We start from the raw sequence: 71,838 nt of genomic DNA, 5'->3' as shown, positions 1-71,838 counted from the left end.
GGACCAGGCAAAACTGAACCCTTTAGCAGATTTAATAATGATTTTTTTTTTTCTTTTTCTTTTTAAATTATTGAGTCAAAAGAAGTAGCAACACATGTGCTGGCTCCAACATTTCCATTTCAATCCAGCTGAGCTTCTGAGGATGTTGAGAGCGTGGCCTCTTTTGGACCTTGGAATTAAAAAGAGTATCCAAATAAAGCTTCCTTTTATTAGAGAAGAGAAGCATTCTTTTGAAAGGGTCTCAAATATCATCCTTGGCTGCCAGCACATTTTGGGAAAGACAGGTGAGAAGTGAAACACATTCCTTCCATTATGCCTTTTGCCACAGTGTCCAGCTTTATCATCTGGGCAATTACAAGTCTTTGAAAAAAGAGCTCAAATGCCATCACATTTCTGACTTAAACAAGAGAAGGGAGAAAAAAAAAGGTATTTTAAGCTGCACTTTGGTAGAACCAGAATAGTATTAAAGGAAAGCAGCAGATCTTTTATCACTGTTTGTGGCCTGAGCTTTTCTTAGATAATTCTTAACACGCCACAATTTCAGTACAAGAGGGTGAGAGAGGGGAGGAATTCCTGGGGTCTGTTTCAAGTGGAAATAGTTACTTTCAACTGGGTTTTGCACATCAAAGATGTGCAATTGTTTCCTCTAATTATTAAAAGCATGAGATGGGTACCTGTGAAAGAATATGGCATTGGAACCTGCTTTGGGTGGAGTCTTAGGGACACACGAAATTCCATTGCTGCTGAAGACAGAGGGAACCCTTAAGAGCATTAGGATCACTCCTACTATTCTAATCCACATTTTTGAGTGGATTTTTTTTACTACATGCAAGGTTTCACTGTCCCACGTGGGTATTTTCACAGCCCAGTGCATGTCTCAGTGATGTTTTTTATGGTTCTCGTGCTGTTCCTAGTGCTCAGTGCCCCAGCAGGGATTAACAGGCTCTTCAGGAGGGAGTTCCTGTAAGGAGAGAAAACCTAGGACTGTTCCATGTGGGATGAACAAGGTTCACATTGCATGCCAGCTGTTCCTCAGGCTTTGCAAGGAGCTTAGATGCATCTTAAATCCCCACTTAAGCCCACTTTGTTGGGTTTTTTTTGCTTGCATCTCCAGCTAATGCAAACTGACAGCGACATCTCTGTGCAATAGCTGTGAGGAGCTGGTCACTTGATCTGAGAAATCCCTACCTGTGTAAGGAACACCTTTTTTTAAAGGTTTGTGGTAGAAATGTAATAACCTCAGGACACTGGAAATGCTCTCCTTCACTCTCACTTTTACTAGCCTTCCCTCCACTTAATTTTGCTGTTCTCCTGCTTATGTTACATAGATAATAACTTCCTGTCTGCATTCTTCTTAATTACCACCTCACAGCACCTCAAGTCTTGTCTCTTGTGGGGAAAGTTTCTTCTTGGATGAAAAATGAGTCTGTGGTATGGAATACCTGCTACTTTTATAGCTCTGCCCTGGAGAGTTGTCCCTGCATTGCTTGCAAAACCAAAGCCTTGAACTGTAGAACCTCCTGACAAATGAAGCCAACAGAAGAAAAGTAGGATGAAGGGTTATAGTTTTCCTAGCAAAATCCAGCTACTGAGTGGCAGTAGCCTCTACTTTTCATTTTCAAGACAAATATCAAGAGTTTTTAAAGCTGTGGCTGTGCCAAGCCCATGCTGTCTTTTCACAATCTCTCCTCTCTCATCCCCAAGAGTTGTAGATGAAACCAAAGAGGATGAGAGGCTCAGGACAGGTTGGAGCTATTGGATTGTTTTCATTTGAGTAGATTGGGGTTTTATCTACACTGACACTTATTCAGAAAAGTAATTACATTTAGGGCTGTTTCTCAAAGCAGAACTTTAAAAATATAAATTCCTGTGTCTTCTTTAACCAAACTTTACCAAGGTTTCTGTGAAGTTCCTGTGGATCATTTTTGAGGAGCAACCCTTCAGCCTGTAGGATTTCTCCTGATTGTTGACAGATATTCCTGGTACAGTGTAACAATATCTGCATGAATTTTCAAACCTCCACCTCCTTATGTCTGTCAACAAACAGCTTGTGCACCAAAGCCCTTTGGCACATGCAGACTCCTAACAAGGCAGGGAGCTTGGATGCCTGACTTTCAGTCATGCCTGCAGATGCAGCTGTGTTCATTCTGTCCATAAACAACCCAGGGAAAACTTGGGGGAAAATTGCCATAAAAGGGGAAAAAGTTTCCCTGACAGATTCAATTTAAGTTGAGAAGGAATAAGAAGAAATAGTAAGATCCATGTTAGTTGTCCAGGAGTTATTCTTGCCATTGGAATAGTGACAAAAAGATAGGGGAGAGATAAGAGTGACTACTTGATGTTGACATTTCTCATTAATTCATTGTTTGAATTTGTCATGGGATCCCAGAATGGTTTGGGTTGGAAGGGACCCTAAAGATTCTCCAGTTGTAGCCCTGTGCCATGGGCAGGGACAACTTCCACTATCCCAGGTTGCTCAGAGTGCTGTTCAAGCTGGCTTTAAACAATTCCAGGGACAGGGAATCCAAGAACTCTGGGCAGCCTGGGCCAGGGCCTCCCCACCCTCACAGGGAGGAATTTCTTTCCAACATCCCATCTAAACCCACTGTCTTTCAGTTTGAAGCCATTCCCCCTCATCCTGTCACTCCTTTCCTTGTAAATTGTCTCTCTCCATCCTTCTTGTAGCTCCTTCAGGCACTGGAAGAGCACAATGAAGTCACCCCAAAGCTCCTCTTCTGCAGGCTGAGCAAGCCCAAAGTGGATACAGGTGTGTATACCTTGGATATATAATACCTCGTGAAATGTGGCTATAGAAAGAAAACCAGCATGACATTTTCTGAAGGACATTCCCAGTTAACATTCCTTTAATATATATATATATATATATATATATATATATATATATATATATTTTTTTTTTTTTTTTTTTTTTGGTAGTCATATGGTTTAGTTTTAGGCAAGTCCTGTGAGGAACAGGGAGTTGGACTCTGTGATGGGTTCCTTCCAACTTGAGATATTCTGTGAATTTATGGTTCCATGCCAGGCTGGATACAAAGAGAGAGGTGTTTTTTCACCAAAGCACAGCCACAGAGCTGGCTGGACAGAGCAAGAGGGGAAGTGCAGGTTCCACTGACTTCCCAATTACTTCTTGTACAGTTAACTGGAAGGAGAAAATTCTCCTGTGCATAGCTAAAGTGTCAGCTTGATTCCCAAAAGAGAATGCTCTTGAAGAGGCTTTGCTGAGAGGAGTTTGTGTGAGCTCCCAGTTGAGCTGAAAGCTGTTCCACCTGCTCCCTGGCAGAAAGGCAGTGTGCATAATTAAAAGCAGACATTTCAAAGGCTGTGAATACCCAGCAGGGTTTTTGAATGCTGAGAGTAGTGAGGGGTTCTACCTCATCTACCCACTGTTTCCACCCTTTAAGGACTCTGGAGAAATTAACCAGCAATGTTTGGTTATTATTAATCCTTTTTACATTGGAAAGATCATCTCAAGGAACGTCTGGGGCCAAGAATCTGTTGTTTCAAGCGGCCTCAGACACTGTGAGCCCTCCCCAGTTAAAATTTTGAGGGTTTAATTTATTCCAGAGCCTGGATCAGCCTTGGTGGGAAGGTGAAAATCCTGTGTTTCAGTATTCACTTTAGTGGAAGTGAGAGTCTGTTTTTCTTTCCAGGCTCAGAAGAGAAGCTGATTGCCACAGAATTAGCTCTTCCTAGGGACAAGGGTTTTATTGGTATCAGAGACAAATTTGTGCTTAAGGTTACTAATTCCAAATTACTTTTTCTTCAACAACACCATGTTATTAGATACTACAGATTTATGGTTATTTCATCCCAAATGTAGTCTGTGCTGGCTCATAAATTATCTGCTTAGAAGACCTGATAGCATTGCTTTGTGAGGGAGTCTAACTTTCTAAATAAAATAAGGAGAAACAATCAAACATAAATGAAAACACAATTGCTCATCCACTCTTAAGTTTTCTGTACTGACATAACCAGTCAACAGGAATTATCCTGGGTTCAGAAATGGGAAAATATTAATATATATTTTTTATTTTTTTAAGAAAGCAAATGCTGATGACATCCTTTAGCAAACATCTAGTGACAGAGCTGTTCTTTTCTCCTAAAAATCTGAGATCTAATCACCAACAAGGAAAAGTGTATTTTATGTTAATATAATTAATTAACACCAGACAAAGTTTTTCTCTCATTGTTCCTCCTTACAAGCCAACCCTCAACAGAGACATGGGCCAGGTGATGACTTCACACCTCTCCAAAGCTCTGTTTTATGCCTCTGAATTAAAGTGAACATTTTTTGAGGTTTCTCCTCTCAGTTTAGAAAAATTATATAAAATATGCTTTCCCCATGTGAGAGAAATGAATATTGACTCTCCCATTAGGTCATTTGAGCATAAGGAACACTTTGCTCTTTTGTCTGCAAACAATCACCATCTTTTCCTCAGAAGGCTTAACTCTGACATGTGTATACCATGTAGTAAAATACATTGATTTGAAACAGTTATTAATGTGAATATCTGTATTTTCATGTGAATAGAGCTGTAGGATCAGGCCAGAACCATGCAAGTCACCACGGAAGGATGGATTATAGGATTGGAGAGGGATGACTGCAGGAACTTGCAAACCCCGTTGTATTCTTGATTGCATTTTGAATCTCCTTTTGTATTCAAGGTTTACAAGTTATAGACACCCTATGAGAATTGCCAGACGGTGCTTTAATAAACAGATATCTCGCTTGTGCAACCTTTCTACACAGGCATAAAACCCAACTCATTTCCTCTAGGGTCTGATTTCAGCTGAAGTTGGAGTCTGTCAGGACAAGGAACAAGACAACCGGGATAGGAACAGTGAAACAGCTGAGCTGCTCATGAATAAATGGAAGTATACAGGCAATAATAATGGATTAAGTGAGTGGCAGAATGGAACTTCCCTACTTCCTCCTTTTTCTCTCCACCATCCTGTGTCACTCCCTATAAAGCCATGTTTGTCTCCATGGTGCCAATTCGAAAATCCCATGTGTCTGAACACCACCCAGAGAGCAGCACAGCTTTAACCTTGCAGTGATTCACAGACTCACAGAATGCTGGAGGTCATCCAGCCCAAATCTCCTGCTAAAGCAGGTTCACCCAGAGCAGGTTACACAGGATCCAGACAGCTTTGGAATATCTCCAGAGAAGCAGACTCCAATCTCCCTGGGCAGCCTGTTCCAAGTGCTCTGACACCCTCATAGTAAGGAAGATTTTCCTCATATTCAGATGAAACTTTCTGTGTTTCAGTGTGTGCCTCCTGCCCCTTGTCCTGTCTCAGAGCACCAGTGGGAAGAGTCTGATCTCTTGATTGTCTCCCCTCGAGGCTGAACAGTCCCAGCTCCCTCATCCTTTCCTCATAAGAGAGATGCTCCAGGCCCTTGAGCATCTCCACAGACCTCAGCTGGACCTGCTCCAGTAATTCCTTCTCTTTCTTGAACTGGAGAGCCAGAACTGGACACAGCACTGCCTAGAGGAGAGGGGAGGATCATCTCCCTCAGCCTGCTGGCCACACTCTTCCTCCTGCAGCCCAGGATCCCACTGGCACATGGTTCAATTGCTCATTTCCCACTCAGATATGAGGGAGCTAATATTGGTCACAGAGCTCCCTGGATCATCAGGATAAAATCTCCTCTCTCCATCACCATGGATCACTCTTATCTAGCTCCAAAGGACAGAGGAGTTTTCTGGAGCTGCACAAGTGTGGAGAGCACTGATGCTTCTTTCATGGAGTACTCTAAATGCTGGGACTTACAGCAAGAGTGCTTTTTGGCTTTAGATACGTGGATAGCAGGGTTCATTTTTTTGTAAATAGCAGGCAAAAATAGGTGGCTGGCTAAGAGGAGTGTTCCTGAGTTTTATGGGATCAATAAAAGTTGTTGTTGTTGTACAGAGCACTTGGCTTTCTCCAGTGGTCTCTTACAACAGCTTTAATCAGGTTTCTCCCTGCACCAGGATGAACTTGGAGTTTGCTTGGCAGCTGTTCCACAAAATCCAGTCAAAATCCAAGCTTCCCACTGGAGTGAGCAGAGCTTATGGATGCACTTGAGTGCTTTGCTGAAGCAGGGCCAGCCTGGGTGGAAACATCTCTAGCAGGAGCCAGTCTCACCTTCTTTGGAGATATTTTCAAGGTATGAGATTTTTATTTTCCTTTCAAATGTTTGGTTTATTTGAGGTCTGGTTGGTTTAGGTTGGTTTGGGTTGTTGTTTTTTTTTTTTTTTCAATCAGGAGTAATCTCTCCAGAATGAAGATGTATGATATCCTCTTGTATATGAAAAAGTGCATAAATAAGAACAGATGCTTCCAGTGCAGAGGCCTGAGAAAGGCATTTCTTTTGAAAACAGCAGTCAGAGGCTTTTCATAACTCTTCCCTTTTTGGCTGATGATATGGTTGAGCACTGAGCCCTGGGCTGAGAAGCTCTACTAACCAGTTCCTTCCTCTATAAAACAGACACTGAAGAGGAATTTGATCCAGATCTCTCCTGCACATTCCACCACACACCTTAGGTCTGAGCTCCAAACCACTGAGGGCAGCTGGATGACTCCACTGCTGTTCAGGGAATATCCGACCTGGGGTAGGCTTGGAAAATGTCACAGCAGCATTCCTGGCTTTGCTAAGGATGTGGGCTGCTCCCATTAATCAAGGCCTTAGAAACAGACAATCAGGGCTGCATTTAAAGTAAAAGTGTAGAGGAAAAATAGGAAAGAGGATGAGGATAAATAATGGGCCCATGTGCATTCAGATCCCATTCATCACATCACCAAACTAAAAAGTAGAGCCTAGAAGGAAGCAAGATTTAGTGCCGGCTTCCTTCTAACAATGCGAGGTCTAATGTCATTGTGCCGTTTTTTCCAGTTTCTTTAAACTAAAACTGAAATGAGGGAAAAGGGCTCATGGCCTCTCAGGCAGTCTGCACAGTGACTGCCTCCCTCACTCCTTCCTCCTGTGCCTTCCCTGGCTGCTCATGGTTCATACAAAGACTGCTGCACCCTGTGGCATCTTTCGACTGAGGGGATCGCATTTTTCCACTATTTGGGAGCCTGGATACAACTCCACACCTCCAGCAAAACAAACAAAACCCTCACAGTGCTCATTTTGCAGTTTCAGCCCAGATAAAACACCCTTTGGAGATGTTTTACTCATCCTTTCCCCCGGACAAAAGCAGCAGGGTGAGGTTGTGGACAGGCTGACCATACGCCAATGTCATTTTAATTGGTTGGAGTTGATGGGTAGCAACATTTACTGCATTATAAAATAAAGCCTAGCTCAAGACTGATTGTAGTAAATTACCCTCCCTTCTACCAAAAGTAAAACTTGGGTTTTGCTGTATGTGAGAATTCTTTTTAATTGTAAATGATCATTTAAATTACCTCATTCAGCTGGGTCAAAACCGTTGGAGTGGAAACCTCGGCTTAGGTGAGTCAGTAAATATTTGTACGACTGACAGCAGTAAAGGAAAAAGTAGGCAAGTTTGCTTTTGTTTGGGCAAACAGAATGATAAAAATAAATTTGTGTCATGTAGGTTTAATGGTTAGTGAAATCTTACTTCTTCAAGCACTGTTATTAGGTGAGGCTGCAGATCTGTCAGCACTGTCCCAATATCAAATGCATGAAAGAGAACCTTTTCAGTGTCATAGCAATAATATTAATAGGTTCAAGATGCTTTCAGACATGTCATTTAATCTGTAAGAAAACTGTTCTTGAATGGCTTGGGCACCAAAGTGTTCTTTTGTTCCAAGATTTCAGAACAAATTGAGGCAAAGATGCAGAAGAAGATAAAATGTGATAGCTGAGATCTTCCAGGACAACAAAAGAGAATCTCCTTTTCACAGGTTTTCCAGAATTGTCTCTCATTTGTAAAGATAAATCTACATTGCTGGGATTTTCCAAAGCGTGCAATTTCAAGGGATTACTAAACCTGTTCCTAAATTATTGAGGGGTTTTACAAAACTCCACAGCCATTTGTCAGTGACTTTACAAGGCATTTAGCATTTCCAGGACGGCCTCAGGCACCTCTCTGGAATGACAGTGTGGGAACCTGTGGGGATGGTTTTGCTGCCATTTCTCAAGACCTAAAGGTCATTTATAGGTGCTCCAGCTCCTTGCAAGTTTGGGTGCTTATGGCATTTGGATAAGGATCTGCTATATCCAATTCGTCCCAAGAAAGCCCCAAAACAAAATTTTTCTCTACATACAAGAGGCACCGGACATTTCAAGACCACTCTGCTGTGTGCCTTCAGCGTGGAGACATGTCTAGTTTCCAGAAAATCTCTCATCAAGAGTTTCACTCTTTGAAATTTATCTAAGCAGCAGTGAACCTTTTCAGGTACCAAATCCGTATTTATTTGGAACTGATGAACTTTTATTGCTGTTATGCTGAAAAGCAAGAAAAAGTTCTAGTCCTTAAAGAAAAACAAACAAAAACAAAAACAAAACCAACCAACCAAAAATTTTAAAACAAAAAAAACCAAAAAAAACCAAAAAAAAAAAAAAAAAAAAAAAAAAAAAAAAAAAAACACCACACCAAAAGACCAACAAAAAACCAACCAACCAACCAACCAAAAAAAACCCACCCAGAAATCACTACGGTAGACATTAAGCTGAAGGCAACTTACTTATTCTGTTAAGTTATTGTTCAGCAATTGGTCTCCTGCTTTCCAACAATCAGCAGGTTCCATCTCATTCTTGCTCCTGGAGGTAGAAAAGCTGGAAAGGGCAGAGCATAACAAACTCACTCAACATTACAAACATCTCCCTGGTTTTTAGCAAAAGTTTTGCACAACTACTTCCCAGATTTTTAGCTTTTCAGCCTTTAGTGAAGGGAGTCAGAGACAAAACAGAAAGCAAAGCAAATATGGGTTGAACAGTCACAGTCACAAAATACTGTTAACAGTCATTAAGCATTGCTGCCTGAGTCAGTACAATACCAGTCATCTCAGATTAAAACTCTGCCTAAGAGCCTTTTGGAGAACGTTCTTTTACAGAATACAAGTTTCATTCTTTCTGGTTTAATGTCTAAATTTTTATTTTTTTCAAAGATACGGGCGATATCAACATGATGAGAAAGACACAATCGTGGGTCTGATTTTCCAAAAAAAAAAAAAAAAAAAAAAAAAAAAAAGCAGAGAGGTTCTCCTGCACAGAGCTTTAAATCCAACATTTTCATAACTATTCAGCAAACCTCCCATGGAAAGACTTCCCACTACCACCTTCCTCCTACTCCCATCAAAGTGTTGTGAAAAAAAAGCTGGTAAATGATGACTTTAAATCATATTCTAGCAAAGAAAGTAGGCTGCTGACAACAAGGAGTTTTACATAAAGTTATCTTTCTGAGTCCCAAACAAAGCCCATCTTATCTCCACATCAACTTACATGCTGTACTCTGCAGTGGTTTCACGTTTCATTCTGTTTGAAGAAATAGGAAAAAACAAACCACCCAAACGTTTTTTAGGAATTTCCCTTATTTTAAAATGACCTGATTAGTGTCTAAGTTTGCATAGATTTCAAGCCCAAACTCAGGTGCAGCGAGGCAGGGCCGTCCTTGGCTTTGTTTGCCCATCTGTTTCTGTGCACTCGGAGCACAGGGGACTCGTGTTTAATGCAGACGGTGCTGGGAATATGGAACAAGTTACCCGAGTCGGGAGTCAGTGCACGGCATACACGTGTTCAAATTACCGGAGATTTGTTTCTCTGCTAGGGAGGATTGAGGGATGAAAATGCAAAACCATGGGATTCAGCTAAACTAAACAAAGGAATCCATGCTGCATTTTGGGCCAGATGCCTTTTTCCTGAAAAGATTCTACTTCCAAATAATTCAGGTGCAAACTTGTTGTCTGCTGGGACCCAGAGCCAAGAACCCTTGATTTTGCTTTGGGTGTGACTGCAGGCAGGGGGTTTCTGCCTGGTTTTCTTCTGATTCAAGTTTGGTTTGGTTTTGGTTTTTGTTTTTGTTTTTTAAATCTGCAAAGTATGTGCACTAGGAAAGGAGTCCTACAGGCTGTGGCTGAGGGCTGGATTTTGGCCAGGCCTGAGTGGGTGCAAAACAAGGCAGGGAAAGCTGGTAGAGGTTGTTAAAAACCTGCTTCATGCTCAGCAGGCTCCAAAGAGGTTCCCTGAAAGCAGCTGTAGCCTCTGTAGAAGAATCTGCTGGGCGAGAGCAATGGTTATGGCATAGCAGAAAGCAGAAAAACACCTCCTCCCCTGAGTGCTTTTATTCTGAGGAGAAATTCCTCTGACATCCTGGAAGGCAACAAAACCCTGGATCACCCCAGGACTGAGTTTTACCTACCAGGCATCATCTCAAGGCAGATGATTGCAAGGGCTTTGATATGAGCTCAAACACAGAACTGAGCTAACATGTCTGCAGGACTCCTAAATTAGAGCTGGCTGGTGTCCAGGCAGTTCCAAGCAGAATCAGAGGAGCCTCAGGTCTGTCTGAAATGTCCTCTAGATGGATTCTCAGATAGGATGCTCTGAAGTGTTGCCTCTTGTGGTTGCAGTTGCCACGTGGGTGGCTGAGCTCTCTGAATCACATCTTGTAAAAACAGCACCTTGACAGTCCCATTAACAATACAGGGAGTTCTGGGTTCAGAATGAATACCCTTCTTTTCAGAGTTCCTCAGATCTGAGGGATGGTTTGAAGGGAAAAAAAGAATCTGATTCAGAACTTGAAAGGAATTCACGTCTTAGCCACTACATTTACTACTGGGAAACATTACTAACTCTTACTCTAAGAGGTATTGGCCAATAACTCTCCCAGTGTTTTCCCGGTAGCACAGCAAGTAAGGAAGCTGGAGAAAGAGAGTGTTTTGCTTTCCAACATTAAAAAATAAAATCTCTCCCCTTGCATGCACACAGAGTACCCTCAAATCTGTAGAAAGAGCCTGAAACTCAAACTGAGGGCAGAGCTTGCTAAAATCCATCAGGCCATGTGAACGCAGGGCACTGACACCACAACATAATGAAAACCATCAGAGCTCCAACTTCATGTGGCTTTCATGGACCCACAGGATCTGCTGGCTTTGTTTTGGAATTCTGCCTCTGCCCCATGCGAGTCACTGTGTCAAGAGAAGTCTGAGAGGGAGTCCTCTGGGCCTGCAGAGCAGGAACAGCAGGAACATCACAGCTGAACTATTCCAGGTGCTTGTTAAAACAGGGTTAGGCAAATGAGGGAGGAGAGAGGGCCACAGGGCTTACACTGCAGACAGTCTGATGGGCCTTGCATTTTGTGCAGTCATTCATTTCCATATGTGCATGAATGCTGCATTCTTGCAGCATTCCTTGCCTACTTGGAATTGGGACTACTCTGTATCCCTGTAAATGAGCACACAGATCAAAACCACACCAAACCCAAAACAAAACCAATAAAATACTGCGCCTCACTCAGTCTTTGCTGCCAAGGACAAGTACAGCTTGTGCACAGTGATGTGCAGGGAGGCTTTTTGTCAAGGACTTGCAGATCTTCCTCACCCACTAAATGCCTTCTCCTTGTGCTGGTTGCAGCTAGGGTAGAGGTAATTTTTTTCCCCAGTGGCTGGTGTGGGGCTGTGTTTTGGGTCTGATAATACAGAGATGGTTTTGTTGCTGCTGAGCAGAGCTCACACAGAGCCAAGGCCTTTCCTGCTTTTCATCCTGTCAGGCTGGGGAGGAGACACAGGCAGGACAGGTGACCCCAAGTGACCAAAGGGACATCCCAGTGACATCCTGCTCAGGATATAAACTGGGGAGAGAAGGAGGAAGAGGGGACATTTGGAGTGATGGGGTTTGTGTTCTCAGGTCACTGTTAGGTGTGATGGGGATCCCTGCTCTCCTGGGGATGCTGAGCACCTGCCCATGGGAGAAAGTGAATTAATTCCTTGTTTTGCTTTGCTTGTGTGCAGCTTTTGCTTTCCCCATTAAACTGTCTTTATCTCAACCCATGAGTTTTCCAGCTTTAACCCTTCCAGTTCTCTCCCTGATCCCACTGATAGGGGAGTGAGAATTTGAGACTGCTATAATGCTCTTCACTACAAAATTGCTCTGACCTCATCTACACAAAACTGCAGAGAGAGTGTTCTAAGCAAGACCAAAAAACCCCTGCAATTAGAATTTACCAAAATGAGCTCTTCAGAAGATGCAAACAGGAAAGGATAGGGGGTTTTTATGTCTCTGTGAAGTGCAGGAGGGAGGTGCTACTTAAGCCCTATAAGTAGAAACGTGTCCAAGCAGCCAAAACAGGGCTGGAGTGAGGTCATGTCTGTGTCAGTGGCACTCGGGAAGCCTGACTTCACTCTGAGGGACCCCTAAGCCACGTCCTACACAGCAGCCCTGGGCCTGGAAGGCAAAGGCTGCAGCTCACAGGGGATAAGGAGGAAGTGACTGTACAACCAAGAACTGTTATTCACCCTCATTATGATGTGGCTGCTCAGTGTTGTTCGTGTGGATTTGCTGAGGCATAGAAAACACGCAGCAAACCTTGGCTGGATTGGAAACTGAGAGACCTCCGTGTGTGATTGTAAAGAGACAGAATCAAGCAAGGCTTTCCTTCTCTCTAGCAAAATACACAATTCTTAGCACAACACAGTTTAATGATTGTATCAGTGGCCTGCAAATAGACAGAGAATCATGGAGTCATAAAATGACCTTGGTTGGAAGGTCATCTACTTCCAACCCCACTGTTTTGGGTAGGGACATATTTCACTCTCCCAGGTTTCTCAGAGTTTCACCCAAGCTGGCCTTGGACACTTCCAGGGGCAGCCACACTCCCTCTGAGCAACCTGTGCTACCCTCACATGGACAAATTCCTTCCTTTTATCCAATCTATCCCAATACAGACTCCTGAGGGACACCATTGGTCACTGAAGTATAAAATTGGAGTCACATAAATCATAAAATCAGCTTTGGAGGCACTCTAAGGTTTAAAACTGGCTGGACACTGGCATGAAGAATTTAGGGTCCTGATGATGAAGTATGGAGCAGAGCAGTGCCTCTGGAAACAAAGGCTGTAAACCATGACCTGAGAGGAGGAACATTCTCTCCAGAGAAGCAGGAAAGCAAAGTGAGGAGCTGCTGCTGTTGCTCAGGTAATGAGTTCCTGGTGTGGTCGCTGCACAACAGAGCTGTGGAAGCCAAGTTGCAGCATAGCTTTGTCCAGCAGCAATATCCACAGCCTAGAGATATTTTTGATTAGCTGGAGAAGGGCAAAACACGGACTGAAATATTGAAAAATTGTTCTTTGCATAAGCACAAGGTCCTTACTGTGCTTAAGGTTCACAAGGAAAGCGCCAGAGTGATGAGCTATTATCTATAATTTGACTAACTAGGAAAAAGAAGTAGCAGGCTTTTCAGACTGGCAGGAAAATGTTTAATAAGGTGTGATGTCTGGGCACTGCAACTGAAAGGATTTCAGATTAGGAGCTGGATGCCATTTTGTACCAGTTAAGGTTAATAAGCATTGGAACACCTTTCCAAAAGCTCTCATTTCTTCCCTGAAAATACCAAGTTTTAAGGAGTCAAGTGGGTCACGCTGAGTGTTTTGGGTGTGAACAAGTGGCATAAACATAGTGGTAACACTCATTTTCCTCACACAACAGCAGCTGGCACCTTGTGGGACACCAGGTGCCTGTACTGGATGGAGTTCCAGCATGGAAAGGAGAGGTTTTTGCTGGGAAAGGTCATGGGTGGGACATTTCTTGGTTATGTTTTCTCTTAAAACATGTCACCATATGGTTTCCATGTTTGGACGTGGTGAACTCCTGCTCTGAGCACAGGAGAATGGTTCTGCTCCACTGGGGATGGGTGAGTTTTTATGAACCATGGGAAGTCGTGCTGTTCACTGGCAAGGGCTTGAGTACACACATTTGTCAGTTCATATTGGAGCATATAAACCCCAGTAAACATCAGGAAGGAAATAAGGTTGCCTGGTGTGGTTATGATCTAGACCATGACATGAACATTGCAAAATGTTCCCCAGGGAGAAAAAAAAAAATCTGAAAATACTGCAGGCAAGAGAGCAGAGAAGCAGAAGCGTTCTGAGAGAGAATAGGTGATTTGGGAAACAGCCTTGAGGCTATGATGAAATCCCTGAAACTCAGACTACGTAGGAGAGCAAAAGTTTGGTTTGGTTCGGAAGTTTCTTGTCCTGTTTTAATGCCCTGGAAGGTGGACTGGATATTTTTATACTCCTTTGTAAATCCATTTCAGGCCACAAGAGATTTTGTAGCATGATGTAGAGTTGAAGAGTGTTTTTGTCTAGTTGACCTCAGGTTTTTTCTCCTGCTGAAGGTCAGGATAGATGGATTTTGAAAGGACTACTTGTTCACATCAACTCAAGATCAAGCTGCTCTGTGCTCTGCCCACATATTATATCTGTTGAACACTGCATTTATTTATTTCTTTACGAATTTCTTTGCATCATGGCTGCTGAAAATTTCCAAGATTCACATTTGATGATATCCTCAGTGTCCAGTGAGGAGGGAAGTAATTTTCTGCCTCAGGAATACTTCCACGGCAGTATCAGGTAATAGAGCTCCCCCATCCCTTTCAAACACACACCGTCCCGGAACAATGGTGAAAAAGGAGTCATGATATTTATCAATTTCCACCATTTAACTTCCTGAAATGGAAACCCTAATGACAGCCCATGCAGGCTGCATGGTCAGGAAAACCAGACAAAGTCTCCCATTGTACCGCTCTGGTTGTTACGGGAGAGGATCTGCCTGCTTTGGTGTAACAGGATGTACTGCATATTTTGTATTTTTGCCCAGTGCTCCAATCCCTGTGGGCTAAACCTTTTCAACAGCAGCAATAAAAGAAGAAAAAGACTGAGGCCCTTCTCTTATACCACTTTTATTTTCGGGGGATATTAAATACAAAGAGTTTCACTCTCAGTGGAAGTTGTCCAACTGACTCCAGGATACTGTGTAATCATTAGGAACTGGAAAAACTCAAACTGCCTGTCTGTAGTGGCTTGGATAAGACCTGCTGGGTGCCTTCCAGAAATGAATATTGCAGCTGTGATGAGACTTGGGTTTTGGGCTTTTCTTTTGGGGTGAATCGCACCCTTACGCCCAAGGCCAGCCTGAGCCTAATGCATCATTTGAGACCCATTTAAGCCCTTAAAATAGAGACTAAAATAGCATTTAAATGTCACACAGACCTCCCAGCCCTTCTGAGGGCTGCAAGATATGTGCTAAACATTAAAATGTATGTCCTGATCATTAACATGTCTGTGCTAATCATTGAATGGATGCTGTTCACTGCTAGAGACAGGAAAATGTATCCCAAAAGCTGCATCCCTGTCTTACAGATGGAACATCTCAGCCTGCACAGTGTCTAAAACCTTTGGAAAGGAATTTTGTGCAGGGCTCAGCTGACACTGCAGCCTGATGTTCCTCTAAAGTAGCAGGACTGGCTACTCTAGGAAGGAGCACAGCTGGATGGGCAATCTGGGCATGGAACAGTGTGCTCAGGACATGGCAACCTCTCCGTACCCCCTTTAGGAGGATTTATTTGGTCTCTCTACTCCTGTGCTCTGTGTGCCTATGGGAATGTATTTCTAGTTGAGTTTCATCCCAAAGGAATTCTCCATGCCCCTCCCTGGTGCAACCAAAGCGCAGCCAGTGGAGGTAACAGGAGAATCCCTCCAAAAGCAGGATCACAATCCTGCCCCAGAAGCACCCTGGGAGCACCTGCAAGTCCCCTTAGACAGCAAGAGCTCTCAAAATGGTGCTCCTTGGGGATTAATGTTGGGAGAGCAAGCTCTAGGTTCTCCACCTTTCCCTTTCATGACAAAGGTTTCTCTTTGGAGTGAGGATAAGCCAGGTGAGGCTCTGGGCCAGGCAGTGGTGCCACCTGAGAGCATTCCCTCCTTCCTCACAGGACCTGCAAAGCCCTTCCTCCCCCAGTTTCAGGGCAACCAGGACTGAGATGGAAAAATCCCTGCACACGGCAACCAGAACTCGATCTCTGAAGTGGTGGAGCGTGTGTATTAATGCCAGGTGAGATCTGGCAAGCCAAAGTTTGTTTTAAATTTCTCTTTAATCACTCTTACAGTTTGGACTTTGAAGTCTAGGGAAGTACTTTTTCTGGTTTATGCCTCAGATGACATGGAAAAAGATATTCCACCTCCAGTACTGGAATATCATTTATAGATGTGTAAATTCATAAAGCTGTGCCTCTAACAATTTGCCCACATGGAACCATCCCAATTTGCAGCAACTGAGAACTTGACTGAAAAAGAAAATAATTAAAAATAATATTTGAGGCATTTCTTTGATTATAATTGCCCCAGAATTTCAGGTCTAGCTATTTCAGAATATAGGATCTTTATCCAGGCTATGTGCAAAAGAAGGGCTGGGAGGACAGGGAGAAGCTGAACATACACATCTTTGGAAAAATATTTAAAGAAATAATGTCAAAAAGTGGTAAGGTTTGGAGGGGTACAAGAGAATGCAGATTTATTTGAGCTCTGTTTTTCTGCTACAGATGTTCTGCTAACTAGAGCAGAGATGTTCAGAGACCACATATTGGCTGTAAAATTCTAGGACTGCGATTAATTAAATGTCTGCTGCTCCTCATATAAACTGCACTTGAGAGTTTTTCAGGCCTTCTACTCCTCTGAAGGAACAGCTGTAGAATACATCACATACATATCTTGCACCCTTAAAATGTATTTTTATAACAAGTGTCATTTTTTTTTACAAGGAAAGTTTAACATTTTACCCTTCCTCTGATTATCTTGCTGCTGTTCAGAAAATAAAATAAGAGAAGGGTCTGATGCTTATTCTGCTAACATGTGATACTTCCTGCAGAGCACTGCCTCCACCCAACATGTGTTTTTAAACAAAATTCATGGTAGGTTCAATGGTCACAATTATTCACTTGTGTTATGGCTTATGTGAGTCCATTTCTTGCAGCAGCTGTTGGAAGGCGACGACTCCATTCCAGTCTGTTCTCCAGGTTAATGCCTGAAAATGTAAGAAATGCAGTTTCTCCTTCTTCTCCTGACTGGACAATCCATCTGCTGACCCCTCCCCTGGATACCTGTAAGACATGTACTTTTATTACATGATACATCTTTATTTATTTTATGTTTAATCTTGTGGAAATCTCTTTTCCTTCTCCATGATACCTAAAAAATTTGGTTTCTAGCCAGGCCTCAGACACTTTCCTATTTTAATTTGATACGGTACCCACAAATTCACAACATTCTTGTGTTGTTACAGTAAAACAATACAATATTTTAAAAGTGCCCAACCCACTTGAACTCCACACCCCTCGTGGCTGTCTCTTCAGCCCTGACAGAAAAATGAAGCTGATGGTAAATGTAAAATTTTCAGCCTACTGGAGCTGTTATACCCTTGATCCACTGCTTGCACATGTCACTTATAAAAACATAACCCCCAAGCAAAGGCTCCTTTGCTCCCTTGAAGATGTCATGGACCATAAAGAAGCAAGTTAAACATTTTGCCTTGAAGCCACAGCTGTTCACACCAAAATCACTAGCATTCCTGACCAACTATGACTGCTTTAAGCTCATGGTTTTGTTTAAACTGAAGAGCTTGGCCAGTTACAACTGCTACGGGTAATGGACAAATGCAGGGGTGGCTTGTGAGGGGCACAAAGGTACAGCCTGGCTAATGCCATCCAAAAAAAAAAGAAGAACAGCCTATGTCTTCCTTGTGAAAATACTTTTTGATTGCTTTTCTGAGATAGATGCCACTTGACCTTTAAATAAATACTTGAATACTTTGTAGGAATACTTGAATACTTTGTAGGAACTTTGTCCAGGACTCCATGGAAATGCCAACTGTGTGTGGATGGAATGTCAGCCATGGAGATGGGAGAGGGCACAGCCCACAGCCAGCTGCCTTTGCCACAGGCAGGAGCAGAAGGATGCAGGAGTTACTTCAGTCTTCAGGAGCTCCCAACACACCTGGTGAGACTGGCAGGAAGGATGCACCAGTAATAGTGATGTCTTATTTGTCAACCACAAATCAACATCACCAAGCAAGCTAAAGCCACTCAAAACAGCTGCCAGGAGAGCTCCATCTGAGTGGGTTTTCACAGCATCCAAGCCACAGAAAGAGACCTGGTCCAAAAAAGGTAGAGTGTTGCATATGTTGCTGTCCTAGGATGGGGGTTTAAGGCTGTATAACTTACTCCAAGTTCTGGAATATCTAGTCCTTTCCAGAAGACTAGCCTAAAATATTAATCTTTAAGAATTCTTGACAAAATTACTCATAATGAGTATTTTATTTACTAATGAGCCTGTTAGAAATAAATTTCTTCAGTGGTTTAAATCATCACTGAAGGGAAGCTTTAAGATGAGCAGATTTGAGCACTGTGATAATCATGTTTGCATTGTTAAAACTTCTCACAAGACCAACCAACCACTTCCAAGGATGAAACACCCACAGTTTCTCTGGGCAGCTTGGTCAAGTGCCCTACCACCCTCAGAATATAATTTTTTCCCTAATATCCAATCTAAACATCATTACTTTAGATTTGAAGCTGTCTCCCCTTGTCCTGTTGTTACAGGATCTTACAAATAATCTTGCTCCATCTTTCCTCTAAGTTCCCTTCAGGGACTGGAAGGCTGCATTAGGTCACCCCAAAGTCTTTTCTCTCTAGGCTGAACAATTCCAGTTTTCTCAGCCTTTCCTTATTAGCAGAGTGCTCCATCCCTCTGATCATCATCAAATTAAAATTTCTTATAAAGTTAACAGAGAGACCCTCAGGAGAGACAGAGCTGTCCTATGTTAAGAATTGTGTTTCTACAGGTTGATTTTTTTAATGGGATCTTACCCAAACCCGGATCCATTCCCAGCTATAGCCCTATGTTGATCACAAGTCTATCAAATGCTGATTTTTTTGTATTTAAAACATGTCGTGCAGGGGAATTTCTTGGATTTGATTCAGCCTTCTTATAGTTTTATAGAACAAATGTTCCTTCTGACAGTAACTGCTGCCTTCCCTGTGCAATGACACAGAAATGCCTGACAGTCCTAACATCAGAACAATGAAGACAGAATTATTTAATTCCCAAGAAGGAAATGTTCCATTAATGGTGAAAGACAGGTGCTGCTGGGTAGGACATTCCTGCTAGGCCTTGACTACTTCTCAGGGGGCTGTAGGCAGACACAGGACCTTGGATTCATGGTTTTCTAACCCCTTCTAATGTTCCTGAGCATTGAAAAAGAGGTGATGTATAACAGGACCTTTTTATACAAAATTGGAAGGACACCTGGATAAAATCATTAACAACTTTCCCAGTATCTCCACATCTCTCAAGCTACTCCATCATGTGAGTGTTTATAATGCTTACAGCCAAGTTTCTTATGTAACTAAAACACTACAGGATCAGGAATCCCCTGCTACCCAGGCTGTTATTTGCAGGATCCTAAAGGGTTTCACAGACAAACCCAGGGGGTGAAACACAACTTGAATGACAGCAGCTTGTAGCTCCCAGAGACTCCAGAGGATTGTGTCTTCTTTCATCAGGATTGAATTCCATCCAAAGCGTACAAGACTTGTGTTGTGCCTCAGAGCTAATTGAGGATTTGTGGCTCCCTATCTCTCAGCTGGGAAAGGTCAGCCTTGAAATTTCCAGGTCAGAAGTGTTTGACAAGGATTTAGTGTCATCCACAACTTGGGACATGCTAACAGGATTTCTTGTTTAAAGGCAGTGCTGTAACTGTAAAAAGAGGCTAAGAGGGCAAAACTGTGAGGAAGGAGATGATTCATTCCAGTGATTTATCCTTCCACTTCCAGGCTCTCAGACTAAAAGATGGTCCCTCTCATTGCATGAGGCATGACTGACCCATCTTTCCACTATTGCACTGCTGTGCTGAGTTATTGCAGTTTTGAAATGTAAACAGGACAGATTTCCTAATCTGTGGGGTAATTTGCACAAAATAATTTGTTCCTTCCTGGGAAGCCTGGATCCTTGCTTGGTGTAACAGGGCAACTCAGCCAACTTTTTCTGTCATTTGGGAAATCAAAGACAACTCCAGAGATGAGCAGTGGGACTCACCATTTAATTATCAGCAGCCCTTCTAAGCATTCCTGTTTTTCCAAGGTTATATGGCTGGACAGTTGGAATTAGGCTGTAGCCTGGGAGAACATTACACTGGCCTCTTGTGCACCATATGCCTTTTCATTGACAAACTAACACTTCTTTAATGAGACATGCTGAGGTTGTTATCCAAAATACATTCCTTATCCCAAATCTCCTCTCTAGCACCTCTCCCAGGGGTATCTGGGAGTTTGGACCCAGACTTATTTGCCAATTCAGGGCTTGATCAGGTCCCAGTGAAGTCAATAAAAGTACTGTTGGTGCTGAGCAGACATGCATTAGGCTCAAAGGAAAAGTAAAACCCATCCAAGAAAATTAGAGGTTCTTTTTTCAATCAAAATATGTCCTCTCTTTGTCTCTCCCTTTAATTTTTTTCACTGCTGTTTTAACTTTATAATGAGTTTAAGTAACTGACAAAATGTTTAAATTTTTAAATGTTGAATAGTCCTGGCCCAATGCCCCAAAAAGTTAATGTGACCTCCCTAATACATAGCTCTTATTAATTTTAAAACTTACTGACTCCAATCAAGAATTTTTGGGGATGATAGAACACTGAAAAGTAGAAAAAGAAATACCAGGAGGTTGAGAAGTGAACTTCAGTTCGCAGGCATCACCATTTCCGGAAAAATGGAAAAAGGAGAATGAACACTGGCAAAACTTTGGTGAGTTAAACATTTCATAAGCACAACCTCAGGGTTATGTTAAAGTAATCATTTACATGGGAATATTAATTTTTGAAGCTTTTGTGGCTTTAGTTAAGCTGTTCCTTAGAGAAATGGTGGACTTGCAAAGCAGCCCCTGGAAGCTGCAGGGGCAAGTCTGTGCATCCCAGCAGTCATCCTGACCCTGCCAAGCATTACAGGTGTGCACATCATTTTCTCCTGGACAGAGTGGTCAGGGGTGAGGTGCTGTTTGCAGGTGAGGATGAGGATGGAGACCTGCATCCCTGCAGAGTCCTGCAGCCAGAGAGCATCTGTTCCTGGCTCTGTCTTGGGACATGGAGAAGAAACATGGGATAAATAAGCCCTTTTGTTTGTCGGTGTGGGGTCTGGACCTCAGCAGGGGGAAATCAGTCGGAATCCTCGGGGGTTCCCTTGCTCTCACCTTCCCAGAGCCCTTCCAGCCCATGACCGAGCTCCTGGCCATGTCTGTTCAGTCCACTGGCAGTGCTGAGGGGCAAAGGTGACCGCAGCCACCTGCCCTTGGCGGTGTCCCCGCTGCAGCCCCAGGCGGGGGGTGGCAGACGGGGGTCAGCGGGTCTGTGTGACAGCGGGGGGATGATCGAAGGGTCCGAAGGTCAGAGCAAGCACTGCCTGCTCCCCGCCCACTCTGCGATCGCAGCCCGCCCGGGTGGGTGACAGCTTTGCCGGCACTCAGTGACAGGCGGGGGCACCGCGGCTGCCCAGACAAAGAGGGGAAGTTTGGCGCTGCCCCGGGACCGAGCGGGGACACGGCGGGACCCGGGGGCTCCGTCAGCCCGGCAGAGCAGCGGCGGCTCCCTCGCTGGAGCCGGGCACAGACCTCTCCTCCTCCTCCTCCTCCTCCTCCTCCTCCTGCTGCTCCCCGAGCTCTGCAGCCGCAGCCCGGCAGGACGCGAGGTAAGCGGGGACATCCCGGCGATTCGGGGCAAACCTCGCGTTTTTCACACACAGCACAAACATCTCTCTCCTGCCGGTCTCTCTGTGCCGTGCCCCCGGCTCCCTCCGGCTCCTCTCCTCTCCCGCTTCCCTCTCTCCCGCTCACTCTCGCTGCTTTTCTCCTCCCCCCGAAGCCGCCCCCCCTCCCCCTTTCCGCCTCCCCTCAAGTTTCTCCTTCTGTCTGATTAAATGAGAAGGAAGTGTGGGAGTGGTGGTTTTGAAGCTCTCCCTTTAAGAGGCAGCCTGCAGTGACGAATTGTTGAAATTGCCATTGCAGGATGGCATTCCGCTATAAATTCATTGTTCCACCTCCTCTCATCTTCACATTTCTCTCCCTTCTCCTCTTGTTCACATCGACAGACTGGGGATAACAACAACAACAACAGGAAAGATACAGGGAGGGGGCTTTTACAGAAATCCAGGACGTTTTCCGCTTCTTGGGCTTTTTTCTTTTTTTCTTTTTTTCTTTTTTTTTTTTCTTTTTAACCATCTCACCGGAGACGATCGAGGCGGTTTTGGGTGCCTGAATTTCTTCTCTCTCCTTCTCCTCTTCAAAACAAAAGAGGGCAAAAGAAGGAAAGGAGCCCACCGGAGCCCGAGAAAGTGCCGAGTCGCAGCAGACCTGCCCCTGCTGCTGCTGCTGCTGCTGGTGATGACTCGGTGACTACAGCAGAGAACTACAAGAGGAGTGGGAAGTGCTCAAACTTCTCCACTTGCCGGCTCCGAGCCGTCTCTCCTCCTTTTCCTCTCTCCTCACTTGGCCTCCCCGGCAGCAGCAATTTAGATTTTTTTATTTTTTTTTTTCCCTCTCCCTCTCTCTCTCTCTGTCCTTCCATGTGCTCCCGGCTCTTCCCTGCAGAGAAACACAAAGTTCACACGCGAGCGGCTTTTGTTGACATTTTTTTCTCTCCCACTCACACTTGACTTCGGGAGCGAGAACTTTTGTTTTCTCTTTTTTTTTTTTTTTTTTTTTTTTTTTTTTTTTTCTTTCCCGCATCTCCCCTTTTCCTCCCCCATCCCTCAAACCACGCCGGCTGCTTCCACCGCCGTCTCCCGTTATTTTGCCATCACTATCACCGCCACTCTGCCCATGCCGGCGGCGGCGCTGCCCCGGGCCGGGGCGAGGATGCTGCTGTGGCTGCTGTGGCTGCTGTGGCTGCTGGTGGCCGCCCGCGCCGCGCCGCCCGCACCTGCCGAGCCCGCCCGGCCCCCCGCCCCCGGGCCGCCCCGCGGGGCCGTGCGGCGCCTCGACCTGACCTACGCGGGGGGCGGCAGGGCGGGATACGTGCTCTACGCCGGGGGACAGCGCTTCCTGCTCGACCTGGAGCGCGACGGGCCGCGCTGCCGCTACCGCGGCACGGTGGACGGCAGCCCGCGCTCGCTCGCCGTCTTCAACCTCTGCGGCGGCCTCGACGGCTTCTTCGCCGTGGGCCGCGCCCGCTACACCGTGCGCCCGGCGCGCCGCGCTGCGCACCCGCAGGCCGCGGCGCGGATCTACGGCGAGGGCCCGGCCCGCGCCCCGCACGTCTTCCGCAGGGACAGCTTCAGCTTCGAGACGGTGCCGGCCCGCGCCAGCTGCGAGACCCGCGACCCCGCCGGGCCGGCGGGAGGGGACGGGCGGAGGCGGCGGCGGCGGCGGCGCTCCGTGTCCCGGGCCCGGCAGGTGGAGCTGCTGCTGGTGGCCGACGCCTCCATGGTGCGCAAGTACGGCAAGGGGCTGCAGCACTACCTGCTCACCCTGGCCTCCATCGCCTCCCGGCTCTACGCGCACGCCAGCCTGGAGAACCACGTGCGGCTGGCCGTGGTCAAGGTGGTGGCGCTGGGCGACAAGGAGAAGGGCCTGGAGGTCAACAGGAACGCCGCCACCACGCTCAAGAACTTCTGCAAGTGGCAGCACCAGCACAACCGCCTCGACGACGACCACGAGGAGCACTACGACGCCGCCATCCTCTTCACCCGCGAGGTAGGCACGGCCCCGGCCGCAGGCATTGAGGAGCTATCCCTGGAGCCTGGGGCGGCCGGACCCCGGGCAGCCCGCTCGGCTTTGCCCCGGGCTCGACTTTGCCCCGGGCTCGCCTCCCCGCTCACGGATCCGGCTCCTCCGCCGGGCAGTGCAGCATTTCAGGGAGCGGCACCCAAGCCCAGCTGCCGGGGATGGCAGAGAGGTTGTGTGTGTCCCCTGTGCTGTCACCTCCCCCGTGGGTGCACCAGTGCAGCCCGGTGGGGAGGTAGGGCTCAGCCTGACATCTGTTTGAGACATGACCTTGTCCTGTCCATCCCTGTGAGGTGTGTAACACTCGGCTCCTCTCGCTCTGCAGAGGTGGCCCAGGTGGGAAGGGCTGATAGCACTTCCTACCCTTAATTAGTACCCCGACAGTCCTGCTGGTGAAAGTGGTGGAGAGCACCTTAGGAGCACAGACGTCCTGCTTGTGGAGCACATCGGGACGCTATTTCCAGCCCCACCGCACTGGGAGCCAGCAGCACTTGTGGTTCGAGTGTAGGACGTAAATGCAGACCGCAGGTAAACAGAGCTGCACAGGCCGGGCGAGCTGGGCTGGTGGCAGGGGGCTTCAGTCCCTGTCCTGTCCCCTCAGTGGGCGCCCTGATCTGCTGTGGGTTGGGTCTGCTTGTGTTGCCCATGCAGAGCCGTGCCTTGTTGCCCCACGCTGGGTTGTTGATTAATTGCATTGCCAGAGGTCGTTAAGGGACATTGCTCTGGTAGACATGTGGCCGAGTTTATGCAATGAAGTTCTGTAAGAATATCCCTTCGGCGGTTTGGGTTTGGTGTTTTCTTTTTTTCCCTTTCCCCAAGTACGAAAAAAAATAACTGCATGACTTTCCGTTCATTTGAGTTCTCCGGCTTTGCTACATCGTAGGAGCCTGCCAAAAAGGATGCTTTGGATGGTTTGTGGAAGGAGTTGCTCCAGAAGGGGGAAAAAAAAGCGCCTGGCTTGCTTTTATGGCTGTAAATAGTTGAAACATTAGGTTCTGTGTCAGGCATCACTTGTACAACAGGAGCCCTTTTTAGCAGTTTAAAGCCCATCAGTGCAATTTGCAAGCTTTCATTTTTTATCACTATAATCCGAATGAAAGCAGGCTACCTAGACTGGGTCAGAATGGTTTTGGGTTTGCTGTAAACGTCTTTTCTAATGGTGCTTATTAAGCCTGGGCCAGAATCCATCACTTCTCTCTGAAGAGTGTTTCTCTCTGCCAGTATTCCCACTTATTTCCCTGGGTTATATATGGCAATTCAGAAACGCTTAGGGTGGTGACTGTGAACCTTAACATCAATTATTAAAAGTTAATTTGGGTTGAGTTGGGATGTGGCTTTAAATGCAGTTGCTTTACAGATGCTTAGCTGTAATTCTTTGCATGGACAGAATAAGAGGGTGCTGCTAATCAGTAATCCACTTTCAAAGACTCAGGAGCAATGCATAGAATTACCTCTCTGGGATGTAAGTAGTGCTGAGAATAAACAAATCACCACAGTTCCTGTGGTCTCCTTTCACTCTTAAGATGCAAATGTTGCTTGCACTGCTACTCAGGGCTGCTTCATGAGGAAAAAAAAAAAAAAAAAAGCACAGGCTTGTGTTTTGGTTTACATTTTAACAGCTCTAACTCTGGGATTAGCTGCTCAATGCAGTTCAGGACAACTTAATCTGCTTTAATGCTTTGCTGTGTGCACACGGACATTGTTTGGCAGGATTTGACTGAATTAAGAACCAGACTGGAGTTTCTTGCTACATGTGTTCATGATGTTCTTTGCAGAGAGTGTGTGTGAGCCCACACGATTTTTATATGCTTACCCTTGAAATGTCAACATGCATCTGTTTGCTCCCTGTGGAATGTAAACACGAAAAGGGTTAAAGGATGAAAAAAGCAGTGGAGATGTTTCCTGGAGAAAACAGCCCCACTTTGAACTCAAGGAGAGATTTTTTCCAGTTTAGCTTTTCAATGAGAGTGGCAGCAGTTGGCAGGAGAGCACCACTTTTACAACTCTGTTTTGGATGGATGAAGTTGGTTGCTAAGCTACAAGACGCCGAGCCGTGGCTGCATGTTTTGATGGGCTCTGAATATCGTCATGCTGATTGCTGAACATCCAGATGTCTCTTTCTAAGTGCCTTGGGTTTCAGGCATTGGGCAAACGTGTGAGGTACATTTTCCATGGTTGTTTACTAACCGAGGCCACCTTGAACTTCGTCGACAGAATAATATTTGCACATCATTTGTCAGCTGAATGCATGGCCTCAGCTGTATGGAATTGGTTTTGTGTAGATAGAATCTGCATTGTGCATGGCTGGTGCCATACAAATCCCTAATATAATAATTATCTTTGTTCCAGACTGACATTTGATTGGATGGGGCTTTTTTGCATCAAAGGAGGGCTTTATTTGAGTTCCTTATAAAGGAAGAATCCCGACAGAATTCAGCAGTGTTTGCCTCATCCTCTTGGGTTGTCTTTACTTTTTTAAAGATAAATTGCTAACCGCTGGTAGACTGGAGTGCATTGGCAGCGCTCTTTTATTATTAAATTAGTAGTGGTTCACATTATATAAGTTCAAATGATGGCTGTCATCATCATCATCATTCATATGAGGAAGTACTTCCCATGTAAAAAAAAAATAGAAGGAAATTTACTGATTTTGAGTTAAAACAGCTACTTACTTCTGGTCATGATCTGTATTTAATTGGATAAGGGCTTTAAAGCAATTATCCTGCAGATCACAGTAAATCAGTATGAACGCAAATTCAGTTTGGGGTGATACAGGCAACATCTTAAAGCTGTTTTTAGGCTTTGTGTTGCTTATCAGTGATGGCAAGGGTCCATTAGCTGCAGTGGGTCCTGTTTGGTGGGTCTCCAAGGAGCACTAGAGTTACATGTCTGGCCGCTGTGAGAACCTTCAGTGGACACAGAATTATCTGTCACTAAATACTGCAGAAATCTAGCTGGGTTCCACAGCAATTATTTAAATCTGATAATGAGAAGTGTATTTTCCCAGTGGTCCAAATCTCTCATTTTGACCCATGAGGAGCAAGATGGAGCATGACAGAGGTCTAACTTGACAGTACGAAAACGTGATAATTTTCTGATATTTCCAAATTTCCTCAAGGCAGCTTGACCATAATAGCCTTAGAGAGTACATGGGTTCCCTGCTGTTGGACTGACTACTTTGTGGTTGAGTCCTTGGCAGCAGCTTTAAATCTTCGGGCCACATGAATCCTAAAACATCTTCCATGGAATATGGTGGTGTAAGGATGCAATTTTGGTGGCCAGGTGAATCCTCCACCCCATAAAGAAGTGGCTGTGTGGTGGGAAGGAGGAAGAGCTTGCAAAGCCCTCTTTCCCTGGAGATTAGATCACTTGTTGTCCATGGCAGTGAAGTCAACAGCAAATTTAGAATTTAGTATTTCGTCACTTGTTCTCAGTGGCAGTGAAGTCAACAGCAAATTTAGAGTTTATTCTGTTTCAGCCTTTTTTATATCGAACAGTTTGCTGGAAGCAGATTATCTTCAGATTTTTATGGGTGCAACAAAATGCCAGATTATTTGTCACAGTAGCAAAACAGATTAGATGGGACTTGCAAACTGCAGTTGAACTCACAGTTCTTTTTCTGAGGTCCAGCCTGCTCTGCAGTTATCCTCTAGGATTCATCCAGTCTATTTCATTAGTGGCCCTTAGTTAAATTTCAAATGAACTATTGAATGCATTTGGACAAAATCCAGCTCTCTTGCTTTCCCCCAAGTTCTGAATCATCTGAAGATTAAAATAGATGTTTCTCACAGTAGATACAGACATTAGGAGCAAGAAAAAAATCCTTTCCTAAGTGCTTGTTAGCATCATCTGTGATAGTACCATCATGCCTGGCTCGAGCAGAGGGTTCATGCCAGAGCCAAAGGCCACTGTCCTGCCTTTTTCCACACAGTAATTATATGGGGCTGGTGTGTTTGATTTAGTTTCACTGTCCATCTGGCAGTGCTGTTGAAATTTAACAGCAAGCTTTGTATTATCTCAGCTCTGTAGATGATAGTTTCATTGCATGGAGCACATGCTTTCTTTGGCTCTATTTCTTTCTTCTCTCTTTCTTTTTTTTTTTTTTTTTTTTTTTTTTCTTTTTTTCTGTTATCATCTTCCAACATTTATTATCCCCTAGTAGTAAAACAAGTCACTGTACCAATGGTCAATAGAATAGATTTCACTGTTAATTATTATTACTCTGAAGAAATTGTAGTGTGATCTGTATACCAGTTTCATAGTGTTTTCACCAATCTGTTGCACATCTAATACATTTAAATAATGTCCCTAGGGAAAACAAAGTGGGACATAACTGATAGAGGAGAAGTTTGATTCACCCTGATCTGGAGGGATGGTGTGGAGTTTCCCCACAAAGGAACTGTGGCTTGGGCAGCTTAAATCACACATTTTCACTTGGTCATCAGTCACCAGTTTCATAACTGAGACTTCTGCTCCTCATGCAGATTCCAAATGCTTTATGTGCATTTTTGTCAATATTTTTAAATAACCTGTAGTTTGCCTGACTGTGCTGTGTTTTTTGGTTGTTTTTTTCAAATGCTCAAGCCTCAGGTTCATATTTATCATGTGAACCCCAAAAACAAATTACCTGAGATTTTAAGCTAAACTACTGAGGAAATATATATGGGTTTTGTTTTGGTAGATATGGCAGGTATCACCATTGTGGTTTTCCTCAGAAGGGAGCCAGGCTTTGGCCACCCTCTCAAAATGTGGCCAGTGAGTCTTCCCTCGCCCAGAATCCTTTCTGCTCATGTGAACACCACTTTTTCTAAACCGTGTGTGCCACTCCACATTGCTGTGACATCAATGAAAGTCTTTGCAGAGAAGCTCCTGGAAGGGTGGATGTGTGTGTTCCCAACACCACCTCACCCCACCCTCCCTGCCCAGGCCTGCGGTGGGAACGCTGCTGCTGCAGGAAGTCGGAAAGTCGTGCTTAATTCCTTCCTCTGCTTGAGGGATTTTAGGTCTGTATCGCCCACCTCCCAGGAGAGGTCCTTAACCAGGAAGGTCGTAAGCTGTTCCAGGTGTTAAGGAAACTTTCCACCCCTCTGACCAAAGGTCTGTCACTGTTTAGTGAGTAATTCATATGGTGAGAACGAGAGGAATCGTGACCTGAAGCTGCTGAGTGGAGTGTGGCGCTTGGAGCAAGGTGGTCTGGGTTCCTCAGGCACGGAGAGGAGGCCATTTCTGGGATTTACCGCAGGCTGTTCAGTGGGAAAGGGGAAAGATGAGCACTAGGGACCAAAAATTGGGTCCCTTCACTGACTGCACTTCAGCTGCAGCCTGGGCTAGAGAAACTGGGCTCAGGGGTTGCTCCAGGAGGTGCCACAGCTCCCTGTATGCATGGCAAGAGCCTGGTGTTGACCATACAGTGCTCTCTTAAAAAATATGCTTCTTGTTGGCCTCGTCCCTGGAAGGAATTGTAGCTGGATCACTGGGAAAAGACTTTAGCTGATGAGCTGTTGCAAAGAGACCAGAAGAGCAAGTGAACAGAACTGTAAAGGTTTTAGCTGTGCTTTACAAGAAGGTGATGTGCAGCATGGCCTGGTACAAAGCCTCATCCTGTGGGTGCCTCTCATTCTGAACTGAAAAGCTCTGTAGGCTTGGCTTCCCTCAGGGGCAGAGGTGGAGAAACGTGAAACATCTCAACCCCAATAAGCCAAGTGCCCAGCTGTTCCAAACTGTGGAACTGTGATGCTTTGGGGCCCACAGAATCCCAAAGTGCCAGCCCTGTGAGGGGTAGGTAACTCAAAAGACCTGAGGACATGTTCTTCTGCCCTTAAATCCCACCAAACTGTCCACGTTGGGGCTCACATCATATTTTGGATCTGGTCAGCAGGCTCTGACCTAATACCAGGTTTCACTAAACAGTTTATTCTTGTATTGAAACCTACTGTAGAACACATTTCAGGTGAAATAAACTCCCTGCTCCAGCCAGGACATGGTGACAGTTATCTCCCTTCACAACAAGGCCATGTATACATGGCAACCAGCCAGCTGCTCCTGATGGATTTAGAATGCCAAGAAAACTTGGCCTCTAATGAGCTGTCTAATTAACTACTAGACTTGTGATGTACAGCTTAGTTTTACTAAGCCATTCCTTTGCCAAAGCTTAACATCTCTTGCCTCCTGCATAGCGAATGCATTTCCTTGTCATTCTTCTGTTTTGGAACTACTGTAAAGCAGCTCAAGGGCCAGGCTGCTTTCCTTCTTCAGAAATATCAAAAAACATTCTTTAAAGTTTCTGCCACTGTTTCAAGGCAATTGAGCATCCATGTCTGAGTAGCTGATGAAACTTTCTAACAGAAGCAAAAAAAACCCCAAAGTGAAATAATCATTTGGAACTGATTTTATGTATCACCAGTCCCCTCTTTCCTCTTGCTTTAGCTGGAGTATAAAAAGTTGAGGCTACCCACACAGATTTTTTAAGATTGCATCATTACATTGAAGCCTGTTTTCAGCAAAAAATGAAAATATTTTCCAGGGAAATAAAACCTTCTACTGTATTCCCAGAAAGTTATTTCATGAAAGTAGTAGACTGCTTTCCAGGACTGCTTAGGAAAGCAAAAAACAAATGTAGCTATTGATTCTGGTAATGAATAATCCATAGCCAGTGTTTGATGGGTAAGCAGGCATGATTTTCAGTAACATCACTTGCAGTCAAGCTCTTTGGAAGCTGGTATTGGTGAATTGACCCAAAAGCAAACTTTTCAGAATATTTGTCTCAGAGATGCCACTTGATAGGCTGCACTTCTGTTTTTAGTATATACTATGAAAAGAAATATATTCCAGTTCAAATCACGCAGAGGCAGGAGAAGTAAAGAAGTGAATGAGACAATGAGAACATAGAGGAGCCCTCAGTAATCTGCCTAAATGGTTATTGGTAATAGCAGCCTCAGGTGTATATGAGCATCCTCAGGCAGTCACCAAGGGCTGGAATTGGCAGGGAGAACCAGGATGCTCAATCCATGCTCTGCTCAAAGCATAGCCATGGCATGCCCTGCTCTAGCAGCAGATGGGCAACCCACAGACATCCCCATAGCAGCTTCTTACAAAGGAGAAGAACACATTTCCTGTACTTGTTTCCAGAATCCTTTACAAGCCCCTCTGCTGCTTCCCAGCTGGGATTTGGCGGCAGCTGCAGGACTCCCACACCGACTGCTGGGGTCACAGGGATGTGGCCACGGCGCTACTGAGGGACCAGGGCTTTGCTGTAGCACTGCCCAGCACTGTCTGAGCCCAGGGTGGGCACTCCTCTCCTTTCTGGGGATGGCTGGTCCCACAGCATCTGAGGACACCTGTTTGCCAGCTGTCCGTGGGGAACTGAAGGAGCTGGGTGATCTTACATAGAAGCAGTTTGCAGAATCATGTCTTTCCTGCTCTGGGATTTTCTAGGACCAGCCTCTGGTACAGCTCTGATATCTAGGGAAGCCATTGCAATGCAATCCTGTGCACAGCTTTTGAAATGCTGAGGTGAGATTATGGTAACATCTCTGCCCTAATGTTCCATGCTTCTCACATCCCATCAGAATTAGCTCCATGGAAGTTTACAAGATTGCCTGCTTAGAAAAATTTTTTTTTTTTTTGTTACATTTGTGTCATCAAACCTGGTGAATCATTGTGAAGTCTGGCTGTGCCTGCTGGTGTAAATTCCCATCTTAGCTGCTTCTTGTGTGTAAATGGGAATAAATCCTGACTGGCACGAGGCATCTGGGTGCTGATACCATTGTGCCCACACTGGGAGCAGCACTGATGTCAGTACCTATGTAATAATGACACCCAAATACCAGAAAAGACTGAGTGACATAGAATCTGCATGCAGAGACAAAGCTTGAATTAATGCAGTTTATACTATCTTGGCACTGTCAACCTGTCTAGCCCTCCCTCAGTAAGCTGCTTTCTGTCTGATTTATGTGCTTTTCAGTACTTGTGTAAGAATTTCAGTTCAGCTGCTTGTCACATTCCTCTGTCACAGAATCACAGGATCAGTCTGAGATCATTGAGTCCACCCTATGAGTGGCCACCACCTTGTGCTAGACCATGGCTCTGAGTTCCTCATCCAGTCTTTTCTTAAAACACCTCCAGGGATGGCTGGGCAGCCCCTTCCAATGTCTAATCACCCTCTCTTGTGAAGAAAGTCTTTCTAATGTCCAACCTAAACATTGAGCTTAGGAGACTGTGTCTCCTTGTCCTATTGATAGTTTCCTGTAAGCCAGAACTGAGCCTGAAATTTCTCCTCCATATATGTAATACTGCTTTGTATTTTTAGCTTGAAAATTTTCTTTGTTAGGGAAAAAAAAAATTGCTTCTTTTTTTTTGTGTTTGTAAAGAGATGCTCTGTCACAGTATCTGTGCACTCAGTGTGGTTTTCTTTGACTTCAGTGGGATTTGGATCCTGTGCATTTCTGAGTTTGCCTAACCTGTCATAATCAGTGAACACTGCTGCTCTGAAGCCTCCTACAAGGTGTCTCTCATTCACATGGATTAATTATGAAAGGTTTCATAAAAGGAAGTCCTTGTGGAAAGAGATCTGAAGGGAAGAAGGGAATCTTGAAAATGAAGGAGGAAAAAGTGCTCTTTGATCATTTTGATAATAACATTTGTCATGCCTTGAGAATGATAATTTCATTCAACCACAATGAAATGTTGGATTATTCCAAATAGCATGCCCCCTACTTTTCTTTCTCATCCAAAAAATGTTTATTTATGCACATTCACACCAATATTCTTCCCTCTGCTTCAACAGAAGCATGGAAAAATTACTGCTGGTGATAAAAATACAATGTCTGACCAAAGCTGAAAGACAAAACCTGATGCTACCTGCATGGTTATTAGGGACACCCCATATATATATGTGGGAGAAGTGGTTAAGTTGTTGGCATTCTGCACTCTCTCCTATTACTGACTCTCAGCAGTCTCTGAGAATGGCTAAATACTTGGTGTATTATTGGGTAACACGCTCTTAATTGTACTTCTTGACAGATGTGGAATGAGGTTTCACATGTGACCGTACTGATTTCTGTTCAGTGAGAGTATAGGATTGGCTTCAGAAAAGAAAGGTGATCTCTGGTTGGAGGACTGATCAGGAAGCTGAAGCTTTCTCTGTGCCTTGGTTTACCTTCTGTAAATAGAATTTTCAGGTTTTATTGTCAATGAGGAAATGCTTCCACAGTATATTTTCAGTATCTACCTCAATGCAAGTGTGAGCATCGCAGAAATACAAATTTAACTAGCAATTAGCTGCAGAATGTATCCAAAACCTGTTAAAGTCCATGAAAATACTCCCAAATGACCTTACCAGGGATTGGCTTGCAGTGCTTTTAACATCTTTAAGTGGAACTTTACACTGATACTTTCATCCAGGTCCCACCATTGGCTAAGGCGACTTTAACCGGTTGTTACCTCTGGGTGTAAAAATTCATTTAAATGATTTTTTTTTTCCTAATTTTTTTTTTTCTTTCTTTTCCCTTTCCTGGGCAGGATTTATGTGGGCATCATTCCTGTGATACCCTGGGAATGGCAGACGTTGGGACCATCTGCTCCCCCGAGCGCAGCTGCGCGGTGATTGAAGACGACGGCCTCCACGCCGCTTTTACGGTGGCTCACGAAATTGGTATGCAGTGCCTTTTCTGTTCCCCTGCCAAGCCAAACACTCCCAACAGCTGCATTAGGAACCAAAATACCCCGCAATTAATTCCAGATTTCCCCCGGCCCGGAGCCCCGCCTGGGGATTAGGGCTGTGTACATATGCACTTCAGGGTTAACTAATAAGGGATCAGAAGGCAGAGGAAGGCGCACAGTAGGTGTTTCCTCCCTGACAGTGGCCTTTCTAAGCAGCAGTTGAAGTGAAAATTCAAAGGCTGCTGCTACTGCCCAGAGATGTCAATGCATGGCCCTCCTGAGAAAGCTTGTGGCCCATCTGTTGTAATTTGCATGCACTTATTTATTGGAAAATAAGTCACATTTTTTGACTTGTTGCACGTGCTACTGTTAAGAAGCTTTTTTTTCCTTGTATTACCTGCAAAGAAAAGCTTTTGTGGCAAAAATCCCACATAATTCTAGTGTCTTTGTAAGTGCACAGAAATTCCACCTTTAGGAGTCCTGTAATAAGTGAAATAGTGATTTAGGTGATAAAGGTTTGGTCACAAAACCTGTTTAGCTTTGTTTCAATTTCCACCTCAATGGACAGCAATTAAATCAGGAGCCTTGCATGTACCCTTCAGAAGAGTTTAAGATAGAATTAGTGACAGAAGAAAGTTTGTGTTCTGGGATATTACTTCTGTCATGATATATCTCTTCAGAGAGACTGCTGCCATCTTGAACATGTTTAATTTAGTGATGTTCTGTGAACTGTGTTCACTGGAAATACATTTGCTATAAGGGTTGTTTGCTCTGGGGAGTGAACAGCAATTTGAAAGTGGAGAATGTTCTTTTTTTTTCTTTTTTGTGAAAACATTCTTGGAAGGAAATAACAAGGAAAGGAGAACTTTCACAGAGAGCCAGCTGCTGAATTGCCTTGTACCTCGTGCCAAACCAAAGTAAAGTTTGCTTTGGGAGTATCATTGCAGTGGTTCCATTTTCAAGGAGCTTGCAGGTAGAGCCTGAGATCTGAGTGCCTTACACATATGGCTGAGGAAACAGAGGTCACCAAGGATGGAAAATGACCTGACTCTTCAGTGACAAGTTATCCTAACCCTGCTCCTCTTACAGCTCTGCAAGGGAATTGCATCAGTAGTGGCTGGAGAAGGGATCAGGCGTTGCATGAAAATGTGAAATACTGGGGCAGGATGAGTCCCCAAAGCAGAAATGTTATTTTAGGAAGCAATAATGTCACAACAAAAGAAAAGGTCCTCTGGAATCACTAATTCAGTGCATTTAGGGAGAGCTACAGCAGTGTAGAAAGACAGAATCCCATGGGATGTGGATGCGGGTGCTGTGAATGAGCCATCACAAACCTGGGATGTGTTAAATGGCAACCTTAGCCTGTCACTCAAAGCCAGAGTGTTGTGGACACTGCCTGTGTCCCTTGCAACCAGAAGTGATGTTTCTGCTGAGGGTCAGTGGGTAGGGTTGGGTGAGGAGCCCTCTTGCTGATGGATCTTGGAGGTGAAGAGAACAGCAATGTCTTTCCTGCCATTTTATCAGCAATAAATACATTTTTTAGGTAGATTAAAAATGAACAAACACAGATCAGTAAAGATAGGGATGAGCAGCAAACATTCACATTGTTAGCTTGAATTCCACACAGAGAAAATATATGCAAAAGTGAATTATTTTTAGTGGTCAAGAAGCACATTTTGGAGAAAGGCCATTTTCATACCTAGGCATTTACAGGAATCTCTAAAAACTATAATTTTCAATGTAAAAAAGGCATGAATTGAAATGAATAAATAAGAACCCTAATGGATATAAAACCTCTAGTTTGAGGCTGTTTAAAATAACATCCTTTTTTTTTCCCCTCCTCACCAGAAGTTTTTAAGAAAGGAGGGATGTCAAGTCACAGAATGATCTTTGTGTGTGTGGCCTGAAGTGGGAGAAGCTGAGAGGAAAACACAGCTAAAATTGCTTGAGTACTTAAATTAAATCAAAGGTCAAAAAAGGATGAAAAATAAAAGTGTGGCATGGATACCCTTTAGTTAAGCACTTTGGGGAAAACCTTGCTTTATTTTATTTGGAGACCAGATTTCTTCCTACAATCCAGAAATCTCCCAGTTCCCCCTGTCCTGTGGGCAGGGTGTAGCTTTAATTTAACGGTGGCTCAGTTCCTCAGTCAGAGGGGATGCTCTGAGCCCAAGATGTGATTTTCTGTCAGTTGGGAGGTCAGGGTGAGCCACCGAGGGAAGGAGAGTCACTCTCAGAGGGTTTTGTGCACAGGCAGCACATGCAGCATCTTCAACATGGACTTGATCCTCAGAGTGTGCTCACTGTGCCTTCCAGGGGATCTAAACACTCTTACTTCCCCCCCCCCCCCCCCCCCGCCCCAAAAGAACCAAGAGCATTTTCCAGGCTCAGATTCTTTCTCTGGAAGGCAACCAAAGTCAATTGAACTGCAGCTCAACCCAACAGGAGGATGCACAGCCTGGGGGCTCAGGTTGGGTTGGTGCACAGGAAGCCAAAAAGCAGCTTTGCTGCAGGACAAACCTGCTGCTTCTGTTGCCAGGGTTTTGCCACATCATGTGTGAGATGTCTGTTTTATTTCTTTCAGATAAAATAGATGGATTTTGACCAGTGGTTTTTGAGGGGGAGAGAAAAGGAATGAGCAGCAACAGGCAAAACCTCCACAGGCCTGTAAAGGAGAGCACAGGAAGGAATAGATGCAACCAAATTCTTGGTACAGCTGATTAGCTGGGAATAAGAGGTGGAGATCTTTATATAAAGTTTGATAAGGTAGGACCTGAATCTTGTCCTACTTGTATGTAGGAAAATCAGTAATAGCTTGTCTTCAATGTCAGATGGAAACAAAAGAGGATAATGCAACAAAAAAACCCCACAAAGAAACCTTGTAACTTTAAATGTGATAATCCAGTTTCTCCTCAGATTACAGGGGAGTGATGTTAATACCATAAATGTTATTTTGAAATCAAAGCCTGCCAAGACATCCAGCCACCAGTAAATCAATATCTGGTTATCTTCTAGCAGGGGACATGCTGCTGTCAGTTGGGACAACAGTAGGTTCATTTTCACAAAAATAACCTCCTGGATTCTTGCCTCAAATCATCAGTTCCCTCACCATGTGGCATATGGATGCCTTTTTTTACTTCTAGCAGCTCCTTCAGCTACACCTCCACAGCTCTGCAGAGCTGTCTGAGCTTAGCCACAGAACATAGGCATTCTCCAGGTCTTTGTTATCAGCAGCCTATTGGCTGCCAAAAATGATGTTTCCTTGCTTCATGCACTTCCCTGCCTCTTGGGGAGATGTAGAAGAGAGCATTAAAGAGTCTGAGATTGCTCATAATCTCAACAGTTATTTGATGTTTTTCGTAGGGCAGCACTACATTGCTCCTCCATGTATCCCTTATTAAAATAATCATCAGGAAGCAAAACCAATGAGATTTGCACTCTAACACTCTGGACTTTTGGATCAGAGATTTGTTACTTTGACAGTGCTGAATTATAAACAAGTGAAGGTCAGCATGATCCAGCAGCAGGCACAGTCAGTCATTTGGAATTGCATTTGACATATTTTGTGATGGAATATATCCATGTTTTGCAGCCTGGTGCTGTGTTTTGAGTCATGGTCAGAAGTTTGTGCTGGAGTCCCACTGTGCTTTGGCACAGCCGTACCACCACCCTAAACAATTTGCCATCTACAAAAGCAAAATGAGAAGAGTTCAAGGGGATCTAAGTGGAGCTACTGCTTGTTTTATCAATAGGAAGTTTCTCCAGATGACAAAAGGAATCCCACAGAAAGCCAAGAGTTAAACTTGAGTTTTGTTCTAGAGTCTCCTGAGTTTTGATCTGGTCCCTAAATACAAAAGCATCCTTCCTGCAGCCTTCAAGCAGGCAAAGCTCCAGTTCAGCTCAGTGGGAGTTACATGGGTCTAACAGCTTCAATTATATCTATCTTTGTTCTTTCCATCAATCTTGAGAAACTTACTTTTTTAAAAGGAGGCAATACAGCCTTTCCTCTCAGTGATAATGTTCATTTGACCTTTTGCAATGTTCCTACTCCTCTGTTACACAAATACTCTGGCATGCAGTTACTCCTTCTGTCCTCCTGAGTAATATGGTTTACTGATGTTCTTTCCAAATATTTTATTTTTAGGCTATAGCTTTTAGCATTGCTACGTGGAACTAATTAAACCTTTGTTCATTAATTTCCTTTTATCTTTCACATGTGACTTCTGGGGAGGGAAGGCCAAAGGGTGGGATAAAAGCAGCCTTCAAATATGTTTTAAAAATTGCTGCAAAAATTTGCATAATAAATCATTCCTCATGTCCACCTAGGACAGCACAAGGGGTAATGGCCTGAAATCGCAGCAGGGGGGATTTGCTTTAAGCATTAGCCAAAATCATCTAAGCAGGACAGTGGAGGGCAGGACTGGAGTGCTTGGGGAGGCTCCATTCTGGAGGTTCCCAGGAGCCAGCTGGCTAAAGCAGCTGTGGCTCAGAGGATGCTGATCCTGCCCTAGGGCAGAGGATGCCTTTTCAAGGTCTCTCCTCAGCATCATTTTCTGTGGTTGTGAGGAGTTATCACAACATCCTCCACAGCTGGGCTCAGTAAGGCCTGAAACCAAGGGACTGCACAGAAACTAAAACTAGAAAATCATGGAATGGTTTGGGTTGGAAGAGGCTGTAAAAATGATCCAGTTCCACCCCCTGCCACGGGCAGGGACATTATTCCAGGTTGCTTCAAGATGGCCTTGGACATTTCCAGGGACAGGGCAGCCACAGCTTTACTGTGCCAGGGCCTCACCACCCTCACAGCCAAAAATTTTCTTCATATATTAAGTAATGAGTTTGATAACAAATCTTCTCCAGCATGGCATCATTCTCTGGCCTCTGTCACCACTGAGGACAAAAGTGTCACCAGCACCATCAGCAAAATGTATTAGAGAGGATCATTTTCTGTCAAAATGCCATTGTAGAAGTGAGGTATTGCTCTTGGCATCTCTACTCACTGAAATACATCAGAATACCATGAACTCTTGAGTGGATTGGAGCTGTTTCTTCAGAGACTGAGCTGTGTTTGAGCTGCAGGCCACTGAGGAGGGAATACCATGTCTAACTTACAGCAAATTCTGATTCTGACTTCTTCAGTAACAAATGAAACTGAGAACATCGTGTGTGATACTTAAAGGAGTCTTTTGATGTCCGCAGAAGAGTCAGAAAATACTCCCACTCCTTGTTTTACCACATGTGCTCATTTTGTGTACGCTCAAAAGTAACTAAAGACAGCAATCTTTTCTTTGCCGTGTTCTGCTGAACATGCAGCCCTTTGATTTCAAGGCTGTCAAGATAAAGCAGATAAAGACAAGCTTCAGACCTGACAGCTACAAATCTCCTGCAGCCTTTCATTTCAAGGGGATACATTGCCAAGGGCACCGAGTCTCACAGCCACATGAGAAAAACAGTGGAGGTTGTGAGTCTCATATTATGTTTTCTTCATGACAGATGAAGTTTAGGCAAATATCCAGGTAATCATAATTAGGCAGATTTGCTTTCTTAAAACAACAAAAAAACCCAGAGAGTACACTCATCCAAGTCTTCTCTGCTGAGATGCATTAGGAAAATTGCTTGATTTCTCCTCTTTGAACCTTTTTTCAAAGTTCTATCTTAACTTCTGCTTGCAACAGCTCTCAAATTAAGCCTTCATGAACATACCCCTTTTGATGAAGAGGAAAGGTGGGCAGACAAAGTTAAGCCTTTTTCACAAGAGCTGAAGGTGGGGCAGAAAATTAAGCTAATGCCTCAAAAAGCAAATATCAGCTGTCTAAAAGGTTGCTGGTTAAAATTTTGAATAAAAATTCTTGGCTTGCCCAGCAATATTTTTATTAACTTGTAATGTTATATAGAATATATCATCATTTCACCTGCAGCAGACATGGTGCTTAAGGCAAACTGTAAAATGCTGTGTTTTGCCTAATATTTCATTCTCAAAAAATATGTTACAGACATGGTTTAGTGGTGAATTTGGCAGTGTTAGGTTTATGGTTGTGCTCAATGGTCTTTTCCAACCTAAGTGATCCCTGACTTTATGATCCTAAAAGAAGTTCAGTGTTCAGCCTGGGCCTCCAGCTTTGCAGGCTGCAGGGTAAAGTAGGGATTGCTTTCCTCCTCAGCAGGTAGATATGCCAATACAATCATGTAGGTTTTGTGAGGGGAGACTTCTGGTGCAGCAGACAATGCAATTTTTACACTCTTGCACTGTGTGCTCCCACAGAGTTCATTCCTTTACCATGAGCTGCTGTGAATTATGTTCTTTCCAAGTTCCTCTGAGTTGAACAGGTGTGAAATAGGTGTCACCATCTCCTGCTTCGTCATTAGAATGCCCCATTAATTAGTGCAGTGTGGACCTCCAAGGCCACATCTTTTTAATGATTATTTATAAAGTCTGTGTGGGCACAGTGGCCCGTGTTGCCTGGGCACAATCTTGCCTGGGAATTGCCTGTCTGACAGGGATGATGTGTCTGTGATCTCAGCTCAGGTTTGTTTTGTGTAAAGTCTGCAGCACTGGTGGCTGAATGTCTGATTAGGGATTTTTTTTAACGTCTGCTCCTGAAAAGAAGCTGCACTCCAGACTATTGTTTCATTGACTCTGAAGAACTCTTTTAAGCCAGAAATATTAAAAACTGCCTCTGGGCTGGAGATTTAAAAGAGAGAGTGATTTTTTTTTCTAAATCCTTTTTTTTTTCATAAGTGACTGATAGCAGTCAAAGAAAAGAAAACTGAAAGGAAAGGTCAAGAATAAAAGGAAGAGGAATGACTAGTTTGATATTCTATGCAATTTTCTTGTAAGCTTGTGTAATTCAAATCACTTCTGTTTATTAACAAAAACACCAGCTTTATTAATTGTTGCTGCTTAACATGACTTCATGACTTCAAGAGGATTCCTGAGTGATACCAGCATGAAGTTCTTAAGGAGTCAGATACTCACAGGAGTTAGAAAAACAGCCCATGCCAGAAGAAATGGTTTTATTTTGACAGAGTTTTTCCCACATGCAATCTTTGTTTAGCCAAGGGGAGAGCAGGAGGTTGATGCTGAAGGTCTGGGCTGGTGATTAGCCCAAGGAATGTTGAGCCAGGAGCTTCCTGATCCCCATGAGAGCCACTGACTCACAGGGTAACCTGGGGCACATCTCCTGACCTTTCTTTGCTCCCCAGTTGTCCCAACTGGAAATTAGGTGAAAGGCATGATCTCACTGGCAAACATGTGCTTCATCCGAGCGGAGCCTCTCTGAGAAAACAAATTACAATGCCTGCAGCGTTTTTCAGTCTGCTGTGTCACCTTGCACGTGTCCTGTGGTCAGATGGAGCACAAGAGCTGCTCTCTGACATGCTGTCCAAGCTCAGGGATTGGTGGCTTTTTTCCAGGAGACCCACCTTGGTTTGTGCTTTAACAAAACCTGGAGTTGGCTTACTGTACACTGTAGATATTTTCTGTTTTGTTGTTTCTAATGCTTGAAATACCAGTGAAAAATGTATGACAGAAGAGGAATTTTGCATGCTGTTCACTCAAGAACCTCTGCAGATAGCCTAGAACTGTATATTAAGAAAAACCAGAAATATCCAGACTTGGGGCTGTCCTGTGCAGGGCCAGGATGACTTGGGTGATCCCAGTGGGTTCCTTCCAGCTTAGGATATTCTGTGATTCTGGTTTGCTTCTCAGTATTCCTGGGAATCAGAGAGCTGCTTCACATCCAGCACAGCTCTGGTCACTCCTGCTTTCCCTGCAGGCCTCTTTGTGTCCTGATCCTCAGAGAGGATGAAAGTTTTAACTGACTTGTTATAATTTCTCTGAAGTAGTCCCACCTTGTATTAGGGATATAGTCCCCATTCCTGCAGGGTGTAGGGATCATTTTTGAACTCATTGCAGGTGTTAGTTCCCGTTGGGCTGTAGCAGGTGTTGGCCTTCAGCAGGAAAAGTTGTGAGGGGAGGATGTCACTCCATTTGGGTTGTTGGTCTTTTTGGGGTTTGAGATGAATTTACAAGCAGGCCACCTCCTCCTTGGCTACAAGAGGGCAAGCCCTGCCTCCCCTCCATCTGTTCCCTTCCCCATCTCGTGCATTCCTACAGCATAACTTAACTAAACACCATCCTGCTGGTAAAATTGTATTATGTCATTTTCACTCAGTGGGAACTGTCAGCACCAGTAAGATGCTTCATTAAGTAGAAAACAGCAGATGATCTACAAACCCATTCTCAATCAGTCATCATTTTACAGCTGCTGGGAGCCTTTTCTTTTTCTTCAACCGCCTGGTTTGATGTTCATACTCGTACAAAATGGGGTGGGGCTAAAAGTGACATTCTTTTTTAAAGCCTTCTTTGTAAGGTTTGTATTCCTCGAGTCTTTGCTTCTGTCCAGAGCTTTCTCCAGAGCTCTACTTCCATGCAGAGATGCTTCTGCTTCCCACCAGAAAATGCCAGAAACCACCCGAATGTCCTGTGATAACATCAGCAGGCTTATGCATGTGAGGGGTGATGGGGAGAGACTTGTTGAAGTAGGAAGGGAAGTGTCCCTTCCTTAAATTTTGGATGCAGAAGGATGAAGAGTGCAGATGTTACAGGACTTTGCTGTTCTCATTTCTGTGCTAAAAAGAGCAAAATTTACCCAGGCAGTATTTTGAGATTACACAGCTCTGTGGTATTTTGAATTTTGATTCTTTTTAATTAAATGCAAAACCAGATTTCAGCATCATTGGGAGTTTGTCATATGCTTTAAGCACTTCTAAGTCTGGTCAGAATGCCTTAAAGGCAAAGTTAGGACAGAGAGAAATTTAGGTTGTGGTAAGAATTAGCAGTTTCAGCTCCATAAAATCCTTCTGGAGTTGCATTCACAGTGTTTGTAAGTGAATGTGTTTGTCACCCCAGGACATATGCATACAAAGTTAACTGGAAAATCGGTATGGAGAACTAAAATCCATATATTTAATGTGATTATCCTCAATAACATCACTGGTGGCTAATTTAGAAGCCCAAGTACTGACAATTAGAATGATGTATTTTGGGTATTATTTGGTATACTTACTGCTTCTTTCCTTGTCATGATGGGGTTTTAAAATTATTTTTGAAAATCTTAAACATAACAAGGGAGATTCACAAATACTTTGGGAGGCTTCTCCTCCAAAAGGCTGAAGCTTGCCAAATAAGTGACTTAGTTCTTGTCATGCACTGGAACAATGGCCTGATTTAATATGACAAAGTAGATGCTGCTAATGAGGTGTGTCCTCAGCTCACCCCATCTATCACTGTAAAGCAGAGAAGTTAATGCTGCTCTCTAATTAAAGGTGAATTCAGTAGTCTGACACTTTCCAGGAGATGACCCTGTTTCAGATTTCTCTGCTTTTGCCAAACTATTTGGGATGAAATGTTCTGTGCTGAACGGCGGCCTGAGAAGCATTTCATTTTATTTATTTACTTTGAAATTCTCCACAAAGGCTGTCCAGCCTTTTTCTGAGGAGGGAGGCTAAATTGCAACAGTGTAATGAAGAAATCCTCAGTATCTCCTCAAAGTGAAGAGCTTGAAATTTACCTGCAAGCTTTCTTATACCCAAAGGATATTTTGTTATTTGTCTATCTGAAGGATAAAAAAGATGTCACAGCAGAGGAACTCAAGAGCAGCCCAAGCTGCAGAAGCATTAACAGGCCTGTGACTATGTGCACTGTATTGTTTAATTATGTACTTACATGGGATGTCCTTAGCAGAAAATGAACAGTTCTGAAGAGTGAAGTAGAGTTATGCAATAAGGGATTTGTCTGGAGAACAAAACTTCATCTTACATGGGTGATGTGCTGCAGACTGGCTGTGACAAACTGCAGTTCTGCCCTGCCAGACTGAAAGCTTCATGTCACAGAGTTCTGGGTAGTCCTGAAGAGTGGTATAAAACACTGAGCACTCTGAAAAATGACATCCTCGAGTTGCTGGTGTACTCCCAACTGTCATTCATATCTCACACTGAACCAATGCTGAGTGCCACGGGATACTGCTCAGCCAAACTCTTTGGATCAGTGCTCCAGCTTTTTTTTTATTCACCCAGGGCTGTTCAGTACCAGGGCAAAGACTTGGAAATGAAACTTCTTTTCCACTGGGAGACCCTCATTGCCTTATTTCACAAACATTCTGCAGTGAGGTAATTTCTACAACTGTGAGCAGTCTTGGATCAGTATGTATTAAATGCCCAGCCCACTTCAAGAGAATTTGCTCTGTAGGTTAGAAGAAGTGCACTGATTATTTGGTTACTCTGTCAGGAATCCTTCAGTTTGAAACAATAATCTTAGCAGTGAATTGCTTTGCTCAACACCAGTATTTGTCTGAAATGAAACAAAGCTGTTGTCATCTCTTCAGAGCAAGTTTTTATATGGTGCTGTATCAGATTGAAACTTGACATGTACCTCCTGATATTCAGTGTCTCAGTGCAGCAACAGAAACAGCATTATATGGTCTTATATAGGAAGTATTGCCAAACAAAAATGGTTTTACTTACCTGAATAAAGAAAAAGCCAAATCTTGCAAAATGTGTCCCTTTCAGGGCATCAGGCTTTTTTTCTGCAGCAGTTTTGATGGGTGGTCTTGTCCCTATTGTTAAAGCACTCTTGGTTTAGCCCTGCATGCCTTACTAATCAACTTCTGGCTGAGGTTGAACATTTTGAGCATTAAGTTCAGCTCTCTGCAGCTTTATTCCCATTCATTCTTCTACCCTTCTTTTAGTTGCATCATAAATATGTTGAGCTGTTTAAAAAGATGTAGCACATTTCTAGACAGTTGCAGAACATTTTCACAAAGTTCTTCTTGCTGAAGGTGATTTGGAAAAATAGTAAGAAGTCAATTGTTGATAAATATAAATGAGTACAATTCCCATCCCTCACATGACTGTGAGCTCCAGCTGGTAAACTCTGGAAAGTCACATAATTCTATTTCTTTGTTTCATTTCCACAGGGCACTTACTTGGGCTTTCCCATGATGACTCCAAGTTCTGTGAGGAGAACTTTGGCTCCATGGAAGACAAGCGCCTGATGTCCTCCATTCTGACCAGCATTGATGCTTCAAAACCCTGGTCCAAATGCACCTCAGCCACTATCACAGAATTCTTTGATGATGGCCATGGTATGTGTTATCACTCCCTGTGCCAGCTGCATGGTACTTCTTACTGTGACTCTGTATTTTTTTAATTAGAACATTTTCATGGCAGCTTATTTGCTAAATGTGACATTTACCCCTTGGAGAATTAGGACAAAAATTTCGTTTTCCAAAAGTAGAATTAAGAAAGCATAGTCTTCACTCTTTAATGAATTTTAAAGTCTTCACTGTGCTCCCAAAGCAACTGCAGTTATTAAACAAACCACTCAAATTCCAAAATGCTGAGATAAAAATGACATAATTGAGTGAATGGATCAAGTTGTTATGGTAACCACAATGCTTATGGATAAAAAGTATGGTGTGTCTGCTGAATGTAAAGGTTTGCTTTTAAACATTTTGTCGGCTTATTTCAGTGCTCTCTGAAATATTTTTCTCTGAATGACTTAATTTTTTCTCTCAATTTTATTAGATTCATTAATCTGTACTATCCTGTTTTATGGTCCATATTGCTCTGGCATTGATTTAATATTACCAAATTAGTTTTCCCAAATGAAGAGAACTTTCTCTTTTGAGTTACTGAGGGAACTCTCCCACCATCCATGAATGACCTCTCAGAGAGTGTAAGGAACTGTTTTCTCTTCAGTTCATGAGTAGCTATCATTTAGGTGTGTGGTCTTCAAGAGCTATTGATAGGATGGAATTATTCATACAAAATTGGAATCTCTCATCAAGTACGTCCATAGTCCTCTGGGAATTAATTTTATTGTTGATGCTATTGGTGTGATTTCAAATGCATGATATTTAAGGAATCTCTTTTCTTGATGGATCAGCCCTTCAGAGACCTTTTCTAAGTAACAGTCTTCTTTTCTGTAAAAACTTATAATTTCCCAGTTACTTACTTTAAATGGCAGATCTGTCCTAGCAGAATACAAACACCATCCATGAAATCAAAATGGAAGTCAATATTTGACTTTAAATTATTTGAAAACTTGATTTGACAATCAATGGCCTCAGTAGCCCTGGGTGTATGAGTGGTGCTGAATGACACCATGAACTCATTTTCCTCAGCAGTGAGACACCTGACAGCTGAGTGCACTGCAGACACCAGCACTACATGGAGTCAGCTGAGTAAATCCCAGCAGAAATGTCTGCTCCAAGGTCAGCCAGGGGGCTGGGGAGGTTCAAGGTGCTGATTCCCTGTCTCCTGGGGGCTGCTCTGAGAACAATAAACAGCTCTGTCCTGGTATCACCATTTGTTTTACACTCACAAGATGACCCCAGACAACAGTTTGACATTTAGGAAGAAAAGGCTGGGTTTGTGTCCAGAGGAGAGTGTCATTTATATCCATCTGCATTTAGCAAAGCCTTTCCAAAGGTACTAATTGCCTTTATTGTCATGCCAACCACCAGGCCGTGAGATGGTTGCTTGGGACTCACTGTATTCAGTCCCAGTGCTCTCTGCAACCTGGAACAAGGACTGTTTGTGTTTTAATTAATTTATATCCTGCTTATCTGCTTCCTGCACAGATCTTGTTCTGCCTTTATTTCCCCCCAAGATATATTACACACAGCATTGAGAGAGATAATGACATGGCTTAATTAGCACTGTCATCAGCCAACAATGTTGCTCTATTCCAGGGCACAAAGATGTTCTTTGGTGCCCAGGACAAAAAAAAAAAAAAAAAAAAAAAAAAAAGGGACTAGCAGTATGTATATGCTCTGGATGTTGAAATGTAATGCAGAATTGAACGCCCTCCCACCAGGGGCCCACTCTGTCCTTCCTGACTATGACAAGCAGGAGGTTGGACCAGCTGGTGGTAAAAACACCTGCAATCATTGCAACCTGTCCAAACACAGACACTGCTATAGTCTGCTCATATAAAGATGGGGGGTTTTCCTGTGGGAAATCCTTATGGGCCTTCCCTATCTTCAGTTTTGAATTTATCGTGTGAGATCAGCTGGAGCACCTGGATTTGTAGAAATTACACAACTTTCCTCAGTTAATGAGAGGTTTGGATCTCATTCCCCCATGTTCTGGAGAGGGAAACATGCTATATTTGCTGTGTAGGCTTGTGAAACCTGTTTGTTACTCGCACACAGTGGGTTTTAACTGGAATGATTGACAGATGGGTATATGCAAGGATAAGACTTTCCTTTTTCTCTAAATTTGTATTTCCAGTTGAAATGAGGTGTTACTATGGTGTTTTAAAATACTGAAAAACAGGTCTGCTTGGGAGGTTGATAAACTTCAGCATAGGTACAAAAGCAGTGCATAATACTGAATATTAACATGCTACAGCCTTCTCATCACTGCCCTCGCATTTCAGTGGTTTCCTCCCTCCTCACAAGGTATATGAAAGAGGATTTCCACTGTCATTTACTTTTACAAGTTGTATTTTTGCCAGAAATTTTGCGAATTATGCCCAGAAACTCCAGGAGAAAAGATAGGTGCTTCCTAACTCCTCATCACATCTCTAACATTTTATACTACAACAACCCAGGGTATTTTTAATTATCTTTATCTCATGACAGCTAGCATTGGCACACCTTGTCTGCATTAAAAATTCAGCATAATCCAGATTAAATACAAGGCCAGGGTAAACCAGGGTCAGCAAATGGAACAGGTTTAACAAGACCGAGTTTTTGGTTGCAAGTCATCATGCAGAAAGAATTTTTGGCTAATTTGGCTAATTGGCATTAGCCTTTAGAAGAGTAGAACAGTTGCAGTAAGTGTGTGTTTTGGAAGGAGAACTCAAGCTATTGAGAACTGGGTATTTGGTTTGCTTAAACTCCCTGGCATAGCTTGAGATTCTATTCCATTTTGTGTAAATAGTGAGGGTTTTATAGATAGGCTTTTTTCAGCCATGGTGCAAGTGAAGAACACTGGTGTGGATTCCAAAGTGAGGTAAATTGTGGTGAGTTATTTTGGCTGAGGATGAGTGAAGCTTGCCCAGACCACATATCCCTTTCATGAAGTGTAAAAGAGGTTACACTGAATAAATAGTTCTGCATGTCAACAAGTGAGGTTTCCAATAGTAAAAAAAACCCAGCTATCAGAAGATACCTAGAACATAAATGTGAATTCTCATTTTTAGGGTGTACCAGACAAATCTTGACCACTGCAAGCCTTAAAACACATATACAAATCTTTACATTCATGCACTTTTTTCTTCCTGTTGTTTATAGGTTCTTGTATAAAATGGGTAGCCCTTTTCAAAATAGTTCCATAAGCAGCCAAGTATCACTCCTTAAAAGAAAAGTGCAATCCAGCTTTAGTGCCAACATTAAATTTGATACACAGGTTATGTTTTTCCTTTGGCCTGGTAGAAATTTTTATTTTTTGTACTGTTTTGTTTGGGGTCTTTTGCCTCATTGGCTACAAGTCTGTGCTTTTTGATTTTTCTGGCATCCCTTTAGAAGGTTTACTATTTCTGACGGCCTGATTTAAAACTCAAATGACAACTTCGAGTCTTGCTTACATGAGTCTTGCTCACTCCTTAAATCACAAACCAATAAATAGCATGGAATGCGTTCTGAGTTTTGTGTAAAGGATTGAAAGGCCAAAAAAGGATTGAAAGGACCTGGGTAAAACTCATTTACACCTCAGGCTGGAAACAGGCAGCTCAGCAGCGGAGTCAGAACACAGTGGCAGCAGTCTGACCTCGAGAAGACCTGATTTCACCTCAGAGTCTTCACATCACCATCCTTTGAAGGAGGTTCGCTCTCACCCCAACAACTTTGCAGCACTGCAGGGAAGCGTGGGAAACAGCAACAAATGAGAGTAAACAACAGCTTGGCTTGCTCTTCCAGGGAACTGCCTGCTGGACCAGCCCAGGAAGCACATCGTGGGCCCCGAGGAGCTGCCGGGGCAGACGTACGACGCCATCCGGCAGTGCAAGCTGGCGTTCGGCGCCGAGTACACGGTGTGCCCCGGCATGGACGTGTGCTCACGCCTCTGGTGCGCCGTGGTGCGCCAGGGACAGATGGTCTGCCTCACCAAGAAGCTGCCCGCCGTGGAGGGAACCCCCTGTGGCAAGGGGAGGATCTGCCTACAAGGGAAATGCGTGGACAAAACCAAGAAGAAATACTACTCGGTAGGTTAGCGGCTGTGATGCCGAGGGGAGGTCGAAAAGGTGATCCCTGGAAGGTGCTGTGTTTTGTGGGAGTGAAAAGGGCTGAGTGGAAGTGAGATTGAGAGCTGCCTTGGTTGTTTAGCACATAATCGGGGTGTTGTTGGTGAGGGATGTAGGAAAAATGCTGCTGAGGTTCAGGAAGTGTTATTTCTTCTTTAAGGAAAGCCTTCATTCCTAGAAAACTGGGAACATCCTTTCAGAGGAGTTGATTTGCCCGTTTAGTAAAAGACAGTTATCAGGATATGGCTTTCTTGGCACAGAAAGCAAGATAAACCACATCTCCACATTTAACTTAACACTCCTCATCTGAAAAGCCCCAGGGCCCTACTTCTAATGAAGAAAAAAGCAGATGAAATTAATCCAGAATATAACTTCTGGATCAGGAAAATTTGTGCCTCCAGTGACAGAGAATCCCCAGGCTCATGAGCTGTCAGCTGCACAGGTCAGATACTTCTAAATTCTCTGGGTTGACAGTAAGCCCCTTCTGTTACACTCACAGAAGAGATGTGGACTTGTAAGAGCTTTGTGAAAATATTTGCAAACTATGGGAGCCATTCAAGTCAAGCTATAGCCTTTTATAACACTTTCTTAATGGATTGCTATACCCTTTTTTTATGTATTCCTCTACTTCTACTTGATATTGCAATACTATAGCCAATATAGCAGAGTTGACAACTCCATCTCTTGCCAGTAATTCCAAGCAATACCTACGCATCACAATAGTTGGATTTAATTAATCTCAGATTAGCAGTATGGATATATTCTGGGAGTTGAACCTCTTGCAGCCAGTTTGAGGGGCCTTTTTGATAGGAATTGCAAAACATAAGAGAGCAGCCCATGAAACTGGGTGTGTTCCATGAGGAGGCTGAACGCAGCTGTGTGGAGCAAGACCCAGCATTGGCTTTGCACCCACAGTACAAATGAGATGTCATCAGTGTGCAAATAAAAGACAGAAATTAACTTTGCTGGGAGAAAGGAGGTTCCTAAGACCTGTTATCCCTGAATGGCCAACTGAAGGAATTGTCTTCAGTTGAGGAAAGCATTAACGTTGACTTTGAGGTCAACAACTCCATTCACGCTTGGATGATGAACTCACCTCCTGCTGTTCCGTGTGTTTTTCAGGCTTCAAGCCATGGCAACTGGGGCTCCTGGGGGCCCTGGGGACAGTGCTCCCGTACCTGTGGGGGAGGTGTTCAGTTTGCCTATCGCCACTGCAACAACCCAGCCCCCAGGAACAACGGGAGGTACTGCACAGGCAAGCGGGCCATCTACCGCTCCTGCAACGTCACTCCCTGCCCCGCCAACGGTGAGTGCCCTCCTGCTCCAGCCCGCCCTTCACAGGCACTAAACACTGATTGTCTGACCTGAAACCATGCAGAAAAGGCTCTCTGGAGCCTCCCCAAAATGTGTTTATCAAGGCAAGACACTCATCATTACTACAGTACCCTGACTCTTTGCCCACACCTCACCCTGGATGCCACAGAGAAAGGAAACTTGAGTGAAAAAAAGTCAGTCCTCTAAAATGAAACATCATGCAAACATCAGGCCTTTAATGCTTGTTATGCCATGGGGAGATTTCCAAGCTAAAACAGTAGAGGGATTGGAAGGCTGTTCTAAGTAAAGAAGTGGTGTGACATAACTTGAAAATGATATAGGAAAGAAATGGGAATAATAGATGGACATAATGACATTTGCAGCGTGGTCTGAAATAGCCACTAATGATGTGAATAATTCCACAGCTAAATCCTTTCGACAAGAGCAGTGTGAAGCAAGGAATGGCTATCAGTCTGATGCAAAGGGGGTCAAGACTTTTGTGGAATGGGTCCCCAAGTATGCTGGAGTCCTGCCTGGAGACGTCTGCAAGCTGACCTGCCGAGCCAAAGGAACCGGTTATTATGTGGTATTTTCTCAGAAGGTAATGGCAGCTTCAGTCAGGGTTTCATGCTCCAGTTTAGAAATGTCTTGTATTTTAGAAATCTTTCCCTACAACCAGAGAAAAGAAGTTAATCATATGATTCAAATATTTAATTGTGTCATCAGATTTAATGGTTTGATACAGTGGTTGTGCCTTAAGGTCAGAACTGGCCTCTAAAATGAGATAAGTTTTTCCACATCTCAGTATGTGAATGCATGAAAAATATGGGCCTCTCTGCTCTAGTTTGTTTTCAGTAGTGGATAAAGAGCTTTCTTCCTAGAGTTTGCTGTCATTATGGAGTTTTCTGGAAGAGAAAGTGTTAGGAGAAAAAAGTAAGTCTAACCCTGAACTATGTTTAATGAGTCCAGACTAACTCCTAAAGAACCAATTGGCATAGGATAATTAGTGGTACAGATGTGACTTGAGGTCAGTTTGTTCTATCAGATGCAATCCAAACTGAAAGTTAGCTGTCCTTGCTTTTGTCCTTTTGCTAAATTTCATCTGCTTTTTTACCATCAATATTAGAGAAGCTCAGTCTGGTCTGACCTGCTCTGAGCTGGTGACTTAAGTAAGGAACTGGGTTTTGCCGGGTGGATCGAAACCCACAAATTTCTGTGGCAATTTGAAGCAAGTTTTATTTGCTTGCCCAGGTCACTGATGGCACAGAGTGTCGACCGTACAGCAACTCGGTGTGTGTCCGAGGGAAGTGCATCCGAACGGGCTGTGACGGCATCATCGGGTCCAAGCTCCAGTATGACAAGTGTGGGGTGTGTGGAGGAGACAACTCCAGCTGCACTAAAGTCATGGGAACCTTCACCAAAAAGAGGTACTGATCTCAACAGCAATTCTTGTTGTGCAAATAGTTACTCTGCCATGTGCTGCTTGCTTTCTGTCTCTACGTGCAATTTGCTTTCACTTGGGGGAAAAAAACCACACTGCTTGTAGCTTATTGCACTTTCCAGATGTGCACAGCTGGCTCCTAGCATTATCCTGAAACTGGCAAAGCATCAGCTGGCAAAACACTGCACCCAGCTCATTTCTGACACGAAGTGCCAGTGAAGCAGGTGAGCATCGACAGGAATAAGCCATAGCAGCTCATGCCACTTGCAAATCTTGCTGTGTAAGATGGACTGTGGTTCCTAGAGGACCCAGAAAAAGGAAAAGAGAAGTAAATCAGAAAGTTGTTGGGATCAGAATTATCTGCATCTCCCTGAGATCTTGCATTTCCTACTTGTTGCTGCATTAGCAAGTTACACCCTGAGAATGCTTTTTCATCTCATCTATTTTGGGTGGCACTGAGGACATCCCACCTGATTTTGTGACACATATTCCTTGTATTAGAAGTGCAGAGAAGCAGACAGCTGTAAACCCCTTCCTTGATAACTGAGAGAGATTATACCCAAAAATTCCCTTTTCCCACTGCTGAATATGTGTGGAGTTCAGGTAAATAGATGAGATATCAGAAGTATCATACATAGGCTTACTCATGACTATATCCCTTCATATCCCTTCATGTCCACTGGCATACTAGCAATCTCCAGATGGATTTTTTAAGTCAAAATATTTATAAGCAGTTATCCAAGAGCCATTTTTCTGTCAGAGTTCACCTTTTAACTGTAATAAAGTAAAATAAAAGGAACTCCTGCCATGGTTTTCCCTCACCACACTGGGGAGAGTACTAGTAGATCAATCTCAAGTAAGTACTTTCTGTCAACTAATTTTTTTCCCTCTTGAATTCTTAAGATTCATTTAAAAAATTGGGAGTTTTAATAATCATTTATACAGATTCCAAGGTCTCAAAGGACTGATCTGCATATAGAAACTTTTAGTTGACAGTTTCTACTCAGGATCAGTGACTGCATTAAGCGTCTTTTATATGTGAACTTGATTTTATGTCTTCCAAATTCTTACATAGCATGGTGAAAGCTACCAGAAGTTGAAATCTGACTCCTGAAATGTTCTTTTATTTCTGTACATTTCAACAGACTGATTAATGGCAGTCAAAAATGGCTTGGAGAGTGAATTTATTCTAAAAATAAACATAACTAATCTTCTTCCTGGTAAACCAATGATTGCTCACCTAACGATGCCAAAACACGTCTGCCAAAAAGATTGGCTTTCCAACCAAATTAGTAATTATGTAAACCAAATCTTTTCCAATTTGTAAATATTGGCGTGTCTGGAAATGTCTAAATGAAGATGACAGTGGGAGATGTATTTCATGTGATTTGGTAATGATCAAGCTCCAGGAAAAGTGTTAGAGAGGCTCCATGAATTTCAGGGAGGCCAGATATGTATCATACACTTGGAAATGGAGAGATTTATTATAATTATCCCTGTGAAGTTACCATCTTACTCCTCAAATCATGTATTTAAAAGTGTCATGAGACTGGCCAGACGGTAAAGTTATGTTCTAATATCATTTTGATTGGATTTGTGACTGCTGCTTTATTTTTACTGGAAAAGTTGTTTGAGGCAATTCTTCTCTGTGAGTAATTGACATTAAAATAAACCCCCGATTAAAATAGTGAAATCTTAATTGTCTGTAAACTGTTTTTACAGTTTTGTTTGAAAGGGCAGTGCTGGTAGGAAAATTGTCTTTCTTCCACTGAAAAATGGCAGGTCCCTTGTTGCTGTCCACTATAACTATCTGTACATTAAATGTACAGGGAAATTGAAATGTACGAGGCAAAACTAATATTTCCCACTGCAGACAATTGCCATAACAACATTTGTTTGTGCTTTTTTTTTTCTTTTAAAGCAAGCAAAACAGAATCTTCTGGGAAATTTGTTTCCTTAGATTCTTTGTTTAAAAAGCTGTAAAGCCAAATTATCAGAAGTTGGGAAAGATCTGCACATGCTTCTCTGTGCAGATGGAGCATTACAACTCTTTGTGCAGACAACTTGAATTCTCCAGGACTGCTCATAGGTTTTGAACAAATTATTTTGTAACTTTAATTACATGTTTGAACTGAGTTATTTTGGCAGCTCTTGTGTAAAAGTATTTGTGCAGGGCTGTAGAGTAGAGTCCCCAGCCTTGGATTCACACCATATTCCTCCAGCTTTATGGAGGTGCTAAATCAGTGGAGTCTTAAGTCATTGTCCCATAACTGCTGGAAATAGCAGGAGATCAGCACAAATGTTTCATCTGTAGTATGTACAGTCTCTACTTGTGCAGCTAAAAGCTCTCAAAATTAGCAGTCTGTTGTTTAAACAATCCCAATGGAGATGCCATCACTTTTATGTATTTTTAATTTATTTTCTCATTAAACCTTTCAGATATGATGTACTTTGAGGATAGTTTTGTCACAGGCTTAGGAATGAAAACACATCTCCAAAGTCCAGCTGGTAGCTTACAGCTATGTAAAGCCTTTAAATTTTTTCTATATATCAGTAAAGTTAAAAATAACATACTTGAGATAGTGATAAATTCCAGCAGACTTGCAGATTTTGAATGCTTGTCACTTTTGGTAAAAGAGTTTAATCTCCTTTTCTAAATCCCAGTTAAGATAGTTCATAAGTAGTAGAGAACTCCATGATGGGGTTCCAGATGAAGCCTTTGGGTGCCCCACTTATTAGACACTTGACGATTAATCTTCGGCTTTATAAGTTTCAAAGTAAACAAATTTTTTCTCCGTGATCAAGCTTATTTTTAAATGTTCCCAAGGTACCTCTACCCAGCTGTTCCTCTGCTCGTGCTTTCCTTAATCATCATTATAGCAAAGACAGCAAGGAACAGCTGTAACCAATGCAGATCTCATTATCTTTTCCTTGGCAGGCAGCGCGTGCATCGTATTTCATATCTCCCACCCTTTGCTGAAATCTATAAGCTATCTGTTATTTTTCATTCCTCTGGTATCTGACCCACGTCAAGCTGTCCCTAAAGCTAAAGATTAAGAAATCTGCAAGAAGTGCAGTAGAAACTCTTGGAGAACGTGAAGAACAGCACAGCAGGCCAACAGTGAACCTGGTTAAATTAATCTCAGGGAAAGTCCAGGTGGCCTGAACTGAAATGAAGCAAGATGTTGTTGTCCATAGGTTGAACTCAAAGATCTGTTCCAGTCTGGTTGATTCTGTGGTTCTGTGTCACGCCAGTGACTTTGTGAGGCGTTGCAGTGAGACTCTCCCTTCTTTCCCTCCCTTCAGCAAGGGCTACACGGATGTGGTGAAGATCCCAGAAGGGGCGACCCACATCAAAGTGCGGCAGTTCAAGGGCAAGGACCAGAGCAGGTTCACGGCCTACCTGGCCCTGAAGAAGAAGAACGGGGAGTACCTGGTCAACGGGAAGTACATGATCTCCACCTCGGAAACCATCATCGACATCAACGGCACCGTCATGAACTACAGCGGCTGGAGCCACAAGGACGACTTCCTGCACGCCATGGGCCACGCGGCCACCAAGGAGATCCTGATCGTGCAGATCCTGGCCACCGACCCCACGCAGCCCGTGGACGTGCGCTACAGCTTCTTCGTGCCAAAGAAACAGGCCCAGCTGCCAAACTCAGTCCCCAGCGGCAGCGGCGGCAGAGTGACGGCCCCGGCCGCGCAGCCCCGCTGGGTGACGGGGCCGTGGCTCTCCTGCTCTCGAACGTGCGACACGGGCTGGCACACCAGGACTGTGCAGTGCAAGGACGGGCACGGCAAACTGGCCAAGGGATGTCTGCTCTCCCAGAGACCCTCAGCCTTCAAACAGTGCTTGCTGAAGAAGTGCTAACCTGTGGTGGCGTGAGCTTCTTTCAAAGAGGTTTGAGGAAGCCGTTGTTGGCGTGCTGGTGTCAGGTCTGCCCAGACAGAGAGAAGCACAGGCTTCAATGTACTTGCGTTCAGTCTCTAATTATGGGCAGAATCTGCCTATTTGGACCAAATGAAGATGTGCACTGCTTTAAAGAACGGTAGGGTGGTCTTAATACGTCAAAGAAAGTAAGCATTAAAGTTGTTATAAGCCCTCTGTGTCTGCAAAAACGTAAAATAAAGTAACGCAAAAGAAGAGAAACTAGTGAATGGAGGATCCTGGGATATTTGAAGGTTACAGAATCATCTCCCCTTTTTCACCTACCTCTACTACAGTATGTCCTTAGGAAACATCACGTGTCCCCATGATCCCACAGTAGCTTATTTTATACTGTTTTGTAAATATCTTTCAGTTGGTATATCACTTTATATCACTTCCTTCTATTAAAGAAATCAAAAGACAAACTACATAAGCAAAATGATTGACCAAAGTATATCTGCAGCCCTTGTGGACTTGGTCCACCCTTCAGAAAGGGCCACAGATGTTTTACTGGAAAATGAAGAGCTTGCTGCTGGTTTTAAAAAGTGATACGTTTGGTTTTGACAAAAGGAAATACGTGTTTCGTGGTAGGAATTTCCTGACAGTATATCATTAGTGTCTGACAAATCCTGTGTTTGCACCCCAAAATTCTCAGGAGGAGCCTTGCAGCAGCTTGCAGAGCAGGGAACCCCACCCTGCTCCAGCAGCAGGAGCATCAGCAGCTCCTCCCTGTGTATGTGTGTGTGTGTAAGGCATGCACCCAAGGAGGAGCTGGCTGGCAGGAGGGGTCTGTGTGCTGTGCTTGTAAACCTCCCTGGCTCCAGCTGGGTCACAGCCTGGGCTCCTTGTTGCCACTGAACAAGAGCTGCTCCTCTCCATGAAACAAAGGCTTACTGTACTCTGTAGAAAACTAGTTAAAGAACCAAAAATTACAGGTGAGGTAATCAAGTGTCTTCTAAATCAAATGTTCTGAGGCTGTGTTCAGCTGCTTTCACTGGTATTTTCTTTATGGCTTCCACCTTGAATTTAACTATGTGTAATGTATCTACAACTTTTCAAGAGGCTATCAAGGTCAAAAAAAACACAGCAAGCAGTTAATATTTTATCACTGTTTTGTCCATCATGTCTAACTCTGGTATTCATCTTACCAGCAAAAGTTTGTAACTGTTTGTCTTTTTTTTTTTTTTTAATTGTTTTGTGTGTGTTTTGGGGTTTTTTTAAAGCTATAGAAGGCATTCATGTTCTGTATATCTACTACATTTGGGAGGAAGAGAGGTCACTAGGAAGTCAAACCACATCAGGATGTGGAGGACTTGTCCAATATCAATAGGACTGTTTCCACAGCACAGGCAGTAGCTGGTAACAGTTTTCCTTGGCAGCAATTCCTGAATCCTATTATTGTCTTGTGGAAGTTCTGTGACTGAGGCTGGGCATTTCACCTTGTGCAGGTGGAGGCCTGAGAGCAACCCTGGTGAAGTTGCTCTCCTTAATATCAACAGGCTTTGAATTAGACCCTAAGGTAACATGTACCAAAAGAAATGGTTAAAAAGCCACTGATGAAAGTAGAACCCCATCTTTTACTCCTTTGTTCATCCATACAAGAGAGTAGGAGACTGCAGGAGGATTTTCAGACAGACCTCAGCTGTAAGTCAGTGGCGCTTGAGCACTGAAACACCTCAGGCTCTTCTGAAAATCCCAGGCATGAAATCAGCAGGGAAAACTTGCTGGAATGTGGAGCAAGAAGGGCAGGTCTGACTCCAGGCTGACACAAACATGTTTTTGCAATTGTGGCATGTTTGTGTGAACTCTAAAAAATCATGTGATGATTTCAAAACAGCATAGAATTGCTACATCTACAACTGTGAAATCTGGAGAAGGATCTGATTTTTTACCCTGTTTTAAATAAACAGTACCAAGGGCAGGGCCTCCTCCTCTGTTCAATGGATTGCCAACAAATGTTATTAATCAGCTTTCAAAAATGGTGTGGCCTTCTGTTCAGAAGTAGACCCTGTGCAAAACTGTGGATCTTGAGGAATACTCCCCATTTATTCTTGATCCCAATCTAAGAACTGAGATCAAGGCTCAGAAAATTTGCAGAGTGCTGGAAAGTAAACATTTATGACTCCTCTGCCTGTTAAAGTAAGATTACTTTGAAATGCCTTGTTTTTCCTTCCAAATAATCTAATTTTGCTGCTTATATGTGTATTACACATGTCCTAGAACCTCTCCAACAAGTCCATAACAAACAGAAACCATCATGAGAGGAAAAATCAGGAGATTTAATGTGTCTCAGCATAGACAACATTTGTCTCAGCATACAGCTGCTGCGTTAAGTGGTGTTTGTGTTCTGTCATAATAGAGACAGAATGTGCAAGTACTTGTGTTTGCATCATTGTAATAATTTATTATATATTCAGCAGGCTGAGTAAAGCTTTTGGATGCTATCTAGGCATGCCATATGCGGGTATAAATTCAGATCTTTCTTAGATCAGGAGTGTATTTTAAAAATGGAAGAGTTTACTTAGAAATAAACACAAGAAACCACTGCAGTGATTTTCACCAATGTAGCAATTAAGCAAATTAACACAAGCAAAGATGTGAGGGGGCAAAGGGGACAGACCAAGGCAGGACCCTAAAAGTGAAAGATAGAGGGTAAGTCAGCACTTGCTTTTTCACATGTTCCTAAATCAGATCCAGTTCCAAACCTTGCCTGTGGCAGTCATGGCTGTCCCATGTACCTGATGAATGAAGAGTTGGTGCAGGGTCTGTTCTCAGCTGAATTCTGTGTCACTCACACTGTGACATCATTGTTTACATTTCTACCCAGTGTTGCACAGCTGGATTCATGAAATGCGCCAAGGGGATGGGAAACTGGAATTCTGCTCTTGGCACAGCCAGGAACAATCCCAGTGTTAAATTCACCCTGAATCTGGGACATGGTCCCAGTGCCCTTAGGTGAATTTGGACCCCTGAGCATCAATGGGGTTTACAGCATCTGCTTTTCAAGTAGGATATTCTCATTAGGAAAAAGCCTAATGGCATCTTTGGTTTGCCTGTGTACAGGAAATTAAGTTTAGCTGCCCTCCTGTGGAAACAGTTTTATCACAAGGGGAAGAGGGAATAATCTTGTGGATTAATAACAACTGTTAAAAAAAAAAAAGCAACACAGCACTGAAAAAATAAAATAATTTATTGTTTTTACAACTGGTATGTGAATGGATGTAATGAATTTATTTATTCTTATTTAACAAAATACCAATTGTGCAAATTCTATATTTAAAATGTTTTGCTATCGTCTCTGTCTCTTTTTCTGGCTCTCTTTTAATTTATGCTTCGGATTTGTGTTGAAAGTACACCTTGTGAGTTTACATAATATATGGCACTGGTCATTTTTTGTATGATACTCTTTAGACTTTCTGCATGGAATAGGAGTGTATGTGGATACACATGTATAGATCTATATTCTTTTTCTGCTGCCACCTTTTCCTTAGAGAAGTAGCTTTTTAATTTGATGACACCTGGTGCTCCAAGCTCCTTGTTACACTTCAAAAAGCTCTCAACAAGCAAGTCCCAAAGGTCTGTGGACCAAAAAAAGCCCTGTAATGGCTCCTGAAGAAGTCAGAGAACAGATTGGTGTCTCAAAGGCACGTGCAGTTCATGCTGGAGGCCTCAGCGATTGACCCCAAAGCTGATTGTACCCCTGGCTTAAATTGTAGCAGAATTTCAGTAACTGGGAGTCCTCTCCATGGGAGTGAAGTTCCTTTGAGTTGCCAGCATTCTTCTCTCATGCAGTTTCTCATGTTTAAGTGACAGCACTAAAGAGAAAGCTCCCAGGTGTCTCTTTATAAAATAACTTGATAAACATGTTATTTAGTTTAGGAAGACTGAACCATTGGAAAAGCTGTTTTTCCCATGTTATCACTGTTTATATACATATATAAATACATGTGGCTATAAAAAGTCAAAAGCCCAAACTGGAAGGCTTTGTTTTACTTAATTGTATTTCAGCTCTTTGCACCACATCAGGCAAAGTTAGATGAAAAAAAGAAAACAAACAGCACAGCATGTCTCCATGAGAATAATACCTGTTTGCTTCCACTTTTCTTCCAGTTTAACTAGTGCAGACCTGAAAGGAACTAGAAGTGGGTGCAGTGTGAGGGAAACAATGTGATGTGGACAAAGCTCCAGCTTTTCTGAGGTCAGTTTATTTACCAATACAAACTGCTCTGCAGGGGCCCTAGGTACTACAGACTGCACATAAACAGATCCAAACTTGCTCCCAGTGCCCACATTCACCTGAATTAAATTCCAGCTCAGCCTCTCTTCTGCCACCCAGGCACTGCCCAAGGCCAGAGTGAGCCACCAGGCTTTAGAGGAATTAGGGATGACCAGTGGGTGACGCTTCCTCTCTTAATGTCCAATCCAAAATTCCAGAGAATACAAGCCTGGGCTTTGATGATCTTAAGGGCAGGCTTTGAACAGGGTTTCATCATTAATTGTGGGCTTTCAGCAGTATGTACAGGTGAAGGTTTCTCCTCGTGCCATGCTGTTGTCACTGAGGAAGTGGAGCCTAGAGCAAGAGGCAAAATTAGATTCTCTGGGCATAGGCTGGATTTTTCAGGAAAAAAAGGTTTGTGTTTTGGAGTACTTTTTCCTTTTTTTTCATGAAGTGATTTGATTTTTATAGACCTGCCAGAGTACCTGACTGCATTCATACTTGCCATGGGCAACATTTTCAAGGGTTTTTTTTCCTGTGTGTGCCCTTACTCTAACTTGTATAGTAAAGCTAGTTCAATTCTTGTTTCAAATAACATTGCAAATGCAGATACTTCTGATGCATTACATGCACCAGCAATGTCTCTTAATGTAAGAGAGATTACTGAGTCCTCAGCTGGCACCCCAAAAGGGGCTTAGAAGGTTTAACCACAAGCACAAGTTTTCAGTGATAAAATTTGAAAAGCCCTAAACACAGGCGAGTGGTGTAAGAGCTTCTCCCCACACCACACCAAACATCCCAACACCATCGCACTGCTCTGCACTCTGTGAGTCACAGGACAAAACTCACAGCATCTTTTGCCCTGGAAGTTGTCTGTGGAGTCTCAGAGTCAGTGTAAGGAGGGTAAAATCCTCTCCACAAACACCAGCCATGCTCAGACACTCGTGGCTACGTGCAGGTGAATATTTTGTGTGTGTGCTTGTGTATGTGAGTACTTGGGTCTCCAAGTACTCACACTCCCACTCACAGGGAAAGAAAAAGTTACACTGGGTTTAGTAATAGCTACATAAATTTAGAGTTATTTCATGGAGTCATTTGGCTTTGCTGGAGGTGCTTCAGACTTACACCACTGTGACAGCGTAGTTTTTTCATTATTTATAGTAAGTGGTTTACACAATTTATCATGTGAACTGTGAAATCTGCAAATAGATTATCTTAAGAAACATAATGACAGGCATACAGGCATTGTTAAAATCCCATCAGATACAGGAAATAATGTGCTGAATTACGTAAGTTGGAGACAGGGTATAATTCTGTAGAGCAAGAAATTTAACTTGTATTGCCAGGTCATCTGCTTAGCATCAGGTAAGAGAAAATGAACAAGATGTTGCAGGCAAGACTAAGGGGAAAGCACAAAGTTTAGGTTTGCTTAGTTTACTTCGTGTGCCTTTTTGTGCACTGTTGGTGTCAGCATATTGTGGAAAGTTGCTTTGTCACCTGGCTGAAATACCAGTCCCCTTTCAGAAACCAAGATGTGTTACAAAACTTATTCTTCATCCTAGTCTATGTCTAATCAGAGGGAGTTAATATTTTTAGAGCACCACTGTGTCAGCCAGTTTACATCATGCAAAATATAAATTCATTTGAATGGAACTGTGCAAGGTCTACACTGTACAATGACACACAGGAGGCCAATATTTTGTTTTGTAAACTATTACATGTGTATAATTTACCAGCTGTAATCTTAAAACATTTGACTCTGTGAATTCAGTAAAGTAATAAATCATACTGTATCATAGGTCCAAAATATTTCTTTATATGGTATATTTGGAGGCCTCTGCTCTTTGTGCCCCCAGATGAGCATAAGGTGAGATGCAGCAGATGAACATAAAGGTCTTGAGCATAAATTTAAGTCATAAATATTCTTTTTATATGTGAACACTGCATTTTAATTGTGGTGGAGTGCAGTTCTAAAGTGTTCTGGGGAGTTGTGAAACAGCAGGAAAGTGCAGAAGGTGGTGTTTGTCACAAGATTCATGATTATCCATCCAAACCAATCTCAGAGCAGTAAAGACCTGACAGAAGGGATGGTTTTGGTGCACTCTTGTGTGCTGACATGGGTGCAGAGAAAAGTGAGAGGCTTTTTTGGGGAGACAGAGCTGCAGATAGTCCAATCAAAGTGTGGCTCTTCAGAGGCACTGTTCCAAAGATTTACTTAGCTAATAGAACCTTATAATTCATTTTTCATGCTGATTTCTTGCTTATCATTTCACATTCCACAGCGCTATGGTGGGAGTTTTTCTTGTTCCCAAAAATGGTGCTTTCCAAAAATATATTCTTCCCAAAAGTAAAAGCAAACTCATCCTGTTTAAATCTTAACCCATGTGTGTGTCTAATCTATTGATTACTGGTATTTTTATGAATTTCGGATTTTGCTTTTTATTAACTTGGAGGTTTTGCTTTCTTGTGTTTTACAAATTGTAAATGAAATTGGCTTTTATTTACAGAAAGTTTATATATGCCTAGGAACAGCTTTTCTTCCTAGGCTGTTAAACAATGGTAATGCAGCTTTACAGAGCTGTCAGTACCTACAGAGAGGCCCAAGCTCTTTACAAAAAAGTGTTATCACCACAGGCATAAATCAATGCCTCCTCCACAGCTTTGCATAACAAGCTGCAATGTCACTGTGATCATGGCAGATCGTGTCTTCCCAAAATTCCATTTTCTTTTCCCTTTTTAGAGTTTGCAGTAGCTCAGAGAAAGCCATTACTGGCAAGGGGAATCCATTGGTGTACAAATCAAATGGAGCAGACACAGCATTAGACACTTTCCCTAATGTCCAGCACTGCCATAATCCCATTACTGCAGGGACTGTTCTGTATCAGGAAGATGAACTCATTCTCTCTTAATGCATTTTCCACCTCATCATATTGTGACATTTCACCTCTTCAGAAACTATTTGTAATTACATGTGAGGAGGGAGATCTTTATTCCCAAGGTTCTCAACTTGTAGACCCAAATCTCATTTTTAGGTGGGGATGCAAGATGGATTTGATCCAATCTCAGTATTCTAGCCAAACCAATCCTATTCTTTTTAAGAAAAAGAAAACAAACAACATCAGTTTTGGAAACCTCCGAGTACATCCGGTAATCAAACTAAAAAATGTCCAAGTCTTTCCACGTTGCTTATGCTGTTACCTCATTCTCCAATACTCTGTGAAGTTTAAAGCAATAAATCCGTCATACTTAGACCACGCGCCATTCGAAGCTGACCCAAGGACAGGGTTGAAGAGTAAGTGCATGGGAAAAACAATTTAACAAAAGCCAAGGAAAAAGTACTATTTTCCACACTTGGAGGGCCAGGGCGGCAATCTCTTTGCTTTCCCTTGATTTTTCTGGGGAAAAACCCACATCGAAGTGAAAACTCACAGACGTTTTCTTAAGCAGCTGCTCGAGAAGCCTTTGTTGTAGCAATCTAAGGCTGAGCTTATTAAAACAGCTGTTCTGGCCATTGCCACCGTAGTGACTGCTCCAAGTGTTGCTAAAGAAATACAGTGAGACAAGGAAGTTGGATGGAATTCTGGAACACGTAGGTGTGGGAGAAAGAAGGGTGAAGGGGCCCTCACTCCTTTGGAGCTTTAAGCTGCTGGGTGGCAGGTGCTGTGCCCTCTCCCAGCAGGATGCATCCCGTGCCCATGGAACATTTTGCTTGTGATCAAAGGCCAAATGCCCTGGTGAGGTTTGCAGATGTGAATTCAGCCCTAGTAACCACATAAGGGCCATACAGAGGTGTTTGTGCACAAAAACTACATTTGGGGGGGAAATAGAACGTGCAAATTGCACGTGGCTGGCAACGCAGCAGAGAGGCCCGTTGGAAAACAGCCCTGTAAAGGCATGGAGGGAGCAGAGAGGAACATCCCAGTGAACACCAGGACGGTCCTGCCATGCCCCGGAGCATCAGCCAGCCACATCTTGAAATAGTTGAGAGCTGGCAGCAGGCCACCCGCGCAAGGGCCGAGATGGCAGCTGCCCAACAAACAAGGCTTAGTTACCTAGTAAAGGTGGTCTGTAACTAAAGGGGAGCAAAAATTACCCTGGAAGCTTTCCGAGAGCACTTTAAAGTGGTCCATTTGAGGCCGGGCCCTGCCCGCTGGAAGCAGGGCTTTGCCGAAGGCCGCGCTGCACCAGCCCGGGATTTGTCCAGAACAAACAGCGCCGGGCGCATTCTGTGTGGGCTGGGAGGAATGTTTTCTCACTGATATTTATGTGGCATGCAAAGATCTGACAGCCATCCAGAGCAGGGGTTTGGGGCCAATATTTCATTTTAAATACACGCTGCACACGGAGGAAGGAAAGCAACATGCGCTGGCATTGCTTGTGAGGGGTGACCCGAGACAGGCTCCGCGCGGAGAACCAGAGATAGAGGTTGTTTCGACAGGAATTCGAGCTATGAAAGGATTTAAGGGGAAATTACCAACCAGTCTGGCATTCAGATGCCAAAATACACAGGCAGACTTGGCCGCACAGGCACGCTGTAATGCTCCTCAGCTTGGTTTCAAAGGGAGAAGGGAAGTGGCCGGACCTGGCTGTGGAAACCTCAGCCTCTCCATGCACACAGGGAATAAAAGATCTCCATCACAACACCACCCCTTTGTCGGGATCAAATCAAACTCTGAAAAAATTCTACAGGAAGAACTTTTCCTTCAGAGAACAGAAGAAAGAGCCAAAGGATGCTTTGCTTCCCTCTCCATCAGAATATTTAGTCTTTGGGATGAGTTTGTTGTGCATTTTTGGCTACTCTTCCCCCCAAAATAGGCCGGGTAGAGATGAAGCCAGAACCTAAGGCAAGTCATGATGTTGCTGTGGAACAGCTTTGCTTCCAGAAGGTCTCTGCCTGCCTCAGCCTGCTCAAGGCTTTCCCACTATGGCTCTGGTCTCAAGCTCCTCTTCCCCAGAGCCCACATCTTCTACCCCTGCAGCCATTTCCTTTGGCTGCATTTGTAATGTGTATTTAAATCATCACCTGGTTTGCTTTCAGAGCTGCTCAGGTTTCTAGAAATACGGAAAAGAGGATGTCTAATACCAAGTAGATTAGGGGGAAAAAAACACATCAGAAAAAAAAAAAAAAAAAGAAATTAGGAGGTGTGGTTACTTCTCATTTTCAACTACAAAAGAGAAAAAAGGGAAAAGCTCCAAGAAGGAAGAGTATCTATGAACTGTATCTCTTGTCTCTTGAATCTGGATGTAAGCCATAACCAGGCAGCATCCAAAAACTTTGGAAAATTCAGGGAGTTAATTTAGATCTCACAGAACTCAATATCTTGCTAAGCTTTAAAATATAAAGCAGAACAGCTAAAATGAGATAATAGAGCAGCAATAGAGGAAAAAAACTTTAATTTTCAATTAGATACAGCAAGGAGGGAGAATTAACTAAGAAGGAGGGAGCCCAGAGAGTTTAGGATAATTTCATACAAGGTTACAGTTAACAGATAAATATAAGGAAGAAATTTTTTGATTCCAAAAGGATAAATATGGATTTCCATTAGAAGCAGTAGCTGAAGAATTCATAGCCCATTTTTTATGTGAACGTGGATATTGTTACTGAAAAAACTTAAGGCTGCAGCCCAGATGGGTCTAACATTTTAAGCCTTTTTAAAGCCTAGTTGATTTATTTAATTAGATACTCCAGGAGGCTCCACTCTTGCATGGAAGCAGTGGTAGCTGCTATATGCATTACAGCTCCTGAAGGGGTGGGAGTGAGTCAGTCACTCCTGATGTACCTCTGAATGTAGCACTGGCTTTCAGAGCAAAGGGTTAGCAGGGAAAATAGAATTTCTTTGTACACCTGCTCAAGCCAGGAAGATGCACCTCAGAGACACAGGATTTAGGCATCAGCTTGATTAACAAGATTAACCCTGAGGGCTCTTGGTTAAAAGAAAAACCTGGGACCAGGGTGAGGGTCCCCGCTTGAGGTTCATCACCACCATGGGTTGCAAAGGCTCCTTGAGGGACAATGTAGGTGCTGACCCTAGAGATTTATGAGAATGAAGGGATAAATCCTGCCTGGGATCCAGTCCTTGAGCAAGGGTGTGAGGCCAATTCACCTGACTTGGTCCTGTGAGTAAATCATTTGGGACACAGCTCTAAGCACTGCAGAGAAGTAGCTGGAGGACCACAAAAACTACATTGGTGTCTATATGGCAACAGACAGAGGTTATTTTAGCAGTGTGAAATGTTTTCAGATTCCAACAGCACGCAAGTGGTGCCAGAGTAATTTGCCAGTGACAATAATGTGTGGTGTAATGCTGAGGATGAAAAGCCTTCAGCTGGGTTTGACCCAGTATAAACCATCCCTGGGTTGCACTCCAGTTGATTGCAGTGTTTATCAACTATATCTGGGCTTTTTATCTGGGTAGTTTCCATCACTTGAATAGAGATAAATATTAAATTATGTCCACAATTAGATTTACACTTAAAATGTAACTTTTATTTCTAAATCATTCCAGTGAATTTGTAAATCCCATCCCTAAAGCTTTTGAAAAACATACTCTTTTTTTTACTCTGCTATTTAACACCAGAGTGCAGCTCCAGCCAAGACCTGAAATCCCACGCAAGGCAGATTATGTTCAGCTCTCTGGCTGTCTGTGTATTTTCCTCTTCTATGTACCTTACAAGCCAAAGCCTGAATTTAGCCCTAAAAGCATATCCTGAGCAAACACTCAAGAGACCACATTCAGGATCCTGCCACCCATCATATTGAGCTGATGGATTCTACCAGGATTGGTTGTAAAACCATCGTTTCAAAAATGGCTCTTCACTTAAAGCCCTTTTTTTTTTTTTTTTTTTAATGGTATAGTAGTTATGGCAACTGCTTCCTGCCACCTCTGCTGCCAAGAGCCACAATCCATCCATGAAAAAGAGCTCCTCCATCCAAACATTTTTCAGTGGACAGCAGCATTCCCTGGCTGGAGCACACTCTTCCCTTCCCTTCTGCCAAACAAAATGTGTAACGAATGTGAGCTAAGAGTGAGGAATTAAGTGAACTCCTTACAAATGACTTTGTATTTTTACACATTCATGCAAGAGACAAGAAATAAGAACACCTCTCAGGGAGGGTTGAGGGAGAGAACAGGGTAGTGAACCCCCAGGGCTGTTCAATGAAAGAAAATGTTTTCCTTTCTTAGAACACGTTTGGAATCCAAACTCTTAAAAGTCTTGGCATAATACTAATTAAAAAATTGGTGAGTTATTTCCCCTTTTCCCTTAGTTTTATTCTACTTTCGAGGTCAGTGGCAGGATTTCTCAAGTCTGGGGTATTTCCTGCCCAATGATCAAAGTTTGCTATATGAATTTGAAAATAAAATGTTCCTATTCTTTGCTGGTCCCATAACTCTCTTTCTGTGGGCAGTTCTTCCTGGTCTTGACATAAAATAAGTCTTAAATTTCTTGTTTGACAACATGGTTTTAGAAAAGCTTTACAATTGCTTTCATAGACCATATTAATAACTATTATTTTCCCTCCCTAGGTGTAATTCCAATGCAGAGCTTTGTGGGTCTTGCTTGTCTTTTCCTTGCTTTGTCGGCTGTGACCTTTCCCCACTCAGAAAATAATTAGTACATTTTCCAGCAGATAGCTGGATGTTTTCATGCCCTCTTATTATGGGAAAACATTGTAACAGAGCACTGGAGCAAACAGCTCAATGTGCTGTTCTTTCAAGCCCCTGTGCAGCAAATGAACTTAAATTTACAAGAATGTAAAAAATGGAGGGAATCAAGAATGAGCAGCTGCTTATAAAGCAGGAACTCTCTAATATGGACTGAATTTGGAAGTTTTCTCAAAATGCACTGCAACCATCATGATTCAAGTCCCTTGGAGATTTTTGGCTGCCTGTGAGAAGATAAGGCATGAGTTCCAGGTCTAATTAGGCATTGCACGCATTGGAGTCATTAATGATTTCCACCACAGTAGCTTCAGCCGACGAGATATTTTGCAAACAAATGGCAGAAGCACAGTGTGGGCACCCAAACACACATACAGTAAGTACACAAGCTGGAAGTCATGGTAAATAGAAGGGAAGGTAACAGCAGAGACACGGATCCAATCCAAAATTTGAGGTCAGTATTATCCACTTTACTTCCAGGTTCAGCAACACATTGCAGCAACAGGAGAACCAAAAGAAACGAGAAGGCAAAGCTCATACATATGATGCCATGAAATAAATGGATGTTTGCATTTCCAAGGGTTGACTGATTAATTCATTGCTTGGATTTTCTCCCAAGTAAGTTATGCTGGGTTGATCCAGGCCTAGCCTAGCTAAAAGATAGTACTGCCATTCAAAGCCTAATCCTAATCAAATATCCCCAAGTTCCCCTTAACTGTGAAGTTGAGCTGCAAGATTTCAGAATTTGTCTAGGCTTGCACAGGTCAAATGAAGTGGTGACAAATAGGCACCAGAAGATATCCTTCTCCCTGTTTCCCTGCTGAAGCAACTGGAAGACATAAAAGTCATAATTATCCTGGTTTAAGTCACACAGTGAGCAGAAGCACAGCCAGGAAGGTACCGTGGGCTTCGAGGCTCCAAAACAGTGATATAAAACAACTGTTCCTCTGTTACCAGGATTTTTTACAGCTGCTTTCAGCATCAGGTTCACATTCACAGTTATTTTTTCATTCCAGCCATCTCTCGCTGCTGCATCCACAGAAGCAGCTCCACACTGCAGACAGGAGCACTGGCCCTGCCTACAGCACCTTTAATTAGTCAAGCCAGGTAATTGACTTTGCTAATTGGCAGAGAATCCCAGAATCACTGAGGCTGGAAAAGACCTCCAAGGCCATCGAGTCCAAGCTGTGTCTGATCCCCACCTTGTCCCCAGCCCAAAGCACTGAGTGCCACATCCAGGCCATCCTTGGACACCTCCAAACCCCTTCCAAGGCCTGAGCACCCTTTCCAGGGAGAAATTCCTTTTGATGTCCAACCTGACACAGCTTGAGGCTGTTTTTCCTTGGCCTGTCCCTGTTCCCTGGGAGCAGAGCCTGACCCCTGGCTGTCCCCTCCTGTCAGGGAGTTGTGCAGAGCCACAGGGTCCCCCCTGAGCCTCCTTTTCTCCAGGCTGAGCCACTTTCCCTGTTCCTTCAGTCTCTCCTGGGGCTCCAGGACCTTCCCAGCTCTGTTCCCTTCCCTGGACACGCTCCAACCCCACAATGTCCTTCTTGCAGTGCAGGGCCCAGAACTACCCAACTTGGTTTTTCTGCAACTGACTGAGGCTGCACTCGATCCCCTCATCCAGATCACCAATAAAGATATTAAACAGGACTGAAAAGCAGGCACCTAAGAGGTACAATGCTTGTGGCTTTTTACACCTTAGGTTCAGATGAACAGTGCCCACAGGTTCTTGCTTCTCCCCAGTGGTCTAGGTCCTTATGGATGGAAAATGCATCTCCCTTTGACTAGACAAATCCATCCCTGGGCTCAGAGTGCTCTGCAGGCTGCATTATGGAACAATGGCTGACTTTTCTGGGAGTAGATCTATGAAGACAAACACTGCTGTCATAATTTATTCCAGTGGCATGTTGTCTGCCAAGGCTGCATTACACTGCTCCTCCTATTTATTTACTTTTTCAAAGCCTAAATATATAAAATTGTTGCAACTGTTTAATGGACTTTCAGGAATGTGAAAAAAAATATTTTGACACTGGGGAAAGGATTTCTCTCAGGACTTTTGGATGTGCCTCTGAACATCCAAATAAAGTGTTTATAGGTGCCATTTGGATTCAGCAGGGACAGAATGGGCACTTCACTCATGCTCTTCCTTTCAGCCTGCAGTGGACGTCCATAGTGGGTCAGCTGGATTGCACATTCCAGATGTGTGTTCCCTCTCCAGTGACAAAGGGACTCGGGGTTCAGATGCAGACAGCCACAATGCAGATGTCTGAGGCTGAGTGAGATGAAACTCATTCCAGGTCTCAACGGGCTCAAAGTGCTTGGGAGCAGTATCCTGTTTCCAAAAAGTTTTCAGGCAAGAGCTCAGTTCCAAATGGTCATAATTCTTTCCAAAAATTGACTGGATGAAGGCAGGTTTGTTCTGCAGCATTTTTTTTCACTGAGCTACCATTGTGAGAATTAGTAATGTTCCAGTTCAACCTCTCTCCCTCCCTATCATCCCTCCCCTTGACATCCTCCAGCTCTTACTTCACTGTAAAGTTATCTTCAAGCCCAAAGTAAGAAACTGTACCTCCTCTCTGCTATAGAAAATATCTGCAGTGTATTCGAATCCCCTCAGAATGAGAAAGTTGCAATGACTGTCAGAAAAATGCTTTGCCCAAAATACGTTCCTGCAGAGTGACCTCATTTTTATGCTGTGACTTATTTTCAGATTTTTTTTTAAATTAAAATATGAAGTGGTTTAAAATCAAATTAGGAAGGCCTTGGAAAGATGCACAAGTATTTGCTTCACTTGGCCTTGATACACAACTTCAAAATAGTAACTACAGAGCTTTTAGAGTCAATTATTGAACTCTATATTTGCAGTGGTTATTAGAACTCAGTATCCCTGTTGCACATCCAATACTGGCAAGCCTTCAGCTTCAAGGAGCTGGGACTGTGAGATGTGACCATGAAACACTCAGAGGCCTTGACTGCTCTGCATTGTGCAGAATCTCCGTATGAGGAATTCTTGTTGCTGTGCTACCAGCACAAAGGGAACCCAGCTCCTCACCCATTTGCTGTGTGTGGACTTCCACTTTCTCTCCTCCTTTGCCTCCTTTACTCCATGGTGAATAAATGTAATCCAGCCAGCTGTTGCTTTCATGTCTATGCAGTTTTTCTGTGCAAGTGGCACTCAGTTCTCTGGAATGTGCTCCAGCTCATTCCCTGAAGGAAACCCCAACATCCAAGCTTCTTATTTTGATTACAACCAAATAGGTAGGCAGTAAGAAAGGCATGAGTGAGTGAATTGCTGAACTCATGGAGGGGACGAGCTTTGGAGCAACTGGTGCAAATTTTTCTGTCTGGTTCCTGGGAAGCTTCTTTTTATCCTCCTACTTTAGCTGTAGTTTTACTGGCAACCACATTCAAAAGAGGAGCCTCATAAAAAGGAGAGTCAAATATTTGTGGAAGGTGTTGGATCTCTCAACTTCTTTTGCTACTCAAATGATTTCTGCTCCAAGCAAAGGTGGTGCTCAGTGTTCTTTCATTTGTATCGTTTATTATTAACATGTATTTGATTTAAAAAATGGAACTGAAGTAATTGTAGAAAACTACTCCCACAGGATGTGAGGATTCCTCCTCTAGCATTTTCTGTGAACACCCTCATCTTTATGGTTTGGTATAAATTAGAGGCCACTTCTGAGTTTTTAGAGGTTATAAATATGAAAGGAGTTTTTTCCCCTCTTTCAACTGTTACATCATAAAATGAAAAGTGACTAGCAAAAACATGTCTTGTTCTTCCTATTGCAGAAAATAAGCTAATTTAAGAGTCAAAATAATCAGCCCTACCCATTAAAAAAGGTAGTGACAAATAGCCCCTTGCTAACACTTGTTATTCTGTACAGCTCCATGGTATTTGGTGGGATGGCTCCACATTGCACCCATATAAATAAAAAATACCTTGGGCCCAATAACCACAGATTTATAAAGGCCAATGTACAGCTTCTAAAGAAACAAATATTTTAAGTGGAGTGCCTAACTTCTGGGTAATTTTAACCCATTTTCACAGCTCACCAAATGTCACATTGTCATGTTTACAAAAACGTGAATGCTTTCATGTGGGTCTAGGAAAGTCATATTTACAGTGCAAAGTTTACCTGCTTATATAAAAGTCTCCCCAATCTTCCTGTTGGTCTAACATGGAATTATCTAAAATGATTCCTACTTCTGCACACAAAATTATAGAATTAAGCTAGTGAGCTATTTCTGAGTATTATTAGCAAACTTTGTGTGTGTGTGTGTGTGTGTGTGTGTGTGTGTGTGTGTGTGTGTGTGTGCCTGTGAGCAGGACTAAAGGTTGTTTAGTGCCATCTTTTGGGTGGTCCTAATACTACAGAACAGCTTAATCAAAGCAATTCTAGACTTACCACCATTTCTGTGCCTAGGAAGCCACGTGTTACTTGTTTCTAGAGAGTGTGGGGATGACAAAAACGCCATGGGAGCAGGAATTGCTGAAAGTGTTTACATGCTGCATAAAGAACCACCCCCCTCCTGCCCTGTCTTAGTGCACAAATCCCCAAATCCCCAGCAGCAAAATATTTTCCTATTTAGAAGCACTGGGGTTTTTTCCAGCTTTGGCCAATGTTCATGC

At 43.3% G+C, this 71,838-nt stretch overlaps 1 protein-coding gene across 1 annotated transcript; it reads left to right on the top strand.

Annotated features, from left to right (window-relative positions):
* The first annotated feature begins 21,904 nt into the window (after window positions 1-21,904).
* Window positions 21,905-58,531, top strand: ADAMTS5 (ADAM metallopeptidase with thrombospondin type 1 motif 5). Its single transcript, XM_083854678.1, has 8 exons — window positions 21,905-23,699; window positions 33,249-33,381; window positions 44,366-44,533; window positions 48,317-48,600; window positions 49,762-49,945; window positions 50,379-50,554; window positions 51,205-51,380; window positions 54,701-58,531. Exons 1-8 carry the CDS (start codon window positions 22,827-22,829, stop codon window positions 55,266-55,268), a joined length of 2,562 nt encoding a protein of 853 aa, XP_083710804.1. The 5' UTR covers window positions 21,905-22,826; the 3' UTR covers window positions 55,269-58,531.
* Window positions 58,532-71,838: the final 13,307 nt, after the last annotated feature.

This window comes from Zosterops lateralis (genome assembly GCF_965231275.1).
Source record: "Zosterops lateralis genome assembly, chromosome: 2".
In the NCBI taxonomy this organism is placed as follows: domain Eukaryota; kingdom Metazoa; phylum Chordata; class Aves; order Passeriformes; family Zosteropidae; genus Zosterops; species Zosterops lateralis.
Note: the sequence above shows the minus strand (reverse complement) of the source record. Positions and strands in the feature narration are given on the sequence as shown.

Excerpts from the sequence above, each read along its gene's own strand:
- ADAMTS5 (XM_083854678.1), top strand. The coding sequence starts at position 22,827 with ATGCCGGCGGCGGCGCTGCCCCGGGCCGGGGCGAGGATGCTGCTGTGG. Across the intron at positions 33,382-44,365 it reads TACGGTGGCTCACGAAATTG|GGCACTTACTTGGGCTTTCC; the intron begins GTATGCAGTGCC and ends TCATTTCCACAG. Across the intron at positions 49,946-50,378 it reads CACTCCCTGCCCCGCCAACG|CTAAATCCTTTCGACAAGAG; the intron begins GTGAGTGCCCTC and ends ATAATTCCACAG.